General features: G+C 41.2%; 2 protein-coding genes across 2 annotated transcripts; one reads left to right on the top strand and one right to left on the bottom strand.

Annotated features, from left to right (window-relative positions):
- The first annotated feature begins 36079 nt into the window (after window positions 1-36079).
- Window positions 36080-46960, top strand: LOC137829080 (uncharacterized). The gene is made up of 4 exons (XM_068635873.1): window positions 36080-36493; window positions 46206-46343; window positions 46431-46643; window positions 46757-46960. Exons 1-4 carry the CDS (start codon window positions 36080-36082, stop codon window positions 46958-46960), a joined length of 969 nt encoding a protein of 322 aa, XP_068491974.1.
- Window positions 46961-69301: 22341 nt separating this feature from the next.
- Window positions 69302-69685, bottom strand: LOC137829079 (uncharacterized). The gene has a single exon (XM_068635872.1). The coding sequence runs from the start codon at window positions 69683-69685 to the stop codon at window positions 69302-69304; it is 384 nt and encodes a 127-aa protein (XP_068491973.1).
- Between the last annotated feature and the right edge of the window lie 2404 nt (window positions 69686-72089).

Here is a 72089-nt window from a genome sequence, read left to right as displayed (position 1 = left end):
ATAATATGTTCTTCCACACAAAGTGCTGAATATTGTGGGTTGTGATCTGCGCTACTGGCTCAGCCTCTATCCACTTTGTGAAGTATTATATTGCAACCACAAGGTACTTCATCTGTCGTACCGCTAAAGGGAATGGTACCAGAATATCGATCCCCCAGGTATGGACCGGCCATGGGCTGTAAATCGATATGAGCTCTTCTGGAGACGCCTTGTGCCAATCAGCATGTTGCTGGCACTGCTTGCACCGCTGTGCGTAACTTGCGTAATCTTCCCTTATGGCTAGCCAATAATATCTTGCACGAATGGCCTTCGATGCGAGAGCTCGGCCACCGATGTGACTCCCGCATATCCCTTCATGGAGTTTTGCCATAACGCGTGTGCACTATTCGCCACTTACACATATCATAATAGGGTAAGTGAACCCATGTCAGAACAACTCTCCATCGATCAAGGTGTACTTGCTCGAATTTTTCTTGATTTTTCTGGCCTTTGTGGGCTTTAGCGGGAGTATCCCATCAACCAAGTAGCGTTTGTAGGGTGTCATCCAGGTTTCACCCCCTTCGACTAGGCAAACCTGCAATGACTTCTCCCTAGAAACTGGGTATGTGCTTACCCTGGGCGTCTTCAACGTCTTCTGAGTCAACGACCGATGACTCCTCTTCACCCCTTCCGAAGTGCTTATCTGCTGGATTTCTTCTGCATTATTTGTGGTAGTTCAAGGTGTCCTTAGGGTCTCCTGAATAACTGTCCTTTGTCTGCCCCCCTTGCCTGAACTGGCGAGCTTTACTAGCAAGTCAGCTCGGACATTCTATTATCTAGGGACGTGTACTAACTCGAACACCTTAAACGTCTCCCTCAGAGTTTGAATGTACTCTAGGTATGCGACCATCTGAGGGTCTTTAGCCTGGTATCCTCCCGTAACCTAACCCGTGACTAATAAGGAGTCACTCTTTGCCAACAAACTTTTCGCACCCATCTCCTTAGCCAATAGAATTTCAGCGATTAGGGCCTCATACTCTGTCTGGTTGTTACTAGCCTTGAAAACGAACTGCAGAGCCTGCTTAATCAATAGCCCATTTGGTCCTTCCAAGATGATGCTAACCCCACTACCTTGTTGGTTGGAGGAACCGTCTACAAAGAGTATCCATTTGAAACCTGTTCCTTCTTGGTGTGTGGCTGCCGATGAGAGTTCTACCACGAAGTCAGCATAAACTTGGCCTTTGATAGGGCCTCTGGGCTCATATAGCACGTCGAACTCTAATAGTTGTACTGCCCAACGCACCATTCTTCCTGCAACATCTAGCTTCTGCAAGACCTTGCGAATGGGAAGGTCTATCACCACTATCACCGTAAAGCTCTAGAAGTAGTGGCGAAGCCTTCGCGCTGAGAACACTACTGCTAGGACCGTCTTCTCAATGGCCCCGCCTGTCTCCTGCTTCTCTTGCACTTCCTTGGGTTAAAGAACGTTGTACCTGTAGAGACAAAAGGGCGCCCTGGTGGTCGTTTCTGACGCTCAAGTCAGTACTGGGGCAAAGAAACAGTAAGTAAGTAAAATCGTTTCAAGCTTAGAAACCGTGTACCTTTTTAGGGTTCTTACCGCCCTTTATATAGGTTGTAGCTAGGGTTTACTTCTGTTCTGTTACCCGTATCTAGGGTTCCTGTGAGAACGTCCTTGCGTCGCTATTACACAATCTTAGCGTAATCTGACACGTAAGACTTCCCTTTACTAGAGTGCAACGACTAACAGTATGGCCGCCAAGGTACCAACTCATGCACCAATGCTGCGAGGCCAATTTGTTTTGTGGGTGCCCTAAGTATTCACGTGCCATGCATGCAATCTCCATTGGAAACCCTAACCCTAACGGGTTTTAGCGCCTCCAAGGGCTATTTACTCGTGTTGCGCCCAAATACACACCACCTGCATGGATCCCTCATTTCTTAGTACTTCCTCTTATATCTGGATGTTTTAACTAGTAACTGATATGATTCTTGGGACCCACCTTACGTAGCCCAATATAGCTGTTCAGACCACCGACGTTCGATCTCTCCCTCTGTTGCCGAGGTCCGATGTCCGAAGACTGGCCAGTACAGACTCAAATTATTTGTAAAATATCATAATAATTGTAAAGTGATATAGTGAAAGTTATAAAGTTATCTTATTAAAGGTTCAATGAATTCAATAGTAAAGTTGAACATATTTTTAATTTTTTGTAACAAATTAAAAATAGTCACAAAAATATACAATGATAAATTTTATTATTATCAAGTACTTCTGTGTTTTTTTATTAAGCATATAAAAAATAATTATGACACATTTCAACAAACTAATAATTAATAGTTTATCATAGATAGATAACAAATAACTGTTAATTTATAAATATTTGATAAACTTATATAATTTTTTTTATTATAAGAAAAATAGTTTTGTTATATATTTTTAGTAATTATTTAATTGATATATATTCTTAAGTTTTTAATATAACTATTGTGGACATTTGTTTTAGTTTTATCATTATTATAAATTATATTTGTGAGAAGTAAAAATGATAATCACAACTAATAGATAAATAGTGATAAATTTTATGTTTATCATTAAATTTTTTTACAAAGAATTTATATTTGTTGTAGTGATTAACACTTTGGTGATAATTAAATATCAATTTAAAAATTATTTATTAATAATAGAATTAATAGAATCTAATCTAGTTATTAATTATTTTTGTTTTTAAAATTAGTTTTTATTTAATGTTATTTTTAGTGAATCTTATCTTTTTAAAGAAATATTTGTGTCCCACACAAGCTACAATCTTATTACTTGTATCATCTCTTCTCTCGTATTCACAATCAAAGAGAACCTAAATATTATTAGGTGAATGAAATCTGTATATAGTAGTCCTCTCTATCTTTTTGTGATTTTTCATCCTTCTCCATGTTGTCTCAATTTTCATTTGGTGCAATATCGTATTTTTCTTTTCTAAGTTTTAGCGTTTGATACCATTTATTATTCAATTAGAAAAATTCGTGTTTCAGATTAACCCAACACATAGGCTTGTTCAATTAATTTGAATAAAATTAGTGTAGCTTCAATTTTGAAGAATAAGTGGTGGGTTTTTTTTTTTTTTTTATTTTTTATCTCAAGCATAACGGAGAGAACTACACTTTTTCAAGGTTAATTTCCAGCTTTGTTGCATTTTCTTCGTTATGTGAAGTTCATTTTCCACATTGTAAAGGTAATTTCACAATAGCTTTGAAGTGGTAGCATTCGAACATTTGTGATTACTCACTAGTTGCTTAAATAGTCGTTCAAAGTGAATTAGGTACAATAGTTATTTTCACTAAAATGTTTGGTGAGCACTTTAATCAATATTTGTTCAAGTGATTACTATACGTTTTAGCGATTCTTTTTAAGTACATAAAATATTTGTGAACTAATAATTATAGAATTCTTTCAATTGCGTGTGATACACAAGATAGTTATGTTGTAAAAATAATTATGTTGTAAGTGGTTGTTAATGAAAATGTTGCATACAAAGAAATTTTCAAAAAAAATTATGATTGGATAATAGATTACTTAGAAATCATTAAATAGAAATCAATTTTAAAGACAAAAAATAATTAGTTATTATATTAACTAAATATTATTTTATAAACTACAAAATTATTGATATTTAAAGTAGTTTCTAAATTTATAAAGTAATTTTTAAATTGGTATTAGTTAATTGGTATCTAGTTAGTTAATTGATATCTAATTAATCACCAAGGTTTTAACTACCAATTAATTTAGATTATAAAGTTGGTATTTAAAACTCTGCTAGTTAATTAGATACCAATTTAAAAACTAGTTTATAATTTTTTTAAAAAAAATAGAAACTAATTTAGATACAATTATTTTTTTTAGTTTATAAAATATTATATAATTTAATCAATATAGTGACTAATTAATTTTGGTTTCTAAAATTAGTTTCTATTTGATAGTTTTCTTGTAGTGATATGGTAGATTTCAATCAAGTATCATTAAATAATTTTTTGGTTGAAATTCAAGAATTGTGAGTTTGCATTAGATAATGATGTAAAAATCATTCAATAAAGGAGAATAAGATGTCATTATGAAGTTTGTAAAAGTGAAAATACGAAAGAGGCAAATGCACTAAAGATTCCTTTCTACTACTACCATAAAATCATTAAATAGAAACTAGTTTTAAAGATAAAAAAATAATTAGTTACTATATTAATTTAATTAGATACTATTTTAGAGACTAAAATTCGATAAAAGTGAATAAGGTGTCATTATAAAGTTTGTAAATGTGAAAATACAAAAGAGTCAAATGCACTAAAGATTCGTTTCTACCACTACAATAAAATCATTAAATAGAAACTAATTTTAGAAATTTAAATTAATTAGTCACTATATTGACTAAATTAAATATTATTTTATAAACTAAAAAAATTAATTGTATCTAAAGTAGTTTCTATTATTAATAAAATTTATAAACTAGTTTTTAAATTGATATTTAATTAACTAGCATAATTTTAACTACCAACTTACCAACTTTAGAATCTAAAGAGGTTGGTAGCTAAAACATTGATAGCTTATAATTAGATACCAATTTAGAAGCTAGTTTATAAATTTTTATTAATAATAAAAATTACTTTAGATATATCAATAATTTTTTTACTCTCTAAAATAGAATCTAATTTAGTCAATATAATAACTAATTATTTTTTTGTATCGAAAATTGATTTTTATTTAATGATTGTCTTGTAGTGTAGAACAAAAAGATTTTATGCATATTTATAATTGTTAGGAAAATGATAGTGAAAATATTTCTTATTTTCCCTTGTATCAATCGTACTAAAAATATTATTTCTAGTCAACAAGAACTGTTTGACAATTACGTTATCAACCAACTAATGAAAGTATCTTGAAAATCTAATTCTAAGACTCACGAGGAAAATCCCAATCCAAATACACAATTATTCTTTGAGATATGGATGAGAGTACAACATTACTTTAAGCGTGTGTCTGGGTTACACGGGGTGATCAACCCTTCGTATCTTGGTTCAAGCGTGTTTATGTCACATAAAGCGACCAACTCATATACATTTCTCATTATTATCACTTTAAGTGATATGATCATTGTCTCGCTTTAAATAACAATTATTGTACTTCAAACAACATATGGTTCATTTTGAATCATCCTTTCATAATTTGTGACAAATCATCCCATTAAATTTTGCGATGAAAAACGTGTTTTAATTTAATGTAATTATTATTATTTCTAACAAAATAAAGAGTTTATCTAGTGTGATTTATGTCAGTATTAATGGCGAAATGACGTTTTTTCTCATAAATATTTTATAACACCTAATATATTTATGATGTTTTTATTATTATGTCATAAAATTAGTTTATAAGATGAGTTTGGTATCCACTTATGTTTTATAATTTAGTCATTTCTTTAATCAATATGAAAATCTTCAACAAATAAACACAAAAAAGGTAATTTTATAAATGGAAAAAGAGAAAAAAAATGTCATATTTAATAATGGAGGGAGTTGTGAATAACAATTGTCTAACAAAAATTAAAAGAACTTTACAAAAGTTTTACAAAGGAGTAAAGCCCATTAAAAAAAAACCCTAATTAGGTTAAGATGAAACGAATTAGAAAAAGATAGTTTGAGAACAGATACTTGCGCCGCTGTCATGCTTGTGCCGCCGTCAACTAAAGAAGTTTTTATATATGAAGGTTTTGATGATATTATGATTTTTTGGGGTATACATATACCTAATCCCTAAAATGTAATAGGGTTGAAACATCAATAAAATGTCTCCGATTTATTTCATTTTTTCTTTGCTGATAAAAAAATTGAGTAAATCCCTAATTGTTCATTCTCATTCCAATTTAGTATTCTTACTTTTCATGAGACAAACCTTTAAACATTACTGAAAATTCTGAGGAAGAAAACATCTTTTATTTAATCCATTTCAAACTTTGACTTTGAGATTTTGGAGACCGGTCTAAATTATAAATCACCAATTCTTTCTACCAATTTGGTCAATCCTTCACCACTTTGACTTCATTGATTTTTTTCGATTGAATCGATCGGTCAGATCAATTATTTAAATCGTGGTAATTATAATTTAAAAGCTCGATTAAAAGGGACAAATCAATATTTAATAAAAGAAAAATATCAAATAAAAAGTTCGAGGATAACAAAAAAACTCAATTGATATTTTTATTCTTTAAGGTTTTTTTTGTGTGTATATCTTTATGTGAATTTGGAATCATGAATTTTAAAATTTGGACCCATCTCGATTGAAACCATTAATACATGGTTGAAATCATGTATTTGTAGATCGTTGATCCAGATTTGAGTACACCTTAACTGTGACTGTAATTATAGTTTAAAGCTCGAATGTTAGTGAAAATCAAGATTCAATGATAGAATAGGAAAATCACACATGAGAAAACCATGCAAGCAAGATCTTAAATAAACACTTTTATTCCATATAATTTGGTTCCCATTTCTATATGTATATATATGATGACATCTTTAGGCCAAAATGAGAACCAACTAGTAAGACTTTAACACATAACATAAATGATGTGAAAGCTTTAACACTCATCAACATCATACATAATTAAAGATAATGCTTTGAGATCTAAAGCCTCAATGCAAGATCCAGTGCTTCACCATTAACGTTATCTTCATTGACATTCTCTTCATTGATAGGTTTATCCAGTTGATTGATATATGGTCTAGTTCCATCAATTGGAGAAACCTCCATGTCCCTTTGATGGATTGGTTGAACGAGTAAATGTGCCACTTCAATAACATCCCTGGTTGGAGATAACATAGAATATGGTGGACGTTGGAGTGATTGTAAAGCAGAAGCAGCAGCAGCAGCAGCCTCCTCCTGGGTAACATAGATTGCTCTAGGTTGATGCATCACCATAGGTTGTTCTGGCTGAGCATGGAAAAGCCTATTGTTAACAGAAAATTGAGTTGCATGCATCACCATTGGTTGCTGAGGTGGTGCCTGGAAAACCCTATTGTTGAGAAACACATTTGTGTCCTGCATCACCATTAATCTAGAAAAATTTGGTAGTAAAGGGTTTGAAATCATTGGGTGTACCTGGTTTGATGAATATAGAGTTCTTATAGCAGGTTCTAGATAAAAATGAGACTCAACATGGGTTACGAGGGCTTGAAAGGTAAGGAAGACAACGTTACAGACTAAACACCTAAAACCATTTTTGTTATTTTGGTTGGGATCTTCTTGAGAGTTCGAAGCAATTAAGCGATAGCCAATGTTATTCTGGTTATTCATGGACATGACTTAACTCAAGAATTCACAGAAACCAAAAGATGATGAACACATAAAATACCACTGATCTTCTTATAAACAATATTGTTTACACGCATTAAATGCATAAATTAATATTTAAAATTTATTATTACATTAATAATTATCGAATTAATGCATTATAAGAATATTTATTACATTTATTAATGAGAAAACTTATCATAAACATTTCTCAGGCGGAAAAATAAAAAAATGAAATGAGTTTCTTCATAAACTAAAACTAATTTATGGATGAACTAACTATAATAATAACTTTTTCAAAATCTAATCTTTAACTCATATGCCAATTTTATGTTTTCTTTTTATTTTTATTTCATGTGAGTACTTATCAAGAAATTTCCTCCAAATATGCATTACAGGAAAAGTAGATGTTAATAAAAAAAATAAAGTACAAATATTTAATATATTAATTTTTATTTATACATTAAATATATAGGGTCAACATATAAAAATATTTATATAATAAATATTTTTTATAATAAGTGATCATATTTCTTAGGAATGACTGAAGGTAAAATTACTTCTCAATAAAACTCCATGTACTTATTAATTTGATTAATGAAACCACAAAAATAAGAATTTTTATTGAGTTTATCAAGCATACAACTAAATATATTTTTTCAAAAAAATTGAGTATTCTTAATATAATATATTTTTAAAATAATTAAATAAATATTATTTATAAATTTTTTTTAACCATGGTATGGTTGGAGATTATTCGTCATTAAAAGTTATAATTACTGATGCGAATCAATTTTAGAAACCAATTACACTACAAGAAAAAAATGAAATAGAAACCAATTTTAGAGACAAAAAAAAATTAGTTGTTATAGTGAATATATTAGATACCATTTTAGGGACTAAATAAATTTTTGGTTTCTAAATTAGTTTCTATTATTGTTAAATGATTTCTAAATTGGTATCTAATTAGCAACCAATGTTTTTCTACCAAATTTATAAATTAAATAATTTAGATAATATTTCATTTCAAAATAACATCAACAAAATTTGATCATGGGACCACTTTAATTAAAAATCACATTTTATTACCACATGGGACAACATCGTTGGTTACCTATAAAATTATCTAACTTCAAATTTCGTGTTTATATAAAAACATGCCTTGCATGATCATAGGTTAATGTGAACTAATTCAAATTAGTTCAATTTACTTAAATAAAGAATAATTGAGACAAAAACTTAATAAAAGGAGTTTTTCTTGGAAAAATTTGTTTGTTCTAATTTTTTATGTAATAATTTTTAACTAAATTATTATGTAATAATCGAGAAAAATAGTTTTAGAGTAGAAGTGGTACAATTAAAATGGTATCTCAATATTTTATTATTAAAATTAAAAGAGTATATAAATAGAAATTTAGTTATTTAGGTTTCATTTAAAAAAAACCATCATCTCTCTAAAAACTTTTTTTCCTTTTCTCTATCTTCTCTCTAAGATTTTGATATCCTTGTTCATCAGTTTGACGATCGGAATCCAACATCAGACTTCTGACAGTGAATACTACAAGACTGCCCTATCAAAATCTTTAATAGAATAAGTTCATTTTTACTCTTCTCTTTGAGTCAAATTTTGAACTTGTTAGGTTTGTTTCTGCACAAGCTTTGCATGTCACCCGAATTAATCTATGTTAGCTTAGGGTCCTAGTGTTATACTTAGACTTTTTATCGGGACTCTATGGTGCAGGTTAAGCTACCCGTGAGCTTTTGGTAGGTTTGAAGCTCTCAGTGAGCATCTGCTCAAGTTCAGGTAAGGGAAGTTAGTTTTAATTTTAAATAGAATCATAGGTTAGAAGATCTAGATGTGAGGGTGATGTGGTCACCAATTCCAAATTTTGTTTGCGCGATTGATTGTTTATGAGTAATGTAGGGTTTTGTTTGAAATAAAATGTGAAAATGTTGATTTTGACATGGATGATTTATGGTAGAGAATTTTGTTTGAATTTGACACTTTGATTGATTTTTATAATTGATATAGTGTAACATACTATTAAAGTGAATGAGTTATTGAAATGTTTTTGTTTGACTCTGAGTGACAAAATTAGGCAGAATTGTGCATTGCTCAAGCGAGAGTAGAATGAAAATATCAGGTGTTCTCGAGTCCATTTCGCCCAAGCGAAAAGGAATTTCGCTTAGGAGAAAATGGGGTAAATTTTGGGGTTGCTCTCAGGTTTACTCTCGCTCAAGCAAGAGAATTTTCGCTTGTACGAGACCCATTCTCGCCCAAGCAAGCAAATATTTGCTCAAGCTAGACTGTAAAAAAAATAAAAATTTATTTTTGCTTTTGAAAGACTAGTTTATTATTGCCTATCTTTTTAAGTGAAAATTCTAAATTTTATTTAAAAATATGATTAAAGGAACTTAGTTATGTGTTTAAGTGAGTTTTGAGATATATTTGGATTGTTTAGAAAAGTTTAAAATATGATGTGATTGAATGGTATATTGATGTGTTACATGAGGTATGGAATTATGTGAAACTATGATCAAGACATAGTATTTTCAAGAAAGAAAATACTGTGTTGAGATTGTTATTAGGGTGTATTGATTTGTGAGTGTCATGTGAATGAGACGATCCTGACTCTACTAATATAATGGAATCACAAGATGAAATTGTTTAGTTGGTAAGAATCGAAAGAGGTGCATTTGGATGAGTCTGAGGTTTGAAAGAACTGATAAGAGAAGATCAAATGGATTTACCCTATCATATGAGATGATGAGAGATATTGAGATAATTATGCGCATGGCTGTGTGGATTTCACGACAAGTAGTATGACAGATGCAAGTCTCTGGATGCTAATTTCAATACATGAGTCTTTTGGAAGTAAAGTCAAGTGTTTATGTGTTGTGAGTCAGTAGAAGTCTGACACGAGAAAAATGAATTATGAATTTTGATAGACACTTGATGGTTAAGTGAAAATGCATGAGAATTGATGGCTTTATATGAATATTTAAAGTTATATTTATAATAGAAGTTTTTAAAAAATAACTAGCTTACCTTTTGCTTTGTTTTGTGGTTGTTTTCTTTAATCTGTAATGATCATGTATTTACACGGGAGAAAATGATGTTACAGGTGATGGACCTCCTCATTGAGAAGCTGGATGAAGAAAATGTTTATTTTCTTTTGAATATTTGTTTTAATTTTATGTAAATATTTAAAGTTCTGTAAAGAGGGATATGTTTTGAAACACTAGATGAAAGAGTTGTAAACATATTTATATTATGTTTATGTATTTATTTTAATATTCATACAAATTATGGTTATTAGATGTGGGAAAATTATATGGATGTTACATTTGGTATCAGAGCAGGTCGAACCTTAGGTGACCTGAGGGTTATGGGGTTGATTGTGTGTGCCTTAGATTGCATGTTTGCAAAATGTTTTTCAAATTTTGTTTGTGCTTGAGTTAAAAGTATGTTCTAAATAAAAATTTTAGTAGTAAGAATGAAAGGATCTTGATAAAGTGGTTAGGGCTCATAACTGATTCAATATGATTTTCTATCTTAATTCTAAAGGTTTGATATTGAACATATATTTAATTATTGTGTGGTATATTTCATTTTATTAAGTGTTTATTTATTTATTTAATTGAAAGTTGTCTTTTAGATTAATAGTTTTAAACCAATAATTATTTTTGGTGTAATACTTTATAAGTGTTCTAATTTTGTTGATAAACTCAAATTCTAGATGATTTTAAGATGTTTGCCTTTGAAAGATCTAGATGTTATCTTCACAATGAATTGATTCTTTATCGATTTCATTCTTATAGCTTGAGGAATAGGAAACAATAGTTTCAAAATCTCTAGAATATAAAATGAATAGTTGCCTAACAAGTGTGGAACAAGTTGCAAGTTAAATTTAGTTGTGCCATGATTTAGTTTCATATAGATATAAATTATGAAGAGTAAATAAGTAGTATGTTGGAGGTTTAAATATTTAAGCATGTATTTCCATAAAGAGTAACAGAGTTAATTTTCAAGATGAAGTAGAATTTTTCTTTGATATGGAGCTTGGAAAAGATTAGTGTCGATAGCACAGTATAAGATGGCTCTAGCTAAACAACAAAGCTTAAAAGAAAATTTGAGATTTGGTTGATAAAGAAGTTTACAAGTCGATTATGTCATCCTTAGAAGTATCAATGATATTGGTAAAGAAGAAAGGTGAGACATCTTAATTGTGCTTAAGTTACAGCTAGACAAATAAAATTGTTGAAAGGTAGTAGACAAAAATTTCTTGGAAGGAAACAAAAGTTCCACGCAAAATGGATGTTGTTTAGTTTATAGGAATTTGAAAGCATTGTATGCTTCAGGATCGACACAATCATTATTTCACGTATGAAGGAGATGAATTGGATGTTATCCAAGAATGGATTGTCTATCTGTCAATCACGTTCTCATATATTATGGTCAGCAGAAGATAGTGTTTCCAAATTCTAGTGAGTCAGAATCTATGTCTACTCAACAAGTGTGGCCGGAACTGAAGGGAGGATCAAGTTGTTTTATAATCTTAACTCAAATAGGAGTAAAGAATGAAGATGAGATGAGTAATATACATGTGGTAAAGGAATTCGTGGATGTATTTCTAGAAGAAATACCTGGATTACGAGAGAATTGGAATCTTCCATTGATATGGTACCTTGAGTTGAACCAGTGCCAATGGGACCATACAGAATGGCTCTAGATGAATTGATTAAATCGAAGAAACAAGTGGAAGAGTTGTTAAAGAAGTAGTCCATCAGACCCATTATATCTCCATGGGGTCTTCATTGTTATTGGTTAAAAAGAAAGATGGAGAGTCTCAATTGTGTGTGGACTACATGCAATTGAATAAGTTGACCATCAAGAACAAATGTCCTCTACCCATAATTGATGGTTTGGTGGACCAGTTACATGATGCCTCAATGTTCTCAAAGATTGACCTGAGATCTAGATACCACCAAATTTTGGTAAAGGTTGAAGATTTTCAGAAGACAACCTTTAGGTCTCGTCATGGACTTTATGAGTATGTAGTGATGTTGTTTGAAGTAACAAACCCTCCAACTCTATTCACGGATTACATGAATAGAGTTTTTTGTTCTTTCTTAGATAAATTTGTTGTGGTCTTTATAGATAACATACTTATTTATTCAAGGACTGAGGAATAACATGAAGAGCTCAAGGGATCTTAGTGGATCCAGTCAAGGTGGAGGCAGTGCTTCAGTGGGAACGCCCTAAGACAGACACTAAGATAAGGAGTTTTGTGGATCTACCTAGCTACTATCGGAGGTTCATTGATGATTTTTCCAAGGTAGTAGAACCTTTGACACAAATAACTTGTAGGGATCAAACTTTTGCTTGGACTGAAAAATGTGAGTAGAGTTTCATAAAGCTGAAGAAAAAGTTAGGTAGTGCTCCAATGTTAGTGATTCCTGATACAGGAAAACCTTTTGAGGTTTACTGTGATGCTTCACATAAGGGATTGAGTTGTGTCTTGATGCAAGAGAAGAAAGCAGTCGCATATTCTTTAAGGCAACTCAAAGTTCATGAGAGAAACTATCCTACTCATGACTTAGAGTTGGCAGTTGTGGTGTTTGCTTTGAAGATTTTGAGGCATTATTTGTATGGAGCTCAGTTTCAAGTGTTTAGTGACCACAAAAGTCTGAAATAATTGTTTGATAAAAAAGAGTTGAATATAAGACAGAGAAGATGGATGGAGTTTCTTAAGGATTATGATTTATAATTGATGTATCATCTAAGGAAGGCTAATGTAGTTACAAATGTTTTAAGTAGAAATATCAGTCATGATGATTGAACAACAGAAGTTGATTGAGCAGTTAAGAGATTTGAAAACCTAATTATATATCATTTTAGAAACTATTTATTAATAATATAAACTATTTTATATACCAATAAATATTTAGTATCTTAATTTAGTCAATATAACTTTTTTTTCTCTAAACTTAATTTCTATTTAATGTTTTTCTTGTACTTGGAGTTATATAAGTTATTTTAAATGTTTTGTATTCTCTAAACTTAGTTTTTATTTAAAGATTTTCTTGTAGTGAGAATTATATAAACCATTATAACACTACAAGAAAATCATGAAATAAAAATTATTTTTAGAAACAAAAAATAATCCGTTTGTTTGTATAGTGACTAAATTAGAGACTATTTTAAAAACTAAAAAAAACTGGTTTCTAAATTAGTTTCTATTATTGTTAAATAGTTTCTAAATTGGTATCTAATTAGCTATACCAATTATTTAGATTTTAAATTTGGTAGCAAAAACCTTGGTTGCTAATTAGATACCACTTTAGAAACCATTTAACAATAATAGAAACTAATTTAGAAACAAAAATTTTTTTAGTCTCTAAAATGGTATCTAATTTAGTCACTATAACAAATAATTATTTTTTGCTTTAAAATTGGTGTCTATTCGATGATTTTTTTGTAGTGTAAATATTTTGCATTTAACTCGGTTTTGATAGTTATAAAAGACATTAACGCTTTATGATTAATTTTAATTTCAATTTTACAAAAGTCATTAATTTCATTTAATTGTATTTAATATTTATAGAAAATTAAATACTCACATTAATGTTGTTTATTATACACCTTTTTATATAAGTTTAAAATGATTTTAAATAAGAGATAATTAATTAACCAAATATTTTATGAATTTTGAAAATTTTAATTGAATAATTGTCAATAATTATTTTTTCAAGTTGAATGTTACATAAAAATTTAAAGTATTTATTCTTATTAGAAAATTTATACACATATAAAAGTTTATAAATTCTTACTAGAAAATTATTAAATAGAAACTACTTTTAGAAACAAAAAATAATTAATCATTGTATTGACTAAATTTTATACTATTTTATAGATTAAAATTTTATTGGTATCTAAAGTAGTTATTATTAGTAAAAAATTATAAACTAGTTTCTAAATTGGTATCTAATTAACTGTCAAAGTTTTAACTATTACATTCTAAAGTTGGTAGTTAAAACCTTGATAGCTAATTAGATATAAATTTATAAATTAGTTTATAAAATTTTATTAATAATATAAACTAATTTAGATACCAATAATGTTTGAATCTATAAAATAATATATAATTTAGTCAATATAGAAACTAGTTTTAAAGATGAAAAATAGTTAGTTACTATATTGACTAAATTAGATAGAGACTAAAACAATTATTGGTATCTAGTGTAATTTTTATTATTAATAAATATTTTTAAATTGATATCTAATTAACTACCAAGTTTTAGATATCAACTTTAGAATATAAAGTAGTTAGTAGCTCAAAACTTGGCAGTTAATTATATATCATTGTAGAAACTATTTATTCATAATATAAACTATTTTAGATACCGATAATTTTTCAGTGTCTAATTTAGTCAATATAGTAACTAACTAACTAACTAACCATTTTTTCTTTATTATCTAAAATTAGTTTATATTTAATGATTTTATTATACAGATTGTTATATAAGTTATTTTAAATGTTTTGCATTCTCTAAACTTAGTTTCTATTTAATGATTTTTCTTGTAGTGAGAGTTATGTAAGTCATTTTAAATGTTTTGCATTTAATCGGGTTTTGTTAGTTATAAAAGACTTTAACGTTTTACGATTAATTTTAATTTTAATATTACAAAAGTCATTAATTTCATTTAATCATATTTAATATTAATTGAAAGCTAATTACTCACTTTAATGTTGTTTATTATACACCTTTTATATAAGTTTTAAAAGATTTTAAATAAGAGATAATTAATTAGGCAAATATTTCATGAATTTTGAAAATTTTAATTGAATAATAATCAATAATTATTTTTTCATGTTGAATGTTACATAATGTACCGCCCTGGTAGTCGGAAGTGATGATGTGGCATCAAGCTATTGTATAGGCGTGTTGAGAGGACGCCAGGTTGGCAGAAGGGAAGGAAGTCGGGGGGCTCGCGTAGTCGCCAGTTACTAAGTTGGCGTGCTCCGATCTCCAGTACACCAGAACCGGCGGTCACCCAGTTGAAGATGAAGTCGCCAGATGTAAACTCAGGCGACCAAGTGATTAGAGATCGCCGGAGCAAGCACATCGCCGAAGATGAAGGTGGTGCAGATTATGAAGGCGGCCGGCGAGACCACAGGGAAGGTGTACGAAGGCACCCTAACTCGCCAATTACAGTAGAGATCGCGCTCCAAGTTAGCTATGCACTGAGCAGTATCATGCATAAATAACTTAGCCAAAGGAGAGTCAGAAGCAGCGCCCAAGTCAAGGAGGCTCCAGATGATGGCACGTGTACAGCTGGATGCGAGCCACGTGTCCAGGTCTGTAACTGCCAGGAGAGAGAAAGTGACCAGGTATTTAAGGGTTCCCCAACGAACTTTTGAGGTACGCGCGTTCAGATTGTCTTCTTTACGCTTGCGAGTTCTAGAGCATACTGTGAGAGAGAACATTGCATGGCTCCTTGAGAGTTCTTGAGTGTTATTGCTCTTAGTATTTGGTGGTTCGGTCACTGACTTGGGCGTTGGAGTGCGATCGGCCGCAGCGGCGCCGCTCTGTTCTTTTGCAGGTTCTTGAGGTGGATCTTGGCGGAGGACGGAGGTTGAAGCGGTGCACACGTCGATCCAAGTTTGACGAGGCAAGCTCCAACGTCTTGGTCAACAGGCAGGATCATCAGGCGCCCACCGTGGGGCCGTGTAAAACCTGTTCCCATCCACAGCGTGAGTTCTTGGAGGTTTTGTAGTTTTCTGCGTGGTTGTGTGCTGGTGCAACCATTGTTCGCTGTTCGTTTGAGATTTGTTCGGTGATTTCGCGTTTTCCACCGTTCGTTTGGATTTTTGTTCGGTGAGGTGAAGTTTCTGCTGCTTACGCGAGATTCGTTCGGTGAGATTTGAGTTCTTTGAGTCGTTTGGTTGTTCGTGGAAGAAGTGCTGGTTTCTGGTGGAGGTACGGTTTTCTGTGGAGGTTCGCTGTGTTCTTGAGGTTTCTTTCGCAGTTTCGTGAAGTTCTGACCGATTGATCGCTGAATCGATCGTCGCCGAAGGAAGTGTTGTTCGTTGCGCTCTGTGAATTCGTCAAGTTTCATGAGAAAAATGAGAAGCAACCGTTCAAGTCCAGTTGCGCCCGTTGCTGCTGAAGGCGCCGCCGCCATGACCATGGCGCAGATGGTGGAGATTATGCGTTCGTTGTAGGCGAATGTGGAAGCCTCGCGCATAGAACAGGCGAGAATGCATGAAGACCTGGTCGCCTCTCGCGCCAGGAATGATGAGCTCAGCAAAGTGACTGAAGAGCTGCGTCAAGCTCTTCAGGAGCAGCGAGGGCGTCCTATTGCTGAAGAGGTCGCGCCGTCAACGCCACCTCGTGTTTTCCCCATGCCTTTCGCTCAGGCGATTACTGACACGCCTATTCCTGCGAGAGTGGTACCTGTTAAGGCTGTTTTTACCGGCGCGGAGGATCCTGAGGCTCATCTCACCACGTTCCATACGCAGATGATGCTGTCAGGAGGATCAGACGCCGTGTACTGCAAGATGTTCGTGAGCACACTCCAGGGAACGACGCTGGAATGGTTTGTGAGCTTGCCTACCGGTCACATTACCAACTTCCAACAGTTCTCGAAGATTTTCGTCGAGCAGTACATTGTGAATAAGGCACCGCCTAGGGTGTCTTATGATTTGTTTGATATAAGGCAGTATCAGGGAGAGTCCCTCAGGGACTACCTGAATCGCTTTGGGGCGCAGATGGTCAGATCGCCGGCCAAAGATGGGGAAATGCTGGTCTACGCATTTAAGAAGGGCATGCTGCCGGGACCATTCTGCGAAGCATTGATCAGGGCTCACCCCGCCACGTTCGCTGAGGTTAGGCGACTTGCGGTGGCCCACATCGCCGACGAGAGTGAGGTCGCCGAGAAGAGAGGAAGCGTGGCTCCCGCTAGGCCACGCGCCCAGACCAGGATCCAACCACAAAGGGTGCTGGAAACAGCAGCGGCCAGAAGGGATCAGAGGACTCGCCATCCTTATGATCCAAGGAAGAACAAGGGCAGGGGGCAAGGTCGCCCGCAACCAGCACGCCGGGAGTACAATCGCCCGCCTAAGCACAAGTTTTTCATGGGATTGGCGGACCTGATTGCCATTCCCAACATATCAGCTAGGTTGAAGGCGCCTGAGAAGGTAGGCGACAAGGTGCTGGGACCAAAGCCAGACGCCTGGTGTGAGTTTCACCAGGGCTTTGGCCACACCGTGGACTCGTGCTTGGCTTTAGGATACCAGCTCGACGATCTGGTTAAGAGTGGGTTCCTAAATGACTATTTGTTGGATATGAGGACGGGGGGCGCGTCAAGCTCCCAGCCTGCAGGTGGAGAGGCTCAGCAGCACGAGATGCCTACACATGGGGAAATCCACACCATTGCAGGGGGTTTCTCAGGTGGTGGATGCACCGCATCACAGAGGAAGAGGTATGCTAGGTCTGTGATGACGGTGGATATGTTTGAAGATCACTCACCGGATGTGGACATTACGTTCACAAAGCAAGATCTTCGGGATGTTGTGCCTCATGACAACGATCCCATAGTCATCTCGTTGGTCACAGCAGGGAGAAAGGTCCACAGAGTTCTGGTGGACCAAGGAAGCTCGGCAGACGTGATGTTCTGGCCGACTTTCACACAGTTGGAGCTACCCCTTGACCAGCTGAGGCCCTATGGAGGGTGTTTGTATGGGTTCGCTGGTGACCAGGTAGAGGTCAGGGGGTAGTCGGAAGTGATGACGTGGCATCAAGCTATTGTATAGGCGTGTTGAGAGGACGCCAGGTTGGCAGAAGGGAAGGAAGTCGGGGGGCTCGCGTAGTCGCCAGTTACTAAGTTGGCGTGCTCCGATCTCCAGTACACCAGAACCGGCGGTCACCCAGTGGAAGATGAAGTCGCCAGATGTAAACTCAGGCGACCAAGTGATTAGAGATCGCCGGAGCAAGCACATCGCCGAAGATGAAGGTGGTGCAGATTATGAAGGCGGCCGGCGAGACCACAGGGAAGGTGTACGAAGGCACCCTAACTCGCCAATTACAGTAGAGATCGCGCTCCAAGTTAGCTATGCACTGAGCAGTATCATGCATAAATAACTTAGCCAAAGGAGAGTCAGAAGCAGCGCCCAAGTCAAGGAGGTTCCAGATGATGGCACGTGTACAGCTGGATGCGAGCCACGTGTCCAGGTCTGTAACTGCCAGGAGAGAGAAAGTGACCAGGTATTTAAGGGTTCCCCAACGAACTTTTGAGGTACGCGCGTTCAGATTGTCTTCTTTACGCTTGCGAGTTCTAGAGCATACTGTGAGAGAGAACATTGCATGGCTCCTTGAGAGTTCTTGAGTATTATTGCTCTTAGTATTTGGTGGTTCGGTCACTGACTTGGGCGTTGGAGTGCGATCGGCCGCAGCGGCGCCGCTCTGTTCTTTTGTAGGTTCTTGAGGTGGATCTTGGCGGAGGACGGAGGTTGAAGCGGTGCACACGTCGATCCAAGTTTGACGAGGCAAGCTCCAACGTCTTGGTCAACAGGCAGGATCACATAACAATTTAAAGTATTTATTCTTATTATAAACTTTATATACATATAAAAGTTTATACGTCACTACTAGAAAACTGTTACATAAAATTAGATTTAGAGACAAAAAAATATTGAAGTACTATATCGACCAAATTATATACTATCTTATAGACTAAAAACATATTGGCATCTAAAGTAATAAAAACTATAAACTAGTTTCTAAATTGGTATTTAATTAACTATTAGATTCTAAAGTTTGTAGCTAATTAGATATCAATTTATATATTAGTCTATAAATATTTATTAATAATAGAAACTACTTTAGATACCAATAATTTTTTAAAACAATATCTAATTTAGTAAGTATAGTAACTAAATTTTTTGTCTCTAAAATTAGTTTCTATTTAATGGTTTTATATTGCATTAAAAAAATATTTTAAGCATATTATACACTTTATGAACTGTCCTGACCAGTCCTCGGTCATCGATCCCAGAGACTGACCTCAGACATCGCACACCAGTGCGTCACAGTGGAAGTGGGCCACATAAGGGGGGCCCCAGACGCACCTATCAGGAAATTGGCTAGTCTTCAAAGATCGGTACCATAGACCCCGATGTTGGAGATCGACATTAGACCTCGCCAACAGAGGGAGAGATCGGACATCGAAGGTCTGAGCGTTATAGTGGGCCACGTACGGTGGACCATAGAATTATACTAAGTTATTAGTTAAAACATCAAAATGAGGGAAAGGCCTAAGTCACGAGGGATCCATGCACGTGGTGTGTATAACGCATACATGTGCGACACGTGAGAATAACCCTTGGAGGCGCTGAGGTCCACTAGGGTTAGGGTTTCCAAGGGAAGCTGCATGCATGGCGCTAGAGATTAGGTGCACAAGTTGGTACCCAGGCAGCCACTCTGTTAATCGTTGCACTCTAGTTAAGGGAAGTTCTATGTGCCAGATACGCTAAGATTATGTAAATAGCGGCGCAAGGACCTTCCCCCAAGGAACCCTGGACAAGGGTAACAACACAGAGGTAAACCCTAGTTTCAACCTATATAAAGGGTGCCAAGAACCCTAGTAAGGTACACAGTTTTTAACACTGAAACTACTTTATACACTTGGTGTTTCTTTGCCCTTATACTGGAGTGTCGGAGTGCAAACGACTGTCAAGGCGCTCCTTTTGTCTTTGCAGGTGAGAGATTCTTTGATCAAGAAAGTACGATTCTCAGGCGGAGATAGTAAGGCCTAAGGCTGCCGTTCGGGTCAACCGGCGAGGCTAGTCAACCGGCAGAAACATTTAGCGCCCACTGTGGGGCCCGTTAAAACAAGGTCCCACTCACAATCGTGTGGAGAGTTTTTATCAACAATATGAGGAGCACGAGGCAAGGATCTTCTGTAGCCACAGGTGTTGTGCCCCCTGGAGGGGACAACGTTACCACACAACAAATCTTGGAAACTATGCGTTCCCTCCAAGCGGAGGTGGCGACATCTAGGGTTGAAATTGCCGCATCGCGTGCGGACAACGAAGAACTGCGCAGAGCCAAAGAGGAACTGAGCAGAGATTTGCAACAAGTAGGGGAGCATGCGACAGATGAACGTGCCCTACCTGTACCACACAGGGCACGTCCCATACCGTTCTCTCAAGCGATCATGGATACAATGTTGCCAACCAAATCTCTGGGCCCGAAGGTCACCTTTACAGGTGTAGAGGACCCAAAGGCCCATCTCATGGCGTTCCAGACTCAGATGATGCTCACATGAGGGTCTGACACTGTGTACTGCAAGCTACTCATGAGCATGTTGGCAGGCGCAACGTTGGAGTGGTTCGTCAGCCTCCTTGATGGACACATCACTACCTTCGACCAGTTCGCGACGTTGTTTAGGGAACAATACCTTGTTAACAAGGCCCCCACTCGACTCTCTTATGACGTCTTTGACATTAAACAGTACCAGGGGGAGTCCATGAAGGATTACTTGAACAGGTTTGGGGTCCAGGTGGTGAGGTTGAAACCCACATATGAGGCCATGACGGTACACGCCTTCGTTAAAGGAATGTTGCCAAGACCTTTCAGAGAATCGCTGCTAAGGTTCTACCCGAAGTCGTTCACCGAGATCAGGCGTCGGGCTTTGGCGCACATCGCTGCAGACGATCGAGTGACGGAGAAACTATGATGAGAATCAAATAAAGGAGGCTTTTATTAATGGAGGAAGAGGACATCCACCCTCACATTTGAAGTTCTTCCTTCTAGTCTTCTCAAAATTAAAAGAAGACATAAAATAAAGATGAGGCCCAAGCCCAAAGCCCAAGCCCAAGCCCAAGAAGGCCAAAGCCCAAAGAGCCCAAGTCCATCCCATGAGGGGCAATGCCAAGCTTTGAAATACTCTTGTATAGTTTTAGGAGGTGTGGTTATTAAATAAAGGAGTGTGAAAATGTAAAATAAAGTCACATTACCCATGTGACTTAGGAGAGTGGTGTAGGTGTAGTTTTTGGGAGGTGTCATAGTAGAAAAAGGTCACACCTCCCATGTGACTTGTTTTTGGTGGGAATTTCAAATGAGTTTATTTGAAATTTCCCACCTATTTTTCAGCACCTTAGGCTATAAATAGAGGTGCTTCCTTTGTAAAATTCAGATTGGAATTAATCTAAGAAAACTCTACTCAAATTTTGAGTGATCATTGGAGAGCTTTTGAGCCTTCTTCTCTAGTCTTATCTTGATGGATCCATGGAGTCCTCAAGTGGCGGCAGCACTCTCATCTAGGAGCATTCCACACTTCTAGTGGCGAGATCATCCATCATCCTTCCATCTTCATGAGCAATTCTTCTCTCCTTCCTTTCTCCTCTTTCAATTGTTTTTGTTAGCTTGTGTTCTTGAGTTTTGGTTTGGTGTTCTTGCTGTTTTTATGCGTTTTTGGTTCGGCAGTTTTATAATTCTGTCCATTCATCTTGTTCCTTTGTTTTTCTAGCTCATTTGTTCGGTTCAATTCATTCCTTAAGTAATATGTTCGGTGCAATTGCATTTTCTTCCACTTTAATCGGTTCAATTTGACTATAATTGGAACATCCAAATGAGTTTGGGATTTGGTACTAGTTTTTGGTGAGTTCTTGTCTTAGAAATATGATCCAACTCTAAGAAAAGTGCCTCTATAATGTCCAACTCAAGGTGATTCCTAAGAAGGTCAAGAACCTTTCTCTATGAGGCTATTGGAATCACATCAAACGTGGTCTTGTCGGTTCTATCCGACCTCGAGCAGCAGGTCGACCCCAGCCCATGAGGGTGCATGAGGCAACCACAGAAAAGAAGAGCGCGGGGAAACCCTACAAACAGTCCCAGGCGAGGATGCGCACGCGAAGGGACCTGCTCCTGAAACATAATTTTCGTATAGAGCTCAAGGAGTTGCTCGTTATTCCAAACATAGCGGCGAGGTTGAAGGTACCCGCGAAGTCCGACAGGAAGATGGGGCCCAACAAGAACACTTGGTCCAAGTTTCACCAAGCACATGGCCACTATATACGCAATTGCTTAGCCTTGGCACACCAATTGGATGAGCTAGTGAAAAGTGGTTTCTTGAAGGATTACCTTCAGGAGCAACAGAACGATCAAGCATTGGTGATCGCAGGGGCAGATCAGGGGCACGAGGTGCCCATACATGGTGAGATCAACACCATCTTTGGAGGGTTCCAAGGAGGAGGATGCACTGCCTCCCAGTGGAAGAAGTACGTGCGAGAGGTGATGGCAGTAGAGGTACAAGAGGTAGATCAGACTCCCGATGTCGACCTCGTCTTCACCAAGGCCAACCGTCAGGATGTCATACCCCATGACAATGACCCGATAGTGATTTCGTTAGTCACATTAAGGAGAAGGGTGCATCGCGTCCTCGTAGACCAAGGAAGTTCGGTCGACGTGATGTTCTGGTTGACCTTCAACAAGTTACAGTTGTCCCCAGACCAATTGAGGCCCTATACCGGGTGCTTGTATGGTTTTGCTAGAGACCAGGTGGAGGTGCTTGGGCATATAGAGTTAAAGACTACCTTCACGGATGGCACAACTTCACGCACTGCCAACATCATGTATCTTGTCGTTAACGCCCCATCAACCTACAATATACTATTAGGTAGACCTTCTTTGAACAGGATTGGAGCGATTGCCTCTACGAGGCATATGAAGATGAAAATGCCTTCCCTTGAGGGTATTGTGATCACCATCAAGTCTGACCAGAAAGAGGCTAAAAGGTGTTACGAAAATAGCCTCAAGACTAAGAGAGGGGTGTTCACTGTTACTACGCAGCCTCTAAAGGAAGAAGGGGTCACCCGTGCAGAGATCTCCCGGGAGAGACGACCCGAACCCGCCGAAGACGTGCTGGAGCGAGAGATTAGTGGAAAAATGTTCAAGCTTGGAAAATCCTTAGGCCAAGAGAAGTAGGATCAGATCGCCGAAGTCATAGCACGACACCTTGATTCATTCGCGTTGTCTGCCTCTGACATGCCTGGCATAGATCCTGACTTCTTGTGTCATCGCCTCCCCATGGATCCCCAAGTCTGATATGTTCGCGAGAGAAGGCGAAAGTTCAACTTGGAGAGGCGTCAGGTCGTCCGCGAAGAAACATAGAAGCTGCTAAAGGCTGGCCACATTAGGGAGATTTAGTACCCTGAATGGCTGGCCAATGTGGTACTAGTGAAGAAGGCCAACGGGTAGTGGAGGATGTGCGTTGACTTCACAGACCTCAATAAGGCCTGTCTAAAGGACTCCTACCCGCTGCCCAGTATTGACGCTTTGGTGGTCAGTGCGTCCGTATGCAGATTACTCAGCTTCCTGGATGCCTTTTCTAGTTACAACCAGATCATGATGCACCCCAAGGACGAGTGCAAGACGACGTTCATAATATAGTTGTCTTTTTATTGTTATAAGGTGATGCCCCTTTGGGCTGAAGAATGCAGGTGCCACCTACCAGAGACTGATGGACAGAGTATTAACGCCCATGCTAGGGCGGAATATCCAAGCATTTGTAGATGACATGGTAGTCACCTCCCGGCAGAGGGAGCAACACGTAGCAGACCTGGATGAGCTATTCACTACGATAGCGAAGTACAGGCTGAAGCTGAACCCGGAGAAGTGTGTGTTCGGGGTGGAGGCAGGCAAGTTCTTGGGGTTCCTACTCACTGAACGTGGGATAGAGGCGAATCCTGAGAAGTGCGCTACGATAATAGCAATGAGGAGCCCGATCTCAATTAAAGAGGTGCAGCAGTTGACAGGGCGTACGACCGCTCTGTCCAGATTCGTATCGGTAGGAGGAGACAATGGGCATCCTTATTTCCAGTGCCTGAAGAGAAACAACAGGTTCATATGGACCTGAGAGTGTGAAGAGGCATTTGTGAAGCTGAAGGAGTACCTGGCCAGTCCACCAGTGTTGTGCAAGCCAGAGCTAGGTACTCTGCTCTGCCTATACTTCGCAGTTACAGAGAAGGCGATCAGTTCGGTTTTGCTGCAAGAGCAAGACCAGGTGCAAAAGCCGATCTACTTCGTCAACATGGTGTTGCAAGGGCCAAAGGTGAGATACCAGGCCCTAGAGAAAGCAGCTCTGGCAGTAGTGTTCTCAGCGCGAAGACTTCGCCACTACTTCCAGAGCTTCATCGTAATAATAATGACAGACCTTCCAATCCACAAGGTCTTACAAAAGTCAGATGTGGCAGGCAGAATGGTGCGATGGGCGGTAGAGCTATCTGAGTTCGATGTGCAATATGAGCCTAGAGGCCCCATTAAAGGCTAGGTTTACGCTGACTTCGTAGTAGAGCTCTCATCGGCAGCCACGCACCAAGAAGGAGCAGGTTTCAGATGGGTACTCTATATAGATTGCTCCTTAAACCAACAAGGTAGCGGGGTTGGTGTCATCTTGGAAGGACCAGATGGATTGCTAATTGAGCAGGCCCTACGGTTCGCTTTCAAGGCCAGTAACAACCAAGCAGAATATGAGGCCCTGATTACTGGAATGCTGCTGGCCGAGGAGATGGAGGCAAAGGGGTTGTTGGCAAAGAGTGACTCCTTGTTAGTCACAGGTCAGATCACGGGGGAGTACCAAGCTAAAGACCCTCAGATGGCCGCATACCTAGAGTACGTCCAGGTTCTGAAGGAGACGTTCGAGGTGTTCGAGTTAGTTCACGTGCTCAGAGAGCCCGAGCATACTTGCTTGCAAAGCTCGCCAGTTCGGGCAAGGGGGGCAGGCAGAGGACGGTGATTCAGGAGACCCTGAAGACACATCGAACTACCACAAACAATATTGCAGAAGTCCAACAGATCAACACATCAGAAGGGGTGAGGAGGAGTCATCGGTCGTTAACACATGAGATGGTAAAAACGCCCAGAATAAGCGTGTATTGGTTGCTGGGAAATGTCGTCGCAGGTTTACCAAGTGGAAACATGAGAAACTTTGATGACACCCTACCAACGCTATTTGGCTGATGAAGTACTCCCGCTAGAACCCACAGAGGCCAGAAAAATTCGAGCAAGTACACCTTAATCGATGGGAAGTTATTCAGGCATGGGTTCACCCATCCTATCCTAATGTGTGTAAGTGGCGAACAATGCACATGCATCATGGCAGAACTGCATGAGGGGATATGCGGTAGCCACGTCGACGACCAATCCCTCTCGTCGAAGGTCATTCGTGCATGATATTATTGGCCAACCATGAGGGAAGATTGCACAAGGTGCACAACGATGCAAATAGTGCCAACAACATGCTTGTTAGAATGGATGGCTTTAAACTAGAGGGGGGCTGAATGGTTTAAAGATGGTTTTCGCAAAATTTTAAGCCAAGAATGAAATTACTTTGAGAAACAAATGATAAGGAATCCAGTTTGCCAAAACACAAAGCAAAAAGAACAGCACCAGAAAAACAATCGGTTGTTTCGCATAAACAATCGGTTGTTTATACCAGTTTGCAAATATTAAAACTGAATTTAAAGAGATTAAGGATAAAGAGAATGCACACAAAGGGTTATACTGGTTCACTCTAACCCCAGAGCTCCATCCAGTCTTCTTAGAAACCAATGAAGAATTCCACTAAGCAATCAAACCTACATCACTTACACCACAACCAAAGAAGTGACCTTGAACCCCTCAAGACACACACTTCTCTTGGTCAACACACCAACACTAAGAATGCTGATCTTGATCCCCTCAAGAACACACAACACTTATCAGCAAACACACAAGGTTGATCCTCGAATCAATCGGTTGTTTTGTTACTTAACAAAATTACCATTCGAAAACAGTTTTCAAACTTTCTCAAAAACATCTAAGTGTAAACAATCGGTTGTTTCGAGAAAACAATCGGTTGTTTCAACTTAGTTTGAAAAACATTTTGCTTTGATAAAATTGAGATGCTAATTGCTTTGAGATTTAATGTAAGGGTTGATTACAACATAAAACTACCCTAGAACAAAGCTTAAACCAGCACAGCAGCATCAAGGAAAGCAGAGGCTTCATCATCCTTCAAAGGATTTGGATTCTTCAAAACATTGAACACCACTTGGTTCAACAATCTCCCCCTATTTGATGAAGACAAATGCCTGGTGCTTGTGTTGTACTGATTAAATCTGAAGCAGTTCCTGCAGAGAAAGCATTCATACTATCCAAAGCTTCTTACAGCAGCAAGTTAGATTATAACTCTTTAAACACAATAAACAATCGGTTGTTTACACGAAAGAATCGGTTGTTTCTATCAGCAGCAGCAGAAAGCAATTTTATACTTCAGAGATTTAAACTTTTATGCATATGAGACACAGATATACAAGAACCAGTAATTCTCCCCCTATTTGTCTTCACAAATAGACTTTAACATGTATCAAAGACAGATTTAAGAAAGATTATTAAGATCAAGAATACCTAACTCATTTCTCAAGAAGAAAAACCTCTCTTTTGGCAAAGGCTTTGTGAAGATGTCAGCTAGCTGCAGTTTGGTCTCCACAAACTTTACTTCACAGTTCCCATTTTGCACATGATCTCTGATGAAATGATGTCTTATTTCAATATGTTTGGTCCTTGAGTGCTGGATTTGATTTTTGGTAAGATTGATTGCACTTGTGTTATCACACATCAAAGGAACTTTGCTTATTTGTAAACCAAAATCTGCAAATTGTTGTTTGAGCCATAGGATCTGTGCGCAGAAGCTACCAGCAGCTATATATTCTGCCTCAGCAGTAGAAAGAGCAACACATGCTTGCTTCTTGCTATGCCATGAGATTAGGCTTGAGCCAAGAAGGTGACAAGTGCCACTTGTGCTATTTCTATCTAGCTTGCAACCTGCAAAGTCAGAATCCGAATAACCAATTAAATGTATTGGAGAATGAGAAGGATACCATAGTCCTACAGATGATGTTCCTTTGAGATATTTCAGAATCCTTTTTGCAGCTTTGAAGTGTGACTCTTTAGGATTTTCTTGATATCTTGCACATAGGCACATCGCAAACATGATGTCCGGCCTACTTGCTGTTAGATAAAGCAAAGATCCAATCAAACTTTTGTATTTTGTTTGATCTATACTCTTTCCGGCAGCATCTGCATCCATGTAGCAGCTTGATGGCATTGGAGTGCTTGCCTCTTTGCAATTTTCCATTTCAAACTTTTTGAGAATTTCCTTGCAATACTTTGATTGACTTAGGAAGGTCCCATCTTTTGTTTGTTTAACCTGCAATCCAAGAAAGAAAGATAGTTCTCCCATCATAGACATTTCAAACTCACCTTTCATTGCAGCCACAAATTCTTCACACAACCTATCTTGTGTAGCACCAAAGATGATGTCATCAACATAGATTTGCACAAGGATTATTTCTGCATTTGACTTCTTGATGAAGAGAGTTTTGTCTACCATTCCTCTTTCATAACCATGGGATAGCAGAAAGTTGCTAAGCCTCTCATACCACTGCCTTGGAGCTTGTTTCAATCCATACAAAGCTTTCTTCAACTTGAAGACATGGTTGGGATACTTGTGATCTTCAAAACCCGGTGGTTGATCTACAAAGACTTCCTCATTGATGTAGCCATTCAAGAAGGCACTCTTTACATCCATTTGGAAGAGTTTAAAACCATTCATGCATGCAAAAGCCAGCAGCAGCCTCACAGCCTCCAATCTAGCCACAGGAGCAAAGGTTTCACCATAGTCTATACCCTCTTCTTTATTGTAGCCTTTGGCAACTAGCCTTGCCTTGTTTCTAGTGATCACTCCATCCTCATCTAGCTTGTTCCTGAAAACCCATTTTGAACCAATAATATTCATTTCATTTGTTTTAGGGACAAGAAACCATACCTCATTTCTTTCAAATTGGTTTAGCTCTTCATGCATAGCTTCAACCCACTTCTCATCCTTGAGAGCTTCTTCAATTGACTTTGGTTCAATTTGAGAAACAAAAGTTGTGTGCCTGCAGTAGTTTGAGATGGAGCTACGTGTGGAGACACCTTCCTTTATCTGCCCTATGATGTTATCCACTGACAGATCTCTAGGAATCCTCCACTCTTTGGGAAGCTCACTCTGTTGCAGAATTTCAATCGGTTGTTTCTGCGAATCAACCAGTTGTTTTTCTGCACAGATGTCTAGCTTCTCCAAACTGATGCTCTGTTCGTCTTCCTCAGCACTGATCTTTGGGTTCTCACTGATTCTGCGATCTACCTCATCAAAGACTACATGTACTGATTCTTCTACAGTCATTAATCTTTTGTTGTAGACTCTATATGCATGGCTTGTGAGAGAATAGCCAATGAAAATGCCAAGGTCAGCTTTCTCATCAAACTTTCCCAAGCTTTCCTTTCCATTGTTAAGAACGAAACAGCTACAACCAAAGACTTTGAGGTGACTGATGTTAGGCTTCCTTTCATTGAAAATTTCATATGGAGTTTTCTTCAAGATGGGCCTTATTAGCACCCTATTCATCACATAACAAGAGGTGCTTACTGCATCTGCCCAAAAATACTTAGGAAGTGATGACTCACTAAGCATTGTTCTTGCAAGCTCTTCAAGAGATCTGTTCTTCCTCTCTACAACTCCATTTTGCTGTGGTGTTCTTGGAGCAGAGAAATTATGTAGAATCCCCAACTTCTCACAGAACTTTGCAAACTTCTCATTTTGGAATTCTCCTCCATGGTCACTTCTTATGGAGCCTATGTTGCTGTTCTTTGTGTTTTGAAGCCTTCTTGCTAGCTTTTTGAATGCAGCAAAGGCATCACTCTTTGATTCCAAGAACAAAGTCCAAGTGTACCTAGAGAAATCATCAACAATAACAAGAGCATAATAATTTCCACCAAGACTCATAGTTCTAGAGGGTCCAAAGAGATCCATGTGAAGGAGTTTAAGAGGTCTCAATGAAGAGACAATATTTTTGGTTTTAAAAGAACTCTTCACTTGTTTCCCTTTTTGGCAAGCTTCACAAATGTGATCCCTCTCAAACTTGAGTTTTGGCAGCCCAATCACAAGATCTTTTGATATTAGCTTGTTCAAATGATTCATGTGAATATGAGCAATTCTTCTATGCCAAAGCCAAGATTCATCTTGCATGGATAGAAGACATCCAATTGAGCATGGTGAAGAGATATCAAGAAGATACACATTATTAACTCTCTTTCTTACCAACATTACCTCTTTGGTGTTGGGTAGACAGATTTCACATGTGTTTGTCTTGAACATCACTTGATACCCCTTGTCACATAGTTGGCTAATACTCAGAAGATTATGCTTTAGGCCTTCAACAAAAAGCACATCATGAATCACCAAGATGCTTTCATCTCCTATGGATCCTCTTCCAATAATTCTTCCTTTGTTGTTGTCTCCATACGTGACATGACCCTCTTGCTTGAAGGATATTCTCAGGAACTTTGATTTGTCCCCTGTCATATGCTTGGAGCATCCACTGTCCAAGTACCAAAGTTGTTTTCTTTCCTCCAAGATATCCTACAAAAAAGATTTTCAAGTACATAGGTTTGGTCCCCTTATGAATATGGGTCCATCTGGTTTATACTCATCAATACAAGCTTTATTTTTCTTGGGAATCCACTTCATAAGCCCTTTAGGAACAACATGTTTTCTGATTTTACAGAATCGCACAGAATGGCCTCTTTTCATGCAATAGAAGCATGTAACAATCGGTTGTTTCGATGGTCCAATCGATTGTTTTTCTGGCATTTTCGAAAAAGATTTTGAAAATCTATCTTGCTTGTTTTGTGGATTAAAGCCCAATCCAGATTTTCCAAAAACACAATTTTGAGATGCTAGCACACTCTCAAAGTTAGATTGGCTTTTAGAAAGCTTATCCACTGTTTTAACAAGATAGTGGACCTTCTTTTCAAGATTTTTGCAATTTTCACAAACTAGAGTATCACACTTGTAAGAGGAGCTTTTGTAAATGATTTCCAGATTTTCAAAATCCATTTTTGAATTTTCTAAATCCTCTTCCAGTGCCTTTACTCTGTTTTCAAGCCAGCTATTCTTTTCTTTCAATCGATTGTTCAAGAGAGCCAATCGGCTGGCTTCTTCATGAGTTTCTTGAAAGGCTTGAAGCAATTGTCCATAATTTTCAGAGTTTGATGAACTTACACTACATGAGTCATCCTCCCTTCTGGCCATTAAGCAAAGATTGAGGCTTTTCTTGTTTTGCCTTTTCTTTCTTCTTGCTTGAGTCTTTGTCATTGCTTCCTTTGGTTCATGAACGGCTTTGAGTGTCTCCCACATTTCCTTAGTAGTTTTGCACTTTCATATTCTGAAAAATTCATTAGTTTCAAGTGTAGAAGCTATAATATTTGAGCAGACTTATCAAGCTGAGCCATCTTACATTCATCATCTGTCCATTTGGACAAAGGTTTTGTAAAGAAAGCATTTTCCTTTTTGAATTTTGGAATGTAAGGACCATTCTCAATTGAGTCCCAAATTCTTTGATCAATGGATTCAATAAAGATTTTCATTCTTGCTTCCCAAAACTTATAATTCAATCCACAGAATAAAGGTGGTTTGTAGATTGAAGCACCCTCCTCAAAAGATAGTTTTCCAGCCATAGAAAAAAGATTTTTTTAGATCAACTTGAATAACTTTCAAGAACCAAGCTCTTGATGCCAATTGTTAGAATATATGGCCTTAAACGAGAGGGGGGGTGAATTGTTTAAGAAAGATTTTCGCAGACTTTTAACCTTAGAATGAAAATACTTTCAAAGAACCTTGATTAATGATTCAGTTTTTCCAAAACAAATAGCAAAAGCACAAAGCTGGAAAAACAATCGGTTGTTTTAGCGAAACAATCGGTTGTTTATACCAGTTCCAAAATAACAAAACTGAATTAAAGAGATAGGGATAAACAAATTGTACACAGTTGTTTATACTGGTTCACTCCAAACAAGAGCTACATCCAGTCTTCTCAGAAACCCTGAGGATATCCACTAAGGAATCACCACTTGATCACTTACACCACAACCAAGAGAATGACCTTGAACACCTCAAGAAACACACTCTCCTTGGCCAACACTAAGATTGCTGATCTTGAACACCTCAAGAACTCACAGCCAATCTCAGCAAAACACACACACAAATTGTTCAGCAGTTTACAAAGATTACACTTGTTACAGATGAATATCTGAAATCAATACAAGTAAAATCCTATTCAGCACATTGATCAATCTCTCAACTCTTTAGCAATCTCAGAACTCTTTGAAAAACTCTTAGATCAAAACTTTGTTTCAAGATCCTTAAAACATTAAAATTGTTTTCAGAATATATCTAAGAATATAGTTTGTTATCAAATCTTAACAAACTCTTAATTGCATTTAAAACAGATTGGTCAAAGCATTTAATGACTGGAGCGTATTCAGTTAAAGCATTTAAAGTTCAGTCAAAGAAAACAGTTTTTCTGTTATGGTTTTAAAACAAACAATCGATTGTTTCCTCGAATCAATCGGTTGTTTTGTTACTTAACAAAATTACCATTCAAAAACAGTTTTCAAACTTTCTCAAAAACATCTAAGTGTGAACAATCGGTTGTTTCGACAAAACAATCAGTTGTTTCAACTTAGTTTGAAAAACATTTTGCTTTGATAAAATTGAGATGCTAATTGCTTTGAGATTTAATCTAAGGGTTGATTACAACATAAAACTACCCTAGAACAAAGCTTAAACCAGCACAGCAGCATCAAGGAAAGCAGAGGCTTCATCATCCTTCAAAGGATTTGGATTCTTCAAAACATTGAACACCACTTGGTTCAACATATATTTCTAACAATTGGCATTAGGAGTTGAGTTCTAGAAATTCGTTCAGGTTTTCGATCCTTAAAACCTTTTTCATGGCTGAAAAACTATCCTTTGGGGAGGGTGCTTTAATAAACAGGTCATCTCTGTTTTGTGGTCTGAATTATCAATTTTGATGGTTAAAATGAAAATCTTTGTGGAATCAATTGATAGAGGAATCTAGGTTGCCATTGTAAATGACCCTTTTATTCCAAAGTTTGAAAAAGATGATGTTTTCATAGAAAAACCTTGATCCCAATGGACAGAGTCTGATTGCAAAAGAGATCAATTTGATTGTATTGCTAAAAGCATAATCACATATGTTCCGTCCGGTTGACCGGGACGTCTTCGTGCGCGACCTCAACCGTCAGCTAGGGACTCCTTCCCACTGGTTACCTATGGATTCCTGCAAAGAAGAGGACAAAGAGGCGCCCTAGCGGCCGTGTGCACTCCGGCGCTCAAGTCAGCCAGCAAGAAACACCAAAACTGTCCACCTACGTCTCTGAGCACCGCGTATGGCACTCTGAAGGTGGTAAAAAGAATTGTGTATATGTGTGTGTGTTGTCTCCTTTAGGCAAAAATATTCCCCAGTCACTTGTACGTAACCTTCAAGCACGAGCCAGCGACTAGAGAGTTCTCTCGTAAATTTACCGAAAGTTCCCACCTTTTTTCCAACATCCTCCGCGCTATTTAAACTACCCAAGCATTTAAAGCGCCTTAAAGCGCTTTTAATCACAAACGTAACGCACTCATTAAAGCGTTTAATTAGAAAACGTAGCGCATTTAAGACGTTGAAACGCTTGGGAGCCATTATAGTACCTGAATGCTCAAAAGGGAAACTGCATTGAATGACTTTTAATTACCTGGCACCTGACTAAAGGGTGTTTCCATTCTAACAAGGCTGTTATACACGTGGAGGGCCTCACGACGCCGTGACCCCATCTGGGGGCGTTTCTGCCCATCTGGGGACATTTCTACGTGTGAGTCCTCCTGCTTGGGAGTACTACTGCGCTAGGGGTGACTTTTTGGGTGCCAACTCATGCCCCCAAGTATCTAGCCACTTACTTTGAGAGCGTATCTGCCTTCCTTTTGTACTCTGCACCCGGTTGCCCTGGGCGTGACTTTCCTCTTGAGTCGTATCTACCCCACAGGCGTCTCTGGGGCGGGAGGAGCACTTCACGAGTCAGGCTGCCCTACACTGGTACTATTACTATGGCCTTGAAGCCACATTTTCCTTCTCTTTATCACTGCCCCGGGTTATCAGGACCTGAGGCCTTCTCACGGCGTCGCTCCCTCCATGGTCTTTCCTACCCATGGGTATCGGGGAACCACACCGTGATTGCCTTGCTTTAGTACTGTTTGATCGGGCGACGCCCTGGTTGGGCGACGCCTTGACCTAGGCGACGCCTTGCCTTGGCGACGCTTCCTCTTGGCGTCTCTCCACCTAGGCGACGCCTTGCGTTGACTTTGACTCTCCAGCCGTTGACTTTGACTTTGACTTAGTCAACGCCCGGATACGGGACGGTACACAAGCCCCCCAGTCTTAAGCTGAAGACTTGTCTTCAGCGTAAAGACTAAAGCCTTGCCCACGCCGTCCACGTGCCATCCTGATGACGTGTCATTCCCTGCTGACTCAACAATTCCCGAATTGTTGACGTGACGCTCTCTGAACCCTAGGAGCGCTCTTACTGATTGATTTGACCTCCTCTGAAACGACGATGATAACACCTTTTGGGCTAACCTTGATCGCGCGCCACGTGGCCCATCGCGCGGCCATCCTCCAGAGACCTTTGCGTTTCCCCTGGGCAATTGACCCTCTGACGCGTGGCACGATCCTACGGCCCTCAGTTAGCGCCTCTTGAGTTGCGACATGTAACGTTTAAGTTACTCCAAACCCCGCGCTCACCCTACTGTTACATTCATTCGCTCCGCAACTCCGCACTGTTCATCGCCTTCAAAACCCTTTTTCTTTGGAATCGCGATTCTCTCCTTCCTGCGCTCTTCTACTGCCTCCATTCCAATAGCAAAGGTACGATTTCGAGTACTCACGACTCTTCCTTTTCATCGCATTATAGGATTTATTAAACTGCCTGGGACTGTTGTTATTCATGTACTACTGCATCTCTCCACTTCTTCTTCCTCCTCTGATTTTTCTCGCGTGAGTGACGCTTCCTGGGGCTCTTTCCCCTTCCTGCCATGGCTACACTTGCTAAACCCTTTTTCCTCTCTTCTTTCTCCAACTATCTATTTTCACCATGACGCGCGCGAACGCGGAGCCTGATTCTTCCCCTACGACCCCCAAGTCCAACTACAAAGCCTTCTACCCCTGGGCCCCCGACGAGCTCCTGAGTGAATGCACCAGCCTGACTTCCTTCCAGGACCTGGAAGCTCACCGGGGGGATCCCCATTTGTACAACTTTAACGCCTTCTGCCGCACACACGACGCCCACATATCCGTTCGTCCCGGCAGGCCTGGGGAACCTGTTTGTTTGGACGACAGACCTAGAAAGGGGAAACCCTTCTTCTTCATGTACCAGACCGTGTTCAAGCGCGTAGGAGTGCGTCTCCCGTTTACTCCCTTCGAACGGGAGCTTCTTACTGAAATCAACACTGCCCCCGCCCAGCTTCATCCCAACAGCTGGGCATTCGTGAGGGGCTTTCAAATTCTTTGTGGACACCTGGGCATTCCCCCTTCTGTAGATGTCTTCCTGCATTTCTTTGAGGTGAAAAAGCAGGGGAAGAGCTTCTGGGTAAGCTTTTCCGGGATCGCAGGCAGGATCCTCCTCTCCCTCTTCCAAAATTCGTACAAGAATTGGAAAGGGAAGTTCTTCAGGGTGTGCAGCGCCAAGCACGATCCCACGGCTTTGGATGGCTTCCCCCTTTACTGGACGGAGCGCCCTAAACTGCTCAGGGCCAAAACCCTAGAAGAGCTATCTCCCGCCGATAGGGAGGTAAGCAAAGCCTTGGCGGGGTTGGGGATCGTCTTTGATACCTTGAAGCTGGTCGCTAGCGAGTACAATGCCCACGCCCTGACCACCTATTTTGGTAAGGGGCTCTCCCCTCATCTTTCTTGCTGTGAACAGCCTGCTATCGAGTGTTTGTTCCCCCATGCTATTATGCTCGTTTTACACTGTGCCATGTTACTTGCATTTCACGTCTCTTCATGTATTGTGAATTCGCATAGCTGCTTTAGTACTAATTTCTGCTGCTTGGTCTGTCTTGATGTAGGATCGGTGATGGGCGCTTCTAAGATAATGATACTAGCGAAGGCAATGAAGGAGGCACGCGCCGCCAAGGCGGGTGCCTCCTCCACCCCTGCTGCCGATCCGGTTCCCCCACCGACTCTGTCACCGCCACCTCCAGTCACTGCTGAAGCTCCCACTAGCCCATCTCCGATATCTCCACCTGGCCCCGAAGCGCTTCCAATTCCCAACTCTCCTCCGCCTATCGCTGCCGTTCCCTTAGTCGCGGCCTCGTCACCGGTTCCAACCCCCCTTGACAAAGGGAAACGGGTTTTGGAGATTTTATCAGATGATGAGGACTCGGAAGGCGTGGCCCCCTTCAGAAGAAGAAAATCTGCGCGGGTTCCTCTTTCGGTAGAGGCGTCGCCCCAGGGAGGGAACCCCTTCATGGACAACCCCCCGAGTGCGACCTCACTCCCCCCCGTGACGCTCCAAGAGGAAAGGGGCGAAGGCGCCGAATCTGCCCCGCCTCCGCCGCCGACAGAAGCCATTGCTTCCCCTGCTTCCGTCGTTGCCGCCCCTGATTTCATCGCCATCCCTCCTCCGATTATGCATCTAATGAGGGGCTTCAGTGGCGGGACTCTGCCAGAGGGCACCGACAGGAAGGAAGGCATGCCCTTCTACTTGGGGGCCTTCTTGGCGGTGGCTCTTGAATGGCGCGCCTAGGCCAGAAACGCGGTCATGCAGGCTCAAACTCTCCAGGCCTTAGAAACAAAGGCTACCACTCTGGAGGAGGAAATGAGGACCCTGGGGCGCCAGAACGAAGCTTATCAAACCTCTCTGAAACAAATGCAAGAGTCCAAGGCAGAAACTGAGAGGCAACTGGCAGAGGCATTGGAGCTCCAGGCTGGCCTTTATACTCGTGAAGTCGCCCTCCAAGTCCAGGTGATGGGCCTTCAGAAATTGCTTAAAGCTGATGCAGAAATTCAGAAGGACCTGAAGGACCGTTGCCGTGAGCAGGCTGACAAGACGGAGCGGTTGGAGGGGGAAATGGCCACCCAGGCCAAAGCGGTGGACCTTCTTCGGGCTGACTACGACAAACTACAGGTCGAGGTCAGTCGGCTTCGCGTGGAGAAAGAGGCTCTGGAGAAGCAGGTGACCTCTGGGGACGCCGCCATTGAGGAGCTAGAGAAGGAGAAAAAGTCTCTTATCCAGGAGATGGCGGGCACTTTCGAGGAGGGTTTCCAGGAGGCTCTGACCCAGGCGTCCTACGAGAACCCTGGCATTAATATTTTGAACTGCGACCCCATGAACCATGTCGTCGACGGGAAGGTCGTGCCCATGGACGTGGATGACTGAACCGCTGTCTCTCAACCGCCACCTTCACTTTCAAGCTTAATTCCTTTATTCTTTACGCTTGCTTTTGACTTTCTTTGTTCAAACTTGTAATTCTTTGAACTATCCGTACTCTTGCTACAAATTTGGGTGTTCGTATGATTGCTTTTGTGTCTTTGCCATATACGATTCTGCTTGTGCGATCTCATTCTCATATTTCGCCTTCTTATGCTTCGGTTGTTTCGTTTGCGTTATACTTGCTTCTTTCGCTTCGTTGGGCGACTTTGTATGACCGGGAAAAGTCGCGTGCCAACCCCCACGCCCATGGAGAGGCTCACTTAGTGACGTCGTATCGTCCACGGGGCGTTTCTAATACCAAAAGGTCCTTTCCTTGATCCTTAACGCCCGGCGCCCACGCCTAGGGAGAGGCTTGCTACAGCAGCACCGTATCGTCCCGGGTGTCTAAAACGCCGAGTGCTCTGGGGGGGGGGGGGTCTGTTCCCTCCATGGTCTTTCCTTCCCATAGGTATCGGGGAACGCCCTGCCAGCGATTTGCTGGCGTTTGGCGGTCTTATCTCCCTCCACAGTCTTTCCTACCTGTGGGTATCGGGGAGGCGACGCCAGTGACTAACTGTGCTTTCTTTGATTTCGTCTCCCTCCACAGTATTTCCTACCTGTGGGTATCGGGGAGGCGACGCCAGTTGGTATTTGGGTTGGCGACGCCCGTGACGTCTCACGCTAGCGTCGCCCTTCACGTCCTTCCGGGTGACACCTCGGGCGTTACCTTTACTTCGACGTTGGCTTTGATTCTTGCCTTGGTCGACGCCTGATGGCAGCGAAGAGCTCAAGGTTTTGTCTGTGCCATCCACGTGGCGCTTCTTGTATGGCTGATGGGACGTTTCATCATTCGCCTTGATCCACGTGGCGCTTCTTGGATGGATGATGGGATATTCAGTCATTTCACTGAGTCCTGACTCCTGCTGCATCCCTGACCCACTTGTGACGGCGCATCGTACCACTGGATACTCTGTCGATACGACGTTTTCTGATTTAACCCAGTGGTGCCTGCATCATCCTTTCATCTTCTGCCACGTGTATCAATTGTGCGGTGCATCCATTCGCGTCGTTTGGCGCTCTAACCGCTTTATTTAAATCTTCAAACTCTGGAACTATCCTCATCATTTCTCACTCTTCATAACCTACTTGCATTCTTTCTTCTCGCACCCTTCCTTCTTGCACCCTTTCTTCTCTGACGAAGGGTCGTTCCAGCCTTCGTTTCCCTCGCTCAACTCTTGCATTTCTGGCAGTCCCGATCTTGTTACAGAATGTCTTCTCACGCTGCTTCCTCCAGGGTTCATCCCAAAGACTTGTACCCTTGGGCTTCGAGTGAACTTCTTGACGAGTGTTCATGCTTACTCTCTACCAGGGCCATAAGGGAGCACAAAGGGGATTCGTGTTCCTATGACCACCGGGCCTTCGCGAGGAGGCATGACGACGACATCGCTGTGCTCCCTTGCACTCTAGGGGAGCCAGTATGTGGAGACGAACGGGCCAACGAAGGGGTCCCTTTCTTTTACTTTTACCAGGTGGTGTTCAAGACCATCGGAGTGCGCTTACCCTTTTCTTGGTTCGAGAAGGAACTGCTGACGGAGATCAACGTGGCTCCGGCCCAGTTGTATCCCAACAACTGGGCCTTTGTCAAAGCCTTCGACATTCTCTTCGGGTTTCTGGGTTGTGCACCCTCGGTTGACCTCTTTCTTCACTTCTTTGAGGTGAAGAGGCAGAGACACAACCTCTGGGTAACTCTCAGTAATGTACCCGGGAGAGTTCTCTTCACACCCTTCCAAAGGTCGTTCACCGGGTGGAAAGGCCGGTTCTTCAAGATCTATCGTACTGACCTTGTTCCCGACGCTCTGGATGGGTTTCCGCTGTACTGGGTGAGAGAGGAAAAGGCCCTCAAAGCCAAACCCCTCAAGAAGCTGGCTCCAAGTGGTCAAATAGCTTGCCGGATTCTTGCTGAGGCGGGAGGTTTTGACTCTGCCACGGTGATCAGCCTGGAGTTCAACGCTGGGACTCTTGAGAAGTACATATGTAAGAACCACTGCCTTGGTAACTCCGGCCTTTGTTGTTTTTTGTACGTGCATGTCTTGCCTCATGGTATCTCTAACACGTCTTTTCCCCTGGTGCAGGTTCGAGAATAAACCAAGAAAAGAGGGCACGACTTATTCGAGCTCTGCGGGCTGGAAAAGGGGTTTCGCCTTCCTCTAGTGATGACTCTGATGACCGCTGAGGAATGGCTTGTTAGCGTTTTTGCATGATTTGTAGCGTTTGCTCCGCTTGTACTACTCCCATTGTATTGAACATTGCTTGTAACAACAACTTTTCAATATCATACTCGATTTTTTTGCAACGCCACTTTACTTTGCATATGCTTCATGTACTGCGCGCTTTCCTTTCGTCCTGTTCTTCCAACGGTACGTGCCTTCATTTGGGCGACGCCTGCTTAGGGGCGACGCCCCTATCTAGGTGGCGCCTTCTTTCTGGGCGACGCCATGACCTAGGCGATGCCTTCTTTCTTGGCGACGCCATGGCCTAGGCGGCGCATCACATTACTTCAAACAAAGAAAGATAAAGGCTGAAAACCAAGGCACTTCTTTTTCTCAAACTGGTTTTTCCTTTTATTAGGGTGACCTCATTATAAAACCCCCCGAAAGGGAAAAAGAGCGTCCCCTTCAACTAAATTGTTACATACTGCTTACATAAGTCAACTGAAATAAAATTTTAAGTTGACTGCATTCCAACTGCGCGAGATAGGACCTCCATCTAACGTTTCCAGGTTGTACGAACCGTTGCCCTTAGCCTCAGTAACTCTGAAGGGTCCGGTCCATTTGGGAGACAACTTGTTTTCCAGCTCGTATGGGTGAGCTTTCCTCTTCACTAGGTTGCCAACCTGAAACTGTCGCGGCTTTACCTTAGAGCTATATTGCCGCTCTACTCGTCTCTTCATCGCTTCAGCTTTTATTCTAGCTTCTTCCCTGGCCTCGTCTAGCAGATCCAGGTTTACTCGCCGCTCTTCATTGGACTCCTCCACCACAAAGTTTTGAAAACGTGGTGAGCTTTCATGTATTTCTACTGGAATCATCGCGTCCGACCCGTACACCAAACTGAAGGGCGTCTCCATAGTAGAGGATTGGGGCGTGGTGTGATATGCCCATACCACCCTTGGCACCTCTTCCGCCCATGCCCCTTTGGCTTTTTCTAACCTTCTTTTTAACCCCCTCAGCAGAACTCTGTTTGCCGACTCTACCTGTCCATTGGTCTGGGGGTGTTCAACCGATGCGAACACTTGTTTGATTCCTACTTCAGCACACAGATTTCTCAACTGCTGACTGGCAAACTGGGTCCCGTTGTCAGATATCAGGCGCCTAGGTACGCCAAAGCGACACACAATGTTTCTCCACACGAAATGCTGTACCTTATGCGCAGTGATCTGTGCCACGGGCTCCGCCTCTATCCACTTAGTGAAGTATTCGATGGCGACGATCAGATACTTCATCTGCCTGATTGCCAGTGGGAAAGGGCCCAGGATGTCAATTCCCCATGTATGGAAAGGCCACGGGCTGTATATGGACCGCAACTCTTCTGGCGGCGCCTTGTGCCAGTCGGCGTGCTTTTGGCATTACCTACACCGCTGGGCGTGCCGTGCGCAGTCCTCTTTCACTGTTGGCCAGAAGAAGCCTGCGCGTATTACCTTGGAGGCTAAGGATCTTCCCCCTACATGGCTTCCGCAGATGCCTTCGTGTAGCTCCGCCATTATCCTGGTGCACTCATCGCCACTGACGCATGTTAGGATAGGGTGAGTGAAACCGTGCCTGAACAGCACCACATCTACCAAAGTATATCTTGCGGCATTTCTTTTGACTTTTTTACCCTCTTCAGGGTCCACTGGAAGGGCCCCATCCGCCAGGTATCGCTTATAGGGCGTCATCCAGGTGTCTCCCTCGGACAAAACACATACCTGCATCTGCTCTTCCTCAGGCACACCCGCGTACATGCTGATGCGGGGCGCCCTCTGCGTATCTTGGGTCAAAGAGGAATGACTCCTCGGCCTTCCCCTTGATGTATAAATCTGGAGGACATCCACCCTGTTGTCTTCCACGAATCGACGCGGAGCTTTGAGAGTCTCCTGGATCACTGTCCTCTGTCTACCCCCCTTGCCTGAGCTGGCCAGCTTTGCGAGCAGGTTAGCTCTGGCATTCTGCTCCCTCGGGACATGTATCAGCTCAAGAGCGTTGAACGCCCCCTTCAATAACTGGACGTATTTCAGATACGCCGCCATCTGTGGGTCCTTCGCCTGGAACTCACCCGACACCTGCCCCGTAATCAACTGAGAGTCGCTCTTCACCAGGAGATTCTGTGCGCCCATCTCCTTGGCCAAGAGCATTCCGGCTATCAGGGCTTCATATTCTGCCTGATTGTTACTTGCCTTGAAGGCGAAATGCAAGGCCTGCTCGATCAGTATGTCGTCGGGTCCCTCCAGGACTATTCCCGCACCGCTTCCTTGTTGGTTTGAAGAGCCATCAACCGAGAGCAGCCACTGCGAACTCGCTTCCACCTCTTGCTCACCTCCGGGCGAAAGTTCTGCTACAAAATCTGCGTACACCTGCCCTTTGATGGATCCTCTAGGCTCGTACTGGATGTCGAATTCTGACAGTTCCACTGCCTAGCGTACCATTCTTCCTGCCACATCAGGTTTCTGCAGCACTTTCTGTATAGGGAGATTGGTCATCACCACCACCGTAAAGCTGTGGAAGTAATGACGGAGCCTCCTAGCAGAGAACACTACCGCCAGCGCCGCCTTCTCTAGTGCTTGGTGCCTCGTCTCAGCCCCCTGTAAGGCCTTGCTTACGAAGTAGATGGGCTTCTGACTCTGGTCCTGCTCCTGGACCAACACAGAACTAATGGCCCGCTCCGTTACGGTAAAATATAACCGGAGGGGCACGCCCGTTACCGGCTTGCAGAGGACCGGCGGCGTCGCCAGGTACTCCTTCAGCTTAATGAAAGCCGCTTCGCATTCATCAGTCCATGCAAAGCGACTGTTTCTCTTGAGGCACTGGAAGTACGGGTGCCCCTTCTCTCCTTCGGCGGAAACAAACCTCGAGAGCGCCGCCATCCGCCCTGTCAGCTGTTGCACCTCCTTTACCGATGTCGGGCTCCGCATGGCGATAATAGTCGCACATTTGTCGGGGTTCGCCTCTATCCCCCTCTCGGTGAGCAAAAAACCCAAGAACTTACCGGCCTCTACCCCGAAAACACACTTCTCGGGATTCAACTTGAGGCGGTACTTGGATATTGTGTTGAACAACTCCTCCAGGTCTGCCATGTGCTGCACCCTAGTCTGCGACGCCACCACCATGTCGTCTACATAGGCGTACACATTCCTCCCAAGCATTGGCGCTAGGACCTTTTCCATTAGCCTCTGGTACGTGGCTCCCGCATTTTTCAGCCCGAAGGGCATCACCTTATAGCAGTAACTGCATGTCTCAGTCATGAATGCAGTCTTGCTCTCGTCTCTTGGGTGCATCTTGATTTGGTTGTACCCTGAAAAGGCGTCCAGGAAACTTAGCACCTTGCTGCCGGACGCACTATCTACCAAGGCGTCGATGCTAGGCAGCGGATACGAGTCCTTTGGGCATGCCTTGTTCAGGTCCGTGAAGTCAACACACATCCTCCACTTTCCGTTCGCCTTTTTCACCAAGACGACGTTGGCGAGCCACTCAGGGTACTGAATCTCCCTGATGTGGCCAGCACTCAGCAGTTTCTGCGTTTCGTCTTTCACCACCTGTTGTCGTTCCTCATTGAACTTTCTTCTTCTCTTACGCACGGGGCGGACCGTGGCGTCCATGCTGAGGTGGTGACACAGGAAATCGGGGTCGATGCCTGGCATATCCGAGGCGGACCATGCGAAGGCATCCAGGTGGCGTGAAATCACTTCTGCCACCCCTTCCTGTTCTTCTGGGCTTAGCGAACTTCCTAACTTGAAAGTCTTGCCGCCAATCTCCCTTTCTACGGCGTTAGCTGCAGGCTGCTCCCTGCTATCATCTTCGACGGGCGCCGCCTCTTCCACGGGCGCCGCCTCTTCAGGGCCTTCCTCCATTGGCACATCTACTTCGGGCATCACCCTCTCCGCTATGGCCTCTTCAGGCGCCAGCCCAGCGGGCGTCGCCTCAATCATCGTCGCGTCCGCGCTCGACGGACGTTCATACACCATGAATACGCCTCTCTTCGTTTTCAGGCTGTTTTCATAGCATTTCCTCGCCTCCTCCTGGTCTGACCTGATGACTATCACCTGGCCACTGAGGTCCGGCAGCTTCATCTTCATGTGACGAGTGGAGGACACCGCGCTCAGACGATTTAACGCCGGTCTGCCCAGCAAAATATTGTAGGCAGAATTAGCGTTCACGACGAGGTAACGGATGCTCTCGGTACGGGAGGCCTCTCCGTCTGTGAACGTGGTCCTCAACTCCAGGTACCCCCGGACTTCTACCTGGTTATCCCCAAACCCATACAAGCACCCAGTATAGGGACTCAACAGATCGGGGGACAGCCGTAACTTATTAAAGGTCGACAAAAACATGACATCTGCCGAACTTCCTTGGTCTACCAGCACTCTGTGCACCTTCCTTCCGGCTGTGACGACTGAGATGACAACGGGGTCGTTGTCGTGGGGTACCACATCTCGGAGGTCTCTTCTTGTGAGCACAATATCTGACTCCCATGGCTCCCCCGAGAGCCTCTCCTCGATTGAATTCACCCCCCTCGCGTATTTCTTCCGCTAGGAGGCGGTGGGTCCTCCGCCGGAAAAACCTCCAGCAATGGTGTGGACCTCGCCAAGCACAGCCATCTCGTGTGCTGGTTCATCTGCCGGCGGCGGCAAGGTGGCGGTCGTTGTGGGATTTGCGACATAGTCCTTCAAAAACCCAGTCCTCACCAGCTCATCTAGCTGGTAGCCCAACGATAGGCAATTATCGATGTGGTGCCCGAAAGCCTCGTGGAATTCGCACCAAGAGTCTTTACGGGGCCCTAACACCTTGTCGGTCTTCGCCGGTCGCCTCAGCCTCTCGGCTATGTTAGGCACGGCGATTAAATCCTTCAACTCAACCACGAAGTTGTACCTCGCCGGTCTCGCTCTTTCTCTGGCGGGGCGATCGCCTCCTGCTGGACCCCGGGGCTGGGGCTTTCTGGCCTCATAGGGGCGTCTCGCCTCTGGCTTCTTTCTCCCCGTCGTGGTCTCATTGACCCTGACGGGCTGAGCTCGCGCTGGTCCCCTCGGGCGTGAGGGCACGGCGCTGGTGCGCTTCACACATACCTCCCCTTCAGAAGCAATATGCTCTACCGCCCTACGCCGTAGTTCAGTGAAAGTCCTAGGGCGGTTGCGGATAATGGATTCTCCAAAGGGGCCGGGGCATACGCCTTTCACAAATGCGTACACGATCATAGGCTCCTCTGTTGTACCAACCTTCACGACCTGGGCCCCGAAGCGATTGATATACTCCTTCAGGGTCTCCCCCTGATACTGCTTCACATCAAACAGATCATAGGAGACCGGCGTCGGGGCCTTGTTGGCTAAGTACTGTTCTCTGAATAACTGCGACAATTGGCGAAAAGATGTGATATGACCCTCTGGGAGGCTGATGAACCAATCCATAGCCATCCCGGTCAGGGTGCTCATGAAGAGCTTGCACTTGGCAGCATCAAAACTGCCTATGAGGACCATCTGTGTGTGAAATGCAGCAAGGTGCGTCTCTGGGTCCTCCATCCCGGTGAAGATCACCTTGGGTCCCGCGAACGTGTTCGGGATCGCTGCGTCTACGATCTCCTGCGAGAAAGGAGTGGAAAACTCCCTTGGTGGGGAATGGTTCTCCATCTCGTCATGTCCAGGCCGCCTCCGATCGTTTCTCAGGCCCTGACGCAACTCCTCATTCACACGGTGGAGCTCTTCGTTCCGCTCATGCGAGGCGTCAAGGTCTGCCTGCATGCGTTCCTGCTCCATTTTCGAATCTGCCATGTCCTGCTGCAGCCCCCTCATTATTTCCAGGACTTGCTGCATGGATAGTTCTGCTGGGGCTGCGCGTGCTGTGCATCGTCTGGTGGGGGCCATTGTCACTCCAACCTCCTTCAACGTTACTGTAACTTGGTAGATTTTCGCGAACTTGTGATGGGACTGATGTTTTATATCGGCCCCACGGTGGGCGCCAAATGTTCCGTCCGGTTGACCGGGACGTCTTCGTGCGCGACCTCAACCGTCAGCTAGGGACTCCTTCCCACTGGTTACCTGTGGATTCCTGCAAAGAAGAGGACAAAGAGGCGCCCTAGCGGCCGTGTGCACTCCGACGCTCAAGTCAGCCAGCAAGAAACACCAAAATTGTCCACCTACGTCTCTGAGCACTGCGTATGGCACTCTGAAGGTGGTAAAAAGAACTGTGTATATGTGTGTGTGTTGTCTCCTTCAGGCAAAAATATTCCCCAGTCACTTGTGCGTAACCTTCAAGCACGAGCCAGCGACTAGAGAGTTCTCTCGTAAATTTACCGAAAGTTCCCACCTTTTTTCCAACATCCTCCGCGCTATTTAAACTACCCAAGCATTTAAAGCGCCTTAAAGCGCTTTTAATCACAAACGTAACGCACTCATTAAAGCGTTTAATTAGAAAACGTAGCGCATTTAAGACGTTGAAACGCTTGGGAGCCATTATAGTACCTGAATGCTCGAAAGGGAAACTGCATTGAATGACTTTTAATTACCTGGCACCTGACTAAAGGGTGTTTCCATTCTGACAAGGCTGTTATACACGTGGAGGGCCTCACGACGCCGTGACCCCATCTGGGGGCGTTTCTGCCCATCTGGGGACGTTTCTACGTGTGAGTCCTCCTGCTTGGGAGTGCTACTGCGCTAGGGGTGACTTTTTGGGTGCCAACTCATGCCCCCAAGTATCTAGCCACTTACTTTGAGAGCGTATCTGCCTTCCTTTTGTACTCTGCACCCGGTTGCCCTGGGCGTGACTTTCCTCTTGAGTCGTATCTGCCCCACAGGCGTCTCTGGGGCGGGAGGAGCACTTCACGAGTCAGGCTGCCCTACACTGGTACTATTACTATGGCCTTGAAGCCACCTTTTCCTTCTCTTTATCACTGCCCCGGGTTATCAGGACATGAGGCCTTCTCACGGCGTCGCTCCCTCCATGGTCTTTCCTACCCATGGGTATCGGGGAACCACACCGTGATTGCCTTGCTTTAGTACTGTTTGATCGGGCGACGCCCTGGTTGGGCGACGCCTTGACCTAGGCGACGCCTTGCCTTGGCGACGCTTCCTCTTGGCGTCTCTCCACCTAGGCGACGCCTTGCGTTGACTTTGACTCCAGCCGTTGACTTTGACTTTGACTTAGTCAACGCCCGGATACGGGACGGTACAACATATGCTCTAAATTCTGATGATTTTTGTAGGGTCTCACAATACGCTTCAGCAAAAGAGATGTAGGATATTCTTGAAGTTACACATGAAGGAACCACTGATGTGAAGAGAGCAAGAAAGCATGCTCTAATTCAGGAGTATGAGATGTTCAGAATGCTCAAAGTGGAGACCATTGCTGATGTACACAAGAGATTCAGTCACATTGTAAACCATCTCATCAGCCTTGGCAAAATATTCGAAAGGGAGGAAATTAAAAGCTAGATTCTCAAATGCTTGGATAGATCTTGGCAGCCTAAAGTCACTGTTATCTCTGAATCCAAGGATTTGACTACCTTGACTACAACCTCCTTGTTTGGCAAGCTTAGGGAACATGAACTCGAGACAAACATGATGAATGATCAAGAGCATGAAGAGAAGCATGTGAAAAGCATTGCTTTGAAAGTTGCTGGTAATAAAGATGGGCAAGAATTAAGTGAGTTCTTAACTTGTTTACCAGAAAATTCAGCAAGTTCTTGAATAAGAACAACAACAAGAACCAATCCTCAAATAGGTGTAACAGGAAGAAACTCAATGATTTTATTGCTAACAATTATACCTATTTTGGATGTGGTAAACAGGGTCATATCAAAACTGATTTTCCCAACAATGAAAGCAAGGAGAGAGGAGCAAGCAAGAAATTTGAGAAGAAGGGCAAAGCTAAAAGAGCCTACATAGCTTGGCAAGACAATGATGTATCTTCCTCTAGATCATCATCAAATGGAGATGAAGAGGCAAATCTATGTTTGATGGCAAAGGGAGAGAATAAAAAACAAGCAGTGTAAGTTCCAACACTTCAATAAACTTTGAAAATTACAGCCAATTTCTTTGTGCTTGTAAAGAGACTCATGAAGAAGCTAATAGGCTGGCCCTTTTGAACAACCATTTGAAAGGCATGAATAATTGGCTAGAAAACAAAGTCAAGACATTGGAAGAAGAGCTAAACAATTCGAAAAATGATTTTGAAAATCTGGAAATGATTTACACAAACTCTTCTTGCAAATGTGACTCTAACTTTTGAGAAAATTGTGAATCTTTTCAAAAGAAGGTTCACTATATTGTAAAAACTATGAATAGGTTTTCAAAAGGCCAATCAAAGTTTCTCTAAAAAACCTCAAGTATTCCTTTGCTGATGACTCTTGGTTGAGGAAATCAAGTTCTGTCACAATGGTGTTGTAAGAGGGGGTTCTGTTCTTGACCTCTTGCATATGCAATTTAGGTGTTTTCATTCCTATAACTTTATTTTTGTAAGGGTGTTTGTAATTGCACTTCTTGATAGGGTTTCTTGAAGTGTGGATGCTGCTGAAATAGGTTTTTTCAGCATTGTGTTTTTTTTCTTGGACGGTTCAAGAACCAATAAGCTTTGTAAATATTGATTTGGTTTAGTGGAATCTACCTTGGTGTAATGTGGGACTGGATGTAGCTCTTGTTGGGTGAACCAGTATAAAACTGTGTGTGTGCTTTTTCTCCCTTCTTGATCACTACAAATAAATCTAGAAAACTGATAACCTGCGATAAAATAAATCCGTTGAATTGAAATTGAATTTGTTTATTTTTCATAGCTGGGCTGATTCACATATTCTTCTTCAAGATTATGGTACAATTCTTGTCTGTTTAAGAATCACTAAATCTATAAATTCTGACTGAGTAAAATAAGTATTAAGGCCCTCTAAACAATTTTGTTAAGGATCCATATTCCTTTAAAACTAGTTTCAAATATTTGAAATTGGCTTTCTTGAATTTGGATTTTTTTAAATATATATGTTGTTGTTGGTTAAACTGCTTGTGTTTAGATTTGTAAAGTTAGAAAATGTTAGAATATATGACCTTAAACAAGAGGGGGGAGGGGGTGAATTGTTTATAAGAGATTTTTGAAAACTTTTAAAGGTTAAATGAAATTCTTTGTAGAAATCCAGAAGAGGAATTAAGTTAGCCAAGAACACAAACTGTTTTAAAGCAAAGCACAGAAAAACAATCGATTGTTTCTTCGAATCAATCGGTTCTGTATACCAGTTAAACCTTAAACAGCTTAAAAACAGAATCTAAAGGAGTTGAAGAGAAAGAGAAATGCACAGAAACAGTTTATACTGGTTCACTCTTACAACAAGAGCGACATCCAGTTCCCAGAAACCACTGGGTAATCCACTAAGCAATCAAACCATATTACAAAACACCACAACCAAAGTAGTGACCTTGAACCCTTCAAGAAACGCACTACCTTTGGCAAACCACACAAAGAGTATTGATCATGAACACTTCAAGAAAAAAAACACTCATTGGCCATACAACAACAAAATTCTGAAGATTGAGAAAGGATTACACCTGATCACAGTACAATCTGAAAAGAATACAATTGCAATCCTATTCCATTCTCTCTTGAAAATCCAAAGCTTGATGTGAATCTTGAAAACTTGAAATCAAATATGTCAAATTGAATTTCTCAAAATTGTTTCTTACCCTTTAGAAACATATAACAAACTATTTATATTTTCCAAAGATTGGTCAAAACATTTAATGAAGGAGCGTATTCAGTTAGAAATCATTTAAAACAGATTCACCAATAAAAAACAGAATTCTGTTAGGATTTTCAAAGAAACAATCGGTTGAAACCAAGAAACAACCGATTGATTTGGTTTGACAGTTTAGTCAACCAAGTCAAATAGCTTTCAACCTTTTTCAAAACACCTAAGAACAAACAACCAGTTGATTCGACAAAACAACAAGTTGTTTTGCACTTAGTTGGAATAACACTTAATTTCAAAAAGGTTTTAATTCACACCTGTTTTAGATTCAACAAAAGAGTGTATCACACTTTAATATACCCACATGCCACCCACACACAACAATAACACCAGCCTTTCATCAAACACCTTGGATTTGGATTCTTCAAAGCACTTGATCACTCTTGATCAACAATCTCCCCTTATTTGATGAAGACAAATCCCTGGTTGCTTGTGTTGATCTTTTTGAATCTGAAACAGCACCTGCAAAACAGAAACTGATGTGATTCCAATAGCCACATAGAGAATGATTCTTGACATTCTTAGGAATCACCTTGAGCTGGACATTATAGAGGCACTTTTCTTAGAGTTGGATCATTGTTCTAAGACAAGAACTCACCAAAAACTAGTACCAAATCCCAAACTCATTTGGATGAACCAAATATTGTCAAATTGAGTCAACAAAGAGATTAAAACTGGAATGACCGAACAGAATTGAACAATTAATCATATGAACCGAACAGAATTAAAAAAAACAAAACAGAACATAGGTGCTGGAAAATAGAAGAACCGAACCAAAACAACTCAAGAACACAAGGCAACATGAACAATTGAAAAAGAAGAAAGGAAGGAGAAGAGAGTGCTCATGAAGATGGAAGAATGTTGGATGATCTCGCCACTAGAAGTATGGAATGCTCCTAGATGAGAGTGATGCCGCCACTTGAGGACTCCAATGATCCATCAAGATAAGACTAGAGAAGAAGGCTCCAAAAGCTCTCCAAAGGTCACTCAAAATTTGAGTAGAGTTTTCTTAGATTAATTCCAATCTGAATTTTACAATGAGAGCACCTCTATTTATAGCCTAAGGTGCTGAAAAGTAAGCTACACAAATTCAAAAAAACTCCCTCCTAAAAAGCTTCTAGAATTTGCGCCTAAAACAAAGCATGAGGAAGGTGTGATCCCTTCTCTCACTTTGGCACCTCCTTATTTACTCCTACACCTATCTACCAACACCCCCCCCCCCCTAAGACTCTTAACTAAAGACTAAAAGATGCTTTAACAATAGAGGTTTCTAATGTTTCCCTCTAAGCACCTTTCTAAACAATATTTATTTAAAACTTGGCTTTGCCCTTCATGGGATGGTCTTTGGGCTTTTGTGGGCTTTGGCCTTCTTGGGCTTGGGCTTGGGCTTTATCTTTTGCAAAGATTAACAAGAAAAACTTTAAATGTGAAGGCGAATGATCTTGTTCTTCATTATAAAAAACCACCTTTAGTTGATTCTCATCAGAAACTATGCAATCCAGAGCATCTCTAATAGCAGGTTATGGTTACACATCAACTAGTTTCCTGCATAAACATAAAAGCATAAAAACCAGCCATGAGCTATGCCAAAACATACCATAACTGCAACACCAAACCAAACCAGTATGCAACAAAAACTTAAATCATAGTTATAGCAAGTTATAGCAGTTTTTAAGACAGCACATAAACCATATTCTCCCCTTATTTGTCTTCACATATAGAATTAGGAAGAGATAAAAACAAAATAGTTCAAAATAAAGCATTACAAACATAGAAAGAATAACAAAACTTGGCTTCAATCTTCTTTCCCATACTGCAGCTCAAAAAGTTGATTTTGAACAGCTTCAATCTGTTCATCAAGGGTCTGAAAACGTGTATCCATGCTTTGAAATCTGTTGTCAAAGTTTTGGAAGTTTGTAGCACAAAGATCATGAAGATTTCTTTGATTTTCAGCAAAGTTGTCCACCATATTGACCATGAATCTCTCAAAAGAAGACATTGAGAGAAATCTATTTCCTTGATTTCCAGCACCTATGTCAGCAGCAAGTTGATCTTCATCTTGAGCATCATCATCCCCTTCAACAGCTTCTTGATCTTTTCATCGTGTTCACCATGTGCACCACTTGAGGAACCACCATGTTCACCATCCTTGCTTATCCATCTTCCACCAATCTTGGTAAAACCCATCTTGCTTAGTGAACCATTGTTCACTTCTTGTGTTGATTTCACAAATTCAGATGTTTCTTCCTCAAGATCTACTTCAAAATAGTTTAAGAATTTAGAAATCAAGATAAAATAAGGATAATGATAGTCACTTAACCTCATAGATTTTTGCATGTGTTCCTTGATGATATGGATTCAATTGATCTTGACTTTGCTCATTATGCAGTATATGTAGACAAGATCTTCCTCAGTGAGAACATAATGATTGCTCCCTCTTGGTGTTAGAATCCAAGTTACAATGAGAGCTAACAACCTTTCATTCAACTTCAACCCTCCAACAGAGCAAGTTCTTACTTGTGCTTGAGGATTCTTCAAACAAATTTTATAATATTGAATCTTGTTGAAATCTTCCACCACACCAATATTCCTTTTGTTGATTCTCAGTCCAACATACTTTAAACTAGTTACAACAGTCCAAACCTCATGAGTAATCTCCATATCCACACCTTTGACATCAGAAACAAGGTTGTTTCCATTAAACTTCACGTTGGTGTAGAAAACCCGAATAAGATCAGGATAAATGTTCCCTTTCATCTCCAAGAACCTCTTTATCAGTTGTCCTTTGAGAAGATTTCTCACATCATCCAACTTTTGACTTTTCAACCAGCTGGAAGAGACAACTTTAAGGTTTTTATCACTTTTCTACTTGTTTCAAAGCGGTATTTTTCAATCAACTCATTATCTCCTGAAAATCAGCCTTCAAGACGCCCTTCTGTTCTTATAGCCCTGGTTTTAATCCTTTTTTTATGATGGAGGAGTGGAATTCATGATAACAAAATGAGAGAAAAGGAAAACAGAGAAGAATATGAGATGCAACAAAAGATGTGCCAATGGGTTGTTTTTGTGAAGAAAAACAGTTGCAGAGGGTTTTATAGCAAAACATAAATCCTCTTTGATCCTTTGGTTGCAGTGGGTTCCAGTCTTCAAGAAGAGGAATCTGGTCAAGCTTGCACAATAACCACGTCAGCCCATACCAGAAAAACACATGGTCAACACATGTGGATTTGACTAATCATAAAGGCACTTGAATTTCCAAGATATGGAATATATTCCTTTTATGACAAGAAGTAACCTCCTCTTGAACCAAATCAGACTCTTATGAATGCTTTATTGACTCATAATTCCTTTAAGACTGAAATCTGTAAAAGATAGAATGCATAAAGAAATTAAATCAATTTTATGCAGTGCTGTCAGAGAAGAAACAATCGGTTGTTTCGATAAAACAATCGATTGTTTTTCTAAAGCAGCAACAAATTGGAATTTTCAATAGTAGAAAAAGAAAGATGTATTTGCACTACATATATTACAGTTTAGATGAATATTTAACACATATAAAGAAAAGAAAACAACAGAAACAAGGAAAGCCTTATCCTTTTGTCATGGAGCCTCTTCAATGAGTCATAGTGCATGATCAAGAGAACTTCTTTTAGCTTTTAAGAAGACTTAAATTGGTACAGAATCCTTAGTACCATTCCAGACAAGATCTTTTCCTTCCAAAAGCTTGATCTCATGACTCAAGAGTCCATGCTTCTCTTAGTATTCCTACAACACAATAAATTCAAGCAACAAGATTTGGTCCCCTTACAAATGTGGGTCCTTTTGATTTACATTTATCACCGGGAACTTCAGAATCTTTGGGAATCCATATCATAATACCTTTAAGAAAAATATCTCCTAATTTTACAGAATCTAACAGAATGACATCTCTTCATGCAGTAAAAACATGTAACAACCGGTTGTTTCGATTTTTCAATCGGTTGTTTTTTTGACACTTTTGAGAAAGGCTTTGAAATCCCATTTTTCTTGTTTTGAGGATTAAACCCCAAACCAGATTTTCCAAAAGCACATTTTTTGGATGCCAAGACAATTTCAAAGTTAGATTTATCCTTTGAAATTTTATCCATAGTTCTTACAAGATAGTGGACTTTACTCTCAAGAGTTTTACAATTTTCACAAGCTTTTGAGTGACACAAACAAGAAGACTTTTTGCAATGCATTTCAAGATTTTCAAAATCAGTTTTTGAATTTTCCAATTCTCCTTCAAATGTCTTGACTCTATTTTCAAGCCAGTTGTTCAACCCTTTCAACCGGTTGTTCAAAAGAGCCAATCGGTTAGCTTGCTCATGAGTTTCTTTAAAACCTTGAAGCAATTGACTATAGTTTTTAGCATTTAAAGAGGCACAAGTTCTTACACTGCTTGAATCATCTTCTCCCTCTGCCATCAAACACAAATTGGCTTTTTCATCTTCACTTGATGAGGAGACTTCATTTTCATCCCAAGCAATGTAGGCGTTCTTTGATTTCCCTTCTTGCTTGACTTCTTTTCCTTGCCTTCTTTATTTGGGCATTCAGCTTTCATATGCCCTTGTTCTCCACAACCAAAACAAGTATAATTCATAGGATTAAAATCATTACTTTTATTGTTTCCATACCTTTCTTTCTTGGAATTTTTGTTGCGGCTTCTCTTCAAAAATTTGTTGAACTTTTTAGATAGCAAACTTAGAGTTTCTCCCTCACTTTCATCACTCGAGTCTTGCTTATTCTTGTTCTTTGCAACTTTCAAGGCTATGTTCCTTACATGCTTGTCTTCACTTTCTTGAACATTGAGTCTATTCATCTCCAAGTCATGTTCTCTAAGCTTTCCAAACAAGGAGGTTGTGGTTAAGGATGCCAAATCCTTAGACTCAAAGATGGAAGTAACTTTTGGTTGCCAAGATCTATCAAGACACTTTAGAATCTTGATGTTTAACTCCTCCTTGTCAAAGATTTTTCCAAGACTCATTAGATGATTAGCAATGTGGGTGAATCTCTTTTGTACTTCAACAATTGATTTTCCTTTGAGCATTCTAAACATCTCATACTCTTGTATTAGAGTATGTTTCCTTGCCCGTTTCACATCATTTGTCCCTTCATGGGTGACCTCTAAAGTATCCCACATTTCCTTAGTCGATTCACATTGTGAGATCCTAAAAAATCCATCATAGTTCAAAGAAAAGGTTATGATATTCTTGGCAATGCAATCAAGCTTACCCTTTTATTTTTAGCATCAGTCCATTGGGACCAAGGTTTTTCAATAGGAGCACCTTCCTTTTCAAACTTTGGAATAAAAAAGTCATTTTCAATTGCATCCCAAATTCCTTTATCAAGAGATTCAACAAAGATTTTCATTCTAACCTTCCAAAACTGATAGTTCAAACCACAAAACAAAGGTGGCCTGTTAATTGAGGCACCCTCCCCAAAAGGTAGTATTTCAGCCAAAAAAAAAATTTAGGATCTAAATAGCTTAAAAACAGAATTTAAAGGAGTTTAAGAGAAAGAGAAATGCACACAAACAGTTTATACTGGTTCACTCTTACAATAAGAGCTACATCCAGTTCCCAGAAACTACTGGTTAATCCACTAAGCAATCAAATCAGATTACAAAACGCCACACACCAAAGTAGTGACCTTGAACCCTTCAAGAAACGCACTACCTTTGGCAAACCACACCAAGAGTATTGATCTTGGCAATACAACAACAAAAATACATAAGATTTAGAAAGGATTACACCTGATCACAGTACAATCTTAAAAGAATACAATTGCAATCCTATTCCACTCTCTCTTGAAAATCCAAAGCTTGATGTGAATCTTGAAAACTTTAAATCAAATATGTCAAACTGAATTTCTCAAAACTGTTTCTTACCCTTTAGAAACATATAACAAACTATTTATATTTTCCAAAGATTGGTCAAAACATTTAATGAAGGAGCGTATTCAGTTAGAAATCATTTAAAACAGATTCACCAATCAAAAACAGAATTTTGTTTGGATTTTCAAAGAAACAATCGGTTGAAACCACAAAACAATCGATTGATTTGGTTTGACAGTTTAGTCAACCAAGTCAAACAGCTTTCAACCTTTTTCAAAACACCTAAGAACAAAACAACCAGTTGATTCGACAGGTTGTTTTTCACTTAGTTGGAAAAACACTTAATTTCAAAAAGGTTTTAATTCACATCTGTTTTAGATTCAACAAAAGAGTGGATCACACTTTAATCCCACCCACACACAACAGCAACACCAGCCTTTCATCAAACACCTTGGATTTGGATTCTTCAAAGCACTTGATCACTCTTGATCAACAGAAAATAAATCTATTGATTTTAAAACCAATTTTTTTTAATTTTTGTAAGTCCTTGTGAAATCTGAAAAATAAATCTATTTTACTCATAATCAATTTGTTCTTTTCTCTCTGGATATCTGAAAACATTATTCTTCGCAAAAAATTTATCAGCTCAATAAACCAACAATTGGTATTAAGAGCTAAGACTTGTACCTTACTCATGTTTTGTTCATTATGTCTGAGTTTAAATTGCCTTTTGCTGAGGGTGTGTCTATCAATAGACTACCTATGTTCGGTGGATTGAATTATGCATTCTGGAAAATTAGGATGAAATTTTTTATGGAATCTATTAACATGGAATTTGGGATGTAATGGTAAATGGACCTTGTGCCTATGAAGGTTATCAAAGAGGAAACAGTGAAACAGGCTTGGTCTGAAGGGAGTGACAGTGAAAAGAAGAAGGCTCAATATGATTCTCTAGCCAAAAGCATCATCACCTCTGCACTGAATTTGGATGAATTCTTCAGGGTGTCTCAATGCAACTTGACTAAGGAAATGTGGGAAATATTGGAAATAACCCATGAGGGCACGAATTATGTGAAAAGGGAAAGGAAGCATACTCTCATCCAAGAGTATGAACTCTTCATAATGCAGTAAGAAGAAACCATTACAGATGTGTAGAAATGGTTTACACACATTGTAAATCATCTCACTCAACTTGGAAAGGTCTTTGATAAAGAAGATCTTAAAATCAAGATTCTGAAATGCCTTGACAGAGATGGCAACCTAAGGTAAAAAAAATTATCTGAATCTAGAGATTTATCCAAGCTCTCCACTGTTGTATTGTTCGGGAAATTGAGGGAACATGAATTAGAACTCAACAAATTAAAAGAACAAGAATCAATGGAAAGGAAAATAAAAGGTATTGCATTAAATCCAGTGTGCAGAATGATACAAGTGAGGAAGAAGAGAACTCTGGACAAGATGAGACGTTGAATCTTCTCACCAGAAAATTCAGCAGATTCCTAAAGAGGAAAAGTAGGGACAAAACTCAACTAAGGAAGAGGTACTCTAAACTCAATGAATCAAATCATCTAATTACACTTGCTTTGGCTGTGGTAAACCAGGTCACATTAAAGTTGATTGTCCAAACTAAAGACAAACAAGTCAGCAAGAAGGGTGAAAGAAGTAGAGGAAAAAAAGCATACATCTTTTAGGAGGACAATGAAGTATCCTCATCAAGTGGTTCGTCAACTAACAGTGAAGAAGCAAATATTTGCTACATGGTGAACAATGAAGGTTCAATCTCTGATTTCATTAGTGATTACTCCACTGATTCAAAAAGTTAAGATCAATTACTAATTGCTTTCAAAGAAACCCACGATGAAGCATACAAATCAGCTATTATATGCAATAAACTGAAAAGTGCAAATAACATACTTGAACCTAAGGTGATGAGAATCAAATAGAGGATGCTTTTATTAATGAAGGAAGAGGGCATTCACCCTCACATTTGAAGTTCTTCCTTCTAGTCTTCTCAAAATTAAAAGAAGACATAAAATAAAGAGAGGATCAAGCCTAACGCCAAAGAAGTCTACAAGCTTTCAAGAATGGGCTTCAATTAAATATCTCTCTTTATAGTTTCTTTTAATTTGTAAATAATATAGAATAGTGTTTAGAAAGGTGCTTAGAGGGAAACATTAGACACCTCTTTTGTAAAAGCATCTTTAGGCTTTAGTTTAGAAAATTCTAGAAGCTTGGGGAGTGAGCTTAGTAAGGGGGGCGTGATCTTAGGAGCATTTTGGGTAGCTTAAGGAATAAGCTATGTAAATGACCAGCCCTTGCTCCTATAAAAGGAGGGCTTAGGTCCTTCACAATTCAGATTGGAAATTAGTAATAGAGAAACTCTACTCAATTTGAGAGAGAATTTGTGAGAGCTTGTCTTCTCCTACACCTTGTCTTATCTTGAGTGCATTTGGTTCTTTCAAGTGGCGGCACTAACTCACTCATCTTGGAGTCTTCATCCTCTAAGTGGCTTAATCATCAAACCAAAGCATCCATCTCCATAAGTTCTTCTTTCTTTCATCTCCATATTCATATGAAATTCCTAAAACATGTTTAACTTCCTTTTTGGTTCGACAATTCAATCCATTTTCCAGCTTTGCTTCGGTTCTTAGTTCATTGGCTGTTTATAGTTGTTTCTTCTTCAATTTTAGCTGAATTGTTCGGTGCTTTTCTGTTCTTGATCTTTTTAATCGGTACTTTTGCCTTTTTACACAATTTGTTCGGTTCAATTGACAATAGATGGCTCCTCCAATAATGGGAAAGATAATCTAGGCAAATTTGATCCTAAATTTGATGAAGGTATACATATTGGTTATGCTATTAATGGTCATGCTTATCGCGTTTACAATAGGAGATTGCTAACTGTAGAGGAATCCATGCATGTTGTGTTTGATGAATCTGATAACTACCTGCCTGAACCTGTTGTGGATGAATTTGAAGTAGATGATTTAATAATTGTACTTTAAAATAATAAATTGATTGATTTAGATGCAATTAATTCATGTCTTGTCAAAGAACTTGTTGTTACTGCAGATTTGGCTAAAGAGTGGAAAACTCGTAAAGACTTAATACTTGAGAATATGATTGGCAACATTGAGAGAGGGGTCTCAACCAGAAAGTATTTGAACAATTTTTGTGAGACAATGACATTTTTTTCACAAGTGGAGCCTAAGAATCTGAATGAAGCTCTACAAGACAACAATTGGATTTTAGCTATGCAAGAAGAGCTAAATTAGTTTACAAGGAATGAAGTATGGTCTCTAGTTTCAAGAACATCCGAGATGAATATCATAGGGACTAAGTGGGTGTACAGAAACAAAATGGATGAGCATGGGATAATCAAAAGGAACAAATCAAGACTGGTTGCCAAGGGTTATGACCAGGAAGAGAGAATCGATTATGATGAGACATATGCACCAGTGGCAAGACTTGAAGCTGTTAGACTTTTCCTAGCCTACTCATATATAAAAGGATTCAGGCTATTCCAAATGGATGTAAAGAGTGTATTCCTAAATGGTTATATAAATGAAGAAGTCTTTGTTTCACAACCCCCAGAATTTGAGGACTACAAATTTCCTAAACATGTATTCAAGCTCAAAAAGGCACTTTATGATCTCAAACAAGCTCATAGGCAATGGTATGAGAGATTGAGTGATTTTCTGGTATCTCAAGGCTATAATCGTGGTACATCTAACAAGACATTGTTCATTGAAAAAAGAGTGAAGACATTAAACTTGTACATGTATATGTGGATGATATCATTTTTGGTTCTACAAATGAAGGTTTAGGTGAAACATTTGTGAAGGTTGTGAAGAGTGAATTTGAGATGTCTATGATGGGGGAGCTAAACTATTTTCTTGGTTTGCAAGTCAAACAGCTAAAGGATGGGATACTTATAAATCAAGCCAAATATTGCAAGGATCTGCTGAGAAAGTTTGAGATGGACAAGTGCAAATCAATCAGCACACCAATCTCTACAAGCTGTCACCTTGATCAGAACCCTGCTAGAAAATTTATTGATCAAACCAAATACAGAGGTTTAATAGGTTCATTATTATGCCTAACAGCTAGTAGACCTGATATCATGTTTGTTATATGTATGTGTGCCAGGTTCCAATCTGCTCCAAAGGAATAACACTTCAATGCTGCTAAAAGGATTCTCAAATACTTATAAGGAACCAAAGAAGTTGGCCTATGGTATCCATGTAATGTATCTGTAAACTTAACTGGTTTTTCTGATTCAGACTTTGCAGGTTTCAAAATTGATAGGACAAGCACAAATGCAACTTGCCATATGCTTGGGTAAAGCTTAATCTCTTAGCACTGCAAGAAACAAGCATGTGTTGCTCTTTCTACAGCTGAGGCAGAGTATATTGCAACTGGAAGTTGTTGTGCTCAAACCTTATGGTTAAAACAACAACTAAGTGATTTGGTATCATGCTATGTAGAATACCTATCCTATGTGACAACACCAGTGCCATTAATTTGACTAAAAATCCTGTTATGCATTCTCGAACTGAGCATATTGAGATAAGACATCATTTTCTACGTGAACATATTGCTAATGGGAGTTGTGAAATTAAATTCATTGGAACAGAATTGCAATTAGCTTATATTTTCACGAAACCTCTTGTTAAGGATTGGTTAAATTTCTTGTTAAATGAATTAGACATAATAAGCATAAATCACTCTTAGCAGTAAATTTTTTAATTTGTTGTTTCTCGTTTTAATGTGTTGTATTTTTTATTCAGGCTAACCTGTATGACTAGGAAAGAGAAACAAATTCTTTTTCTTTGATCATTGATTGCTTTTTATGGTGGTTAATGACTAGCAATTTTTGACTACTTTGTCTAGAAAATCCTAACCGAATTGATGCATTCACTAGGTCATAAAATGTATTAATTGGGTCATGAATCAAAACAGAACTCAAAAATTCATTTCCAAAATATTCTTGCTATACCCAAAATAGAATTATGTTGTACTTCAGGAATCAAATTTGTACAAACATTTGTTTCATGATACTTTCCCCAAATCAACACTCAAACTCCTGAACTTATTTTTTTTTCTATATAAGTTTGTGTCTAAAACTGTTGTTTCCTACACTTTCCTACATTTCTCTCTAAGTTGTCCAAGTTATTTTACCTTCTGTCGGTTCGGCATTTTAATCCTACCAGTTTGTTTTTTAACATATTCTTTAGTAGTTGTTTCTTCTTCTCCAGTGTGTGCAGAATTCAGAAATGGCATCTTTCTCACATAAAAAGAGAAGATCCCGAGAACAACACAACAACAATCAAGGAATACTAGAAAACTAATTTGTTGGAGATGCTGAAGCCATGACCACCTTCATACACTAGATGAGTAGAAAGCAAATCAATGTGCCAAAACTGTTAGAGTTTTCCTGGCTGAAGAATGAGAGCTTAGCAGAACCAAGAGTTGTTCTCAAGCACCAAAGGCTGAAACATTTCTTGGAGATGACTGGAAATGTCTATCCAGATCTGGTAAAAGTCTTTTATACTAATCTTTCTCTGGATGGCAGAAACCTTGTCTCCTATGTGAAGGGAGTAAAGATGACAATCACTAATGAAGTTTGGAACAACATTGTTGGGATTAAACAATCAAGACTGAAAGTGAGCAAAGGAAATACTGTTGGGATCTAGGAATTTAACAAGATCCAGTTTTACCGAAGTTGTGTAAGGCATCCAGCTCAACCTGTGAACAGATTTCATGTAGGTAACTTGAACCTTACACCACGAATTCTGGCATATGTCATTGCATGACAACTCACTCCTCGAGGTAGTAATCATGTTGTCCTTCACGAAGAAGATTTAATTTTGTTTTACTGTATAATGAACAAAATTAAGATAAATTGAGTGAGTATTATGGTGGAACATATGCTAAAATAAAAAAGGCTCACTAATTATAGACTTCCATATGTTATTTTTATCTCCAAACTGATTTATTGCTTTGAAATTGACACCACAAATGAGAGGAATGAGACTATAGAGGCAATAAGTGAAATAGAAAATTCAACTCGCATCAAGTTGGGCTTTCAGAAGGAGGAGAACAAATGGGTATTTAGAAGAAATGTGTAGAACATGAGAGCTTTGATGTTTCAAATCTATGATGAAGGTTGAAGTTGTGCTGCTTTTGGTTTGGGCTTAGTCTAGGTTTTTTAGAATTCTTGTAAAGATCATTCCTAATCCCTTGCACAAGCTTGCTCAATCTATTTTAAAAGAGAAAAGTGTTTTTCTAAGCAAAGAGAAAAAGAACCGGTTGAAACCACGAAATAATCGGTTGTTTGTCACTTTGCTTGTTTGAAGGTTTTAAAGTTGTTTTTGACTTGGTTAAATAACTGTCTAACCAATTCAACCGGTTAAAATGACTTTTCAACCGGTTGATTGTCACATTACATAATAGCTTTTCAAAAACCTGTTAATTTGTTTTGCAATTGAATCAAAACTGTTTTGGCTCATAATTGTTGCCCAAAACGGCTAGTTTTGAGAGCTATAAATAAGGATTTTATTTTTCAAACAAATATACAAGATAGATATCAAATACAGTGAGATTGAGATTGATTTTGAGAACAAAAATTCAATGGTTTACAAGATTGCTAAATAGTTGTGCACTGGTTCAAGGTCTGATCTTAGGAGCTCTGTTATTTCTGTAAACTCAGGTGTAATCTATTCCTTTCGTGATTCTTGTATTTGTTCTTTTATAAACTTGTGAAGTGTGTGGAAATCCTGTAAAGTCAGAGGGTGTTCTAACTAAGGGTGTGTATAGAAAAAAGGGTGAGTGGTTCTTGTGGTATCAAGATCACCTCTTTGTGTTTATGTGAATTGTAATCTGTGATTGATTACTAGTGGAACCCAGTGGTTGTTCTGGGAATTGGATGAAGCTCAAGGTTGAGTGAACTAGTATAAATTGGCTGAGTATTCTCTCTCTCACTCACTCCTTATAAACTATTTGTTTTAATTATGCTTTTGTTGCTGCCATAAACAACCAGTTAAAACGAAGTTTCAACCGCTTGAAATTCTGCAAACAGTTTCTTTTACATTGTTTGATTGGCTTCCTTGATTGCTTAATATGTGTTTGTTGATAAAGCTTCATTTTTTATTCAATCTTTGCGAAAATATTTTCACAAACAATTCACCCTCTCTTGTTTAAGCCATTAATTCTAACAAAATGTTCTTATCAAAATGGAACATGGAGCATCCAATTGGGGTAATGCATATGAGGATGATGTTGCTTCTCATGTGGAAGATGAAACTGTGGAGGTTGTGGAGGGATCTTGCTATGAGATGCATAGTTCATCATCTCACAAAGTGAATTCACCAGCCCCATCAATGCATGAGGATGTTGCTGCCAATACCTACAATGCTCTAGTTACATATCAGGCACCTGAATATCTTGGTGAACCTCTTTCCAGTTTTGAAAGAGAAGTCCTTCATTGTATGGATACTCTCTCAACTGACCAGAGGACCTACTTTGAAATGACCCAGGATAGGTTTCAACCCCTAGAATATCAAATTGAAGGTGTTCAAGATCAGCTTTCAAAGTTGTACTACAAGTACAAGTGATTTCTTTTCCATATGCTTCATAATATGTGTCATGTTGAACATTTTTTTTTATCCTGGACGATTTTTTATTTTTAATTTTTGGACTGTAATGTGCTCTGACACTATATGAACTCTATCTAAATTATTATGCATGTATGGCTATTGCTTGTTTTCTTTCTCTTACTATGTGCACCAATCTTGTTTGATGAACACAAAAGGGGAGAAGAAAAACCCATGCAGGAAAAATATGTAGGTATTGACTAGGTACTACAACATCTTGGATTTGTTTGTTTTGTTATTTGTTAAATTGCATATTGTGCTACAAACACTAAATCAAAGTGCAGATGTTGTTGCATTAACCATTAGTCTTCCTTCAAAGCAATGGGGATTTGTCTCCATCAAATAGAGGGAGATTGTTGAAGACTAAAGACTCTTCACAACTTAGGCAAAGAGTGTGTTTGATGAAGCAAATAGTTTTGAAGAGTGTTGTATTGTAAGTCATGGTTTCTTGTAGATTAAAGGTTGTTTAAATATGCCTTTTTCACTGTGATCTACCTCATATCTCATAACCAAGGTGATGAGCTTAAGCACAAGGTTATCTTACAAAGTTTTCTCAAAAATTGCTTTAAGTTTTTCAAAACTAGTTTACTGCACACAAAATCAATCTGTTGTTTTACAAAACAATATATTCTTTTTGTACTAGTGCAAATCTGATAAGTTTTTTTTCAAAAATCTGTTTTGGGACCAAAATTAGTTTAGCTCATTGTTACCATTATAAACTGATCTGAAAGTGGTTATAACCACCAGCTGTATTTTCAAAAAACAATATGTTTATTTAAACTTTAATCTATTTTCTTTTCTAACAACTTTTAACTGTTTTTTGAAAAACTGTTGTGATCTGAAAGCTATAAAAGAAGAAGTGTATTTCATATCAAAATGACTTAGAGATCACATTTTTTAATACAGTTTGAAGTGCTTCCAGTGAGAGCTTGAAATTCTTTTTGGTTTTTGAAAGTTTCTCTCAAAAACCTCAAGTATTCTTGTGTTGGTGACTCTTGGTTCAGGAAATCAAGTTTTGTCACAATGGTGTTGCTAGGGGTGTTCTGTTCTTGACTCTTGCATCTGCAATTCAGGTGTTTTCATTCCTATAACTTTCTTTTGTAAGGGTGTTTGTTATTGCACTTCTTGATAGGGTTTCTTGAAGTGTGGGTGCGGCTGAAATAGGTTTTTTCAGCATTATGTTCTTTGTTCTTGGAGGATTCAAGAACCAAGAAGCTTTGTAAAGATTGATTTGGCTTAGTGAAATCCACCTTGGTGTAAGGTGGGACTGGATGTAGCTCTTGTTGGGTGAACCAGTATAAAACTGTGTGTGTGCCTTTTCTCCCTTCTTGATCACTACAAATAAATCTAGAAAACTGATAACTTGTGATAAAATAAATCCATTGAATTGAAATTGAATTTGTTTATTTTTCATAGCTGGGCTGATTCACATATTGTTCTTCAAGATTCTGGTAAAATTCTTGTATGTTTAAGAATCACTGAATCTATAAATTCTAACTGAGTAAAATAAGTATTAAGGCCCTCTAAACAATTTTGTTAAGGATCCATATTCCTTTAAAACTAGTTTCAAAGATTTGAAATTGGCTTTCTTGAATTAGGATCTTTTTCAAATATCTCTGCTACTGCTGTTGGTGAATATGCTTGTCTTCAGATCTGTAAAGTTATAAAATAAATCTAATGATTGTAAACCCAATGTGTTTAATTTCTGAAGTGTTTGTGAAATCAGAAAAATAAATCTGTTTTACTCAGAATCAATCTGTTCTTTTATGTCTAGATTTCTGAAAACAGTATTCTTTGCAAAAAGAATTATAAGCTCAATTCATTCCCCTCCCCCCCCCCATGTTGAACTTGAACACTAATAAACCCAATAGTACAATGGTTGTTTCAAAAAGAAAAAAAAATCAAAAGCTAAGAACTATTTGTATTTTCATTTCTTAATTTGTGTATGTTCCTGCCGGTTGACTGAGAAAGTCTTCGTGCGTGGCTCTAACTTGCACTCAAGGACTCCTTCGTCTTCAACTCAGATCTCCGCCTTACGCCGCCGTGAGAACCTGAAATGAAACAAGCAAAGGGCCCCCTCGCGGCCGTTTGCACTCCGACGATCAAGTTAGCGAAGCAAGAAACATCAAAACCTCCGTATCGGAGAATCGTAACTAACTCTGATCTCTCTCTCTCTCTCTCTGAGTGAGTGTGTAAACTGTGTAAAGCGTGCAACTGATCAAAACGTACCTTAGTAAACTTTTCGGAGAAGCTTATATACCTTGATGTTTCAGTGCTTACTGCCACGTGTCCTTTTGACTTAACCGCCATTCCACGTGGAAAGGCTTACCACGCTGTAACCCAACTTAGGGAAACTCCAACATGTAAGTCTTCCTTCTTTAGAGTGCATCTGGCGCGAGGGGTGACTATCTGGGTGCCAACTCATGCGCCCCAACTTCTAGTCACTCGCCCTGAATGTGTATCTGCCTTCCTCTCGTACCATGCACATGGTTCGCCCCTGGGCGTGGCCCTCTCCTAGGTCGTATCTGTCCCAGGGATTCTCCAGAGGTGGCATGGGTACTTCACGAGGCAGGCTACCCCCTGCTGATACTGGAACTATGGCCTTGAAGCCACTTTTCTCTTCTCTTCATTGTTGTTCTAGAGGACCCGGGAACCGAGGCCTCCTCACCCGTACCGTGGCCTCTGACTGTGTCGCCTCCTCCACGGTCTTTCCTACCCGCGGGTACCGGGGGGTGACATCAGCGACACCTCAACATGGCGATGCCCACACCTGGCGACGCCTACCTCTGGCGATGCCCACTTCTGGCGACGCCCAAAGTGGTCAACCTATTGACTTTCACCCCTGGGCCCCTTGGCAGGTCCCACCACGTGTTTGACTTTGACTTTGGCTTTGACTTTGGTCAACGCCCGGGGACGGGACGGTACACAAGCCCCAAGTCTTGAGCTGACACTTGTTTCAGCAAAAAGACTAGGGCCTCGCCCTACCATCCATGTGGCACTCTTGATGACGTGACATTCTCTGAGCAGCTGACGTGACATTCTCTGCGCTGAGGACGTGACACTTTAAGTTATGCTCTAATCTCTTGACACGTGGCCTGATTGCACGGCCACAACTTAACGCCTCTCGCGCTCCTCAAGTTAACGTTATACCTTTCGAAAACGTGCGCTCCAAACCACTGTTTCATTCACTTTTCACATTCTCTCTACTGTTCATCTTCCCGAACTTTCTCTGCAATCTTCATTCTCTCATTCGCGCTTCCAATCTTCATCCAACCAAACACTCAAAAGGTATGATTTTTCTTCTTCAATGGCTCTCCCTTTAACTTTTGTACGGATATAACTGCCTGGGCCTGTTTATTTTCTTTGCATTCGCGTTCTTCTCCCTCATTTCTCTATTTTTCCCTTTCTGAACTTCTCGCGTGGGTAGGGGTTTTCTTAGGGTTTCTTTCCCCCTTTCCGCCTTAAGCCCCATTTGCTGAACCTTTTTTCCTTCTTCATTCTTCAGCTCTTTCAATGGCGCGTACCAAAACAACGGCCAATCCTCCACCCCCAAAGGTCAACTATAGAGCCCTTTACCCCTGGGCCCTCGACGAGCTGCTCAAAGAGTGCTCCACCCTAACCTCCATGAAGGATTGGAGAGACTATATTGACGGGCCAAGCGTCTACCAACATCGTGCCTTTGCTAGGAGGCACGATGAGGACATTTTTGTACTCCACTGTATCCCAGGCGAGCATGTGTGTGGGGATGAGAGGTCCAACAACGGGTCCCCTTCTTCTTCTTCTACCAGACGGTCTTCAAACGCATTGGGATGCGCCTGCCTTTCACTGGATTCGAACGGGAACTCTTAACGAAGATCAATGTTGCCCCCGCCCAGCTTCACCCCAACAGCTGGGCTTTCGTAAAGGCGTTCGGCATCTTGTGCGGATACTTTGGACAAACCCCCTCCGTCGACATCTTCCTTCACTTCTTCGAGGTGAAGAAGCAGGGAAAGAGCCTTTGGGTGAGCTTCAGCAGCATTGTTGGGAGGATCGTCCTAACCTTGTTCCAACAATCCTACAAGGGGTGGAGGGGCAAATTCTTCAGAGTATGCTGCTCTGACTACGACCTCACCGCTCTCGACGGCTTTCCCTTGTACTGGGTGGAAAAGGTCAAGTTCACCAAGCCTAAGTCCTTGGATGAGTTGCCCTCGACTGATCGAGAGGCTTGCCAAATCTTGGCTAGCGCGGGGGCCTTCGACACCTCCATCCTAATAAACCGCGAATACGACGCTGAAGCTCTTGCTCGTTACATAAGTATGGGAATCACCCCTTCTAACCATCTTCTGCTTCTGCTTGTTTTAGCTTGTATATGAGTTATTTGTTTTCCTTGTGTGTCACTTAGCTTGTGCCTTATTCTAACAGTACTTGTGTTCTCAATGTAGATTCAAAAATGGAGAAAGAAAGGAGATGGAAGCTCGCTCAGGCTTTGAAGTCCAAAGGCGGGGCTTCGTCAAAAGGAGGTGGGGTCTCCATACCTCCAACCTCTACAAACATTCCCACCTCCCCCACCCCTCGCCCCCAAAGTCCACCTCCAACCTCAACTCCCCAAGCTCTACCTTCTCCAACTCATCCCCCAAACTCACCGCCTCCCATAGCAGCCGTGCCTCTTGCATTGGCCGAATCCACTGATGCACCAGCCCCCCTTGATAAAGGTAAAAGGGTGGTGGTGGTTCCTTCTGAGGACGAAGACGAGTCCACTGAAGGACAAGTCTTCAAGAGAAGAAGGACCACCCGAGCGGCCCCCCAAGCCGTTATCTCCACATCCTCTTCCAACCACAACGCCGGCTCGCTAAGGGAGCATCTCCAAGCGCCACCTCACCCTCACAACCAGCGGCCCATATCAGCCCCACCACTTGCCCTAGAACTACCCCTACCAATCCAAGAAACTCTGAGGGGCTACTTAGAGAAAATGTCTCCCAGCAGCCAAACTGAAGGGCCCAAGAAGGAAGGAATGAATTACTACATGGACGCCTTCATTGCCTATGCTAACACCTGGCAGGCCCAAGCTAAAACCAGAGCGGTCGAAGCCTCTACTTTCCAAGCTTTGGAGAAGGAGAACGCCTCTCTGAAAGAGGAGAAAGAGAGCTTGGCCCGTCGTTGGGAGCATCAAGTGGAGGCCTACAAGGTCTCCTTGAAGGTGGCTCAAAAGTCTAAGAAGGAGGCCAGCAAGTGACTGCATGAGGCGGGGCAAGCTCATGCTGAGCTTCTTAACCAGGTCGTGCCCCTCCGAGTTAAAATCGGGGAGCTCAAAGACGCAGTGAAGGCTTCTGAGGCGCAGCAGAAAAAGCTTGAGGACCACTACATTAACCGGGAGCAGAAGCTGGGAAAAGCTGAGGCAGCCCTGGAGGCCAAAACCAACGATTGCAGCTTGCTAGTTGCCAAAAACACCACTCTACAGGCCAAGGTTCAAGAGTTGGTTGTTGCTTTAGCGGCCAAAGAGCAAGAGATGGCTTCTCAAGCTGAAAACTTCAAAGCCACGGAGGAAAAGTTAATCGAAGAGGCTGCAACGGGGTTCGCTGATGGATTTGTTGAGGCCCTGGTCCAAGCAGCTTGTGCAAACCCTGGGATCAACGTCTCGGAGTGTAGTCCCTTCAGTGAAGTGTTCGAAGGAAAAATCGTGCCTTTGAAGGCTCCTGGAGATTAGCTTTTCCTTTGTAACACTTTGTAAATAATTGCTCTCTTTGTAATTGCTATGAACACCTTTGCTCCCTATATTTCTTAATATAACTAATCTTTGGTTTCATCTGTCGTGAACTTTTTTTTTCTGCACTCTTTGTATATGACTGATTGCTCTGGCCTTATGCTCTTGTGTTTCCCTTTCTGCTCGTACTGTTTTTGATAACTTGCATTCTCTACGCTTCTTCTCACTCTTCAAATTTCTCTCGCCTTCTTAACTTTTAAAAATCTTCAACTTACTCTTTTACTCACTTTTCTTGAGCCCTAAGGCACTTACTGCCAAAGGCGCCACTGGCCTCATCTCTTTTATGGCCTCGACGTCGCTCAAAGGCGAGGGAGGACTTCGTCTCTTCTTCTGTGTCCTCGACATCGCTCGAGGGCGAGGAGGGCTTATCTTATCTGTACTGGGTGTCCACGCTCGAGGAGAGACCCGCTGAATGCGAGGTCGTATCGTTCTCAGCGTGTCTAAACACTTGGGACAAAGTCACGCTTTGGTGGCCACGCCCGTGGAGAGGCCTATTACAGCAGCGTCGTATCGTCCACGGGGTGTCTAAACACCAAGGCAACTTAGCCCTTATCTCTGCGCGCTTGGTGCCCACGCTTGAGGAGAGGCTTGCCCGGGGGTAGTGCCATTTCATCCTCAAGGTGTCTGAAAACACCAAGGCAATCAGTGTTCTTGGTGCCCACGCCTAGGGAGAGGCGTGTCGGAAACATCGTCGTATCGTCCCTGGTGTGTCTAAACACCAAGATGACCAAGGATTTTGGTGATTACGCCTAAGGAGAAGGTTTCCCGAAGGATGGCGCTTCTCCTTAATCGTGTGTATCTGCACCAAGTGACCTGGTTCTCCACTGCTCCGAAACTTCTTACTATCTGATGCCCACGCTCGAAGGAAACGCCCCCCGCCACTTCCTTGCGAGGTGTCTAAACATCAGACACCGGGGCTAGTCGTTCTCACCTGAGGAGGGGGTGTCCCGAAGGAATCCCTTAACCCCTGCTCAGGGACTAGACTCCCGGATTTTAACTTATACTATGCGTACCTTTCAACTCGACGCCCACGCCTGAGAATGTGCTCCTGCCACTTGCTTTGGGGTGTCGACTCGTTCAAGCTGGTTTGCGCGCTCGGCGCCCGCTCCCTTATCTAGCGATGTTTATGCTTGGCGACGCCTACGCTTGGTGACGCCTTGAGCCTTTGTTTTTGTTTCTTAATCTTTGCTTTTTACGTTGTGAGAGAAGGAAAAACTGAGACAAAGTTTTCTTGAACTTCTTTTTTACTTGGGTGACCTCATTAAAAACCCCCGAAAGGGAAAAAGAGTGTCCCCTTTTAAACTGTGTACTACATAATGTTTTTAGCTGAAATAAAACTTTAAATTGGCTGCGATTTAGCTGCGTGGGATGGGACCTCTTTCCAGAGTCTCAAGCTTGTACGAACCATTCCCCTTGGCTTCGGTTACTCTTAAGGGTCCGGTCCACTTGGAAGACAACTTGTTCTCCAACTCATAAGGATGAGCCTTCCGCATGACCAGGTCAGCCACTTGGAATTGCCGTGGCTTCACCTTAGAGTTGTACTGATGTTCCACTCTTCTCTTCACAGCTTCAGCCTTTATCCTTGCCTCCTCTCTAGCCTCGTCCAACAGGTCTAGATTCACCCTTCTTTCCTCGTTGGACTCCTCTGCCACAAAGTTGAGAAAGCGAGGTGAGCTCTCGTGAATCTCTACTGGGATCATGGCATCTGACCCATATACTAAGCTGAACGGCGTCTCCATGGTGGAAGATTGAGGCGTGGTGTGGTAAGCCCACACAATCCTTGGTACTTCTTCTGCCCACACTCCTTTAGCTTTCTCTAGCCTTCGCTTCAACCCTGTACCGCCCTGGTAGTCGGAAGTGATGACGTGGCACCAAGCTACAGTGTAGGCGTGTTGAGAAGGCGCCAGATTCGCAGAAGGGAAGGAAGTCGGGGGGCTCGTGTAGTCGCCAGTTATTAAGTTGGCGTGCTACGATCTCCAGCATACCAGGCGATCGCCCAGTTGAAGATGAAGTCGCCAGATCTAAACTCAGGCGACCAAGTGATTGGAGATCGCCAGAGCAAGCACATCGCCGAAGATGAAGGTGGTGCAGATTATGAAGGCGGCCGGCGAGACCACAGGGAAGGTGTACGAGAGCACCCTAACTCGCCAAGTCTAGTAGAGATCGCGCTCCCGAGTTAGCTATGCACTGGGCAGTACCATGCATAAGTAACTTAGCCAAAAGAGAGTCAGAAGCAGCGCCCAAGTCAAGGAGGCTCCAGATGGTGGCACGTGTACGACTGGATGCGAGCCACGTGTTCAGGTCTGTAACTGCCAGGAGAGATAAAGTGACCAGGTATTTAAGGGTTTCTCAACGAACTTTCGAGGTACGCACGTTCAGATTATACTCTTTACGCTTGCGAGTTCTTGAGCATACTGTGAGAGAGAACATTGCACGGTTCCTTGAGAGTTCTAGAGTGTTCTTGCTCTTAGTATTTGGTGGTTCGGTCACTGACTTGGGCGTTGGAGTGCGATTGGCCGCAGCGGCGCCGCTCTGTTCTTTTGCAGGTTCTTGAGGTGGATCTTGAAGAAGGACGGAGGTTAGAAGCGGTGCACACATCGATCCAAGTTTGACGAGGCAAGTTCCAACGTTCTGGTCAACAGGCAGGATCAAACCCCCTCAGCAAAATTCTATTCGCGGACTCTACCTGCCCATTCGTCTGCGGGTGTTCGACTGACGCGAATACTTGCTTGATTCCTAACTCTGAACACAGCTTCCCCAACTGTTGGCTCGCGAACTGAGTGTCATTATCTGAGATGAGACGCCTCGGCACCCCGAAACGACATACAATGTTCTTCCAAAAAAAATGTTGTACCTTGTGCGCAGTGATCTGGGCCACTGGTTCTGCCTTTATCCACCTCGTGAAGTACTCGATGGCGACTATCAAGTACTTCATCTGCCTTATCTCCATAGGGAAAGGCCCCAAAATATCGATTCCCCATGTGTGGAAAGGCCACGGGCTGTAAATCGATCTCAGCTCCTCTGGGGGCGCCTTGTGCCAGTCAGCATGCATCTGACACTGCTTGCAACGCTGGGCGTACCTTACACAATCTTCCCTCACCGATGGCCAATAAAATCCTGCGCGAATCACCTTGGAAGCTAATAATCTTCCCCCCACGTGGCTTCAACAAATCCCCTCATGGAGTTCCAACATGATCCTTGTACACTCATTGCCACTCACACACGTCAAAATTGGGTGCGTGAACCCATGCCTAAACAGCACTCCATCAACGAGAGTGTACCTTGCAGAGTTCTTCTTTATCCTCTTTCCCTCTCCAGGCTCTGCTGGGAGAATCCCATCTACAATGTATCGACTATGAGGCGTCATCCACGTGTCGCCTTCTTCCAAGGCACATACCTGCACACACTTCTCTTCCTCGGGCGAGGCCGCATAGGCGCTGATGCGGGGTATCCTCGTCGTATCTTGAATCAGAGAGCGAAGGCTCCTTGGCTTTCATCTCGCCGCATTGATGTGAAGAACATCCTCTATATTGTCTGCCACGAACTTTCGCGGCGTTTTGAGCGTCTCTTGGATGACTGTCCTCTGCCTTCCCCCCTTGCCTGAGCTGGCCAACTTGGCGAGCAGGTCAGCTCTGGCATTTTTCTCCCTTGGGACATGCACCAACTCAAAAGCGGCGAAGGCTCCCATCAACACCTCGATGTACCTCAAGTACGCAACCATTTGTAGATCCTTTGCTTGGTACTCCCCTGTTACCTGCCCTCTGACCAACTGGAATCACTCTTCGCCAAGAGGCTTTGCGCGCCCATCTCCTTCGCCAAGAGCATTCCAGCAATCAGCGCCTCATAATCATCCTGATTATTACTTGCCTTGAAGGCGAAACGTAGGGCTTGCTCGATCAACACCCCATTAGGCCCCTCCAAGACTATTCCCGCGCCGCTCCCCTGTTGATTAGAGGACCCATCCACTAAAAGCATCCACTGTGATCCTAACTCCACCTCTTAGGGGGTACCTCCTGGTGAGAGCTCTGCAACGAAATTTGTGTAGACTTGCCCTTTGATGGATCCCCTGGGCTCGTATTGGATATCAAACTCTGACAGCTCCACTGCCCAGCGAACCATCCTCCCAGCGACATCTGGATTCTG

The sequence above is a fragment of the Phaseolus vulgaris genome, chromosome 7 (genome assembly GCF_000499845.2).
Source record: "Phaseolus vulgaris cultivar G19833 chromosome 7, P. vulgaris v2.0, whole genome shotgun sequence".
NCBI lineage: Eukaryota > Viridiplantae > Streptophyta > Magnoliopsida > Fabales > Fabaceae > Phaseolus > Phaseolus vulgaris.
This window is presented reverse-complemented; position numbering and strand designations above follow the sequence as displayed.

Excerpts from the sequence above, each read along its gene's own strand:
- LOC137829080 (XM_068635873.1), top strand. The coding sequence starts at position 36,080 with ATGCAGGCTCAAACTCTCCAGGCCTTAGAAACAAAGGCTACCACTCTG. Across the intron at positions 36,494-46,205 it reads AAGAGGCTCTGGAGAAGCAG|GATATTCTTGAAGTTACACA; the intron begins GTGACCTCTGGG and ends AAAGAGATGTAG. Across the intron at positions 46,644-46,756 it reads CTTGTTTACCAGAAAATTCA|GGTCATATCAAAACTGATTT; the intron begins GCAAGTTCTTGA and ends TGTGGTAAACAG.
- LOC137829079 (XM_068635872.1), bottom strand. The coding sequence starts at position 69,685 with ATGGAGACGCCGTTCAGCTTAGTATATGGGTCAGATGCCATGATCCCA.